General features: G+C 42.8%; 1 long non-coding RNA gene across 1 annotated transcript; it reads right to left on the bottom strand.

Annotated features, from left to right (window-relative positions):
* Positions 1 to 49,146: 49,146 nt before the first annotated feature.
* LOC142767674 (uncharacterized) lies at positions 49,147 to 53,516 on the bottom strand. The gene is made up of 2 exons (XR_012885091.1): positions 53,123 to 53,516; positions 49,147 to 49,648 (listed from the first exon to the last, which is right to left on the bottom strand). It is a non-coding gene; the product is annotated as an uncharacterized LOC142767674 (long non-coding RNA).
* Positions 53,517 to 72,089: the final 18,573 nt, after the last annotated feature.

Genomic DNA, 72,089 nt, shown 5'->3' with positions numbered 1-72,089 from the left:
TGAGACGGGCGTGTGCGCCCGTCTCAGAGGTGATAAAGTGTAGAACGCAAAGCGACTGGTCGGTGACACCACTGTGTCGTTCTAGCAAAGCGTTGGAAACACTTCCCTTTCGTGCAAGCCTAACATGGTCAGCGCCACGTGATAAACGCTACGGTCCTTAGAATAACTTGTGTATGCCTTTTCTAGTAAAAGACGCGCAAACAGAATATGTACGTGTTGTTACGGTGCCTCAGATATGCGCGATAATTGCTTTTCAATTGACAATCGCACAAGTATGAACGCTGCATCTTGAGCAACAATTGGGTCTGCTGCGGGTGTGGTCGGCCTTTTGGGATATCCACTGGAGCCGTTTTAAATTCCTAATATCGTTTAGAGAAGACAAACAGACAAATGAACAGACGGACTAAAATTTTTGGGTCAAAGTTCTCCAAGAAAGACTATAGTCCTTAAAATAAAAACTAATAATACTAGCATGCGGTGGCTGATGCACGTAGCATGGAATTTGTTTAATTTCACGCGTTACATTGATCATCCAATGTATGCGAATTCACGTATGTGTAAATAAATTAGTTGATTAATTCACTTTCTGTGTTTTACGCAACTTCGCGGAGGCACGTCAGTCGCCCAATGCTCTCGTTGATTCCGTGGGTAAGTGATCGGAATTTCTTTATGAAGTATGACTCCTGCTGTTCGCGCTCTCGTGTGTTCTGAAAGCCCGATCGTAGGAATATGACACGCTTTCGAAAGAGTGACCAGGAAGGTCGATATGTTTGGAGAGCGGCAAATTGGGGAGGTCCTTCACGTGTGCCCTGTGGTTGTTGAAGCATAAACGAAACGAGGTCTCCGTGTGTTTAATATATTCCTGCTTGCAAACCCCACAGCAAGTTTTGTATACCACATTGACTGTGCCACAGTTAAGGTCGTCTTTTATTTTGTACACAAAGTCTCAACAGAAGGCTTCGGCCGTATCTGTGGTCACCATGTGTGTGCACACCCTGCAGTGAGGTTTCCCGCATGGTCTAAAGCCCTGATAGTGGTTGGATTTGTGTGTTTTCACCCTGGCCAGTAAGTCTCTCAGGTTCTTATTTCTTTGGTAAACGACCTTGGGCGGAGTCTGAAAAACGGCATAGAGGCGGCTGCTCTGTTCAAATATGTTGATGGGGCGGCTTTGTATAGAATTGACCCAAGGGGTGGCGACGGAGTATGTGAGGATTATATTTGCCCCTTACGTTTATCTTTATTTCCGCCTTTTTCTCCCAGTGTTGATTCTCGGTCCAAAGAGCGAGTGCGCTCAATTACATTGTCAATAATTTTTGGGGGGTACTTTTGACCCAAGATGGCTGCTCTCGATTCCTGTGTGTGGGTGTCAAGTTGCGTAATTCTTCTGTATCTGTGGGCTTGAGAGGAAGGAACACCTTTTCAGCGGTGATTGGGCTGGCTGCTGTAGAAATGCAGATACTGTTGGCGATCAGTTGGTTTTTAGACAGGGAAGTAGATAAGGTGGTGCCACTGAGTGATACAGTGACATCCAGGAAGTGAACACTCTTCTTCGAATAGGTGTGCGTCAATGTTTTCGAAGAATGCAGGAGTTGAAATCAGAAATGAACTTGGAAAGAATGTGCTCACCATCAGCCCACACAAAGAATACATTATCGAGAAAGCGTCGGTAGAATATCTGTTCAAATGGGGAATTTTCAAAGAAAGTAATCTCCAAAGACGCCCAGAAAATATTTGCATAATTTGGGGCCAATTTGGTTTCCATGGCATTTTCGTTCAGTTGTAGGTAATGTTGAAATCGAAATTGAAATTGAAATTTTATTCCGCAACAAAGACATGTAACGAGGAGGAAAGGTAATAACTGTGAGGCCAATTAGCCCTGACCCCCAAGTACACAGGTCAGCGCAGAAGATGTGCCGCTAAGGGCAACCAAAATAAAAAGTGTATCGCAATGTGCGTTCAAACAGAAACAATGAAAGGTTACAATACAGGTAAGGTAAGGTGTAGTTACTAGTTACCAGGTAAGCTCACTATATAAACACTAATCGCAGCTGTTTTAGTGATAACATAGATATGCCAATTTTATGTTCCCTAATTAGACAGTTTGGAAGTGTAGGCCGTTAAACCTTCAACGTTACATTTTCCTATTTCGCTCTACATTTTGATATGTACCACACTTCAGGAAGACGTATATTGTAAGCGGGAAAATTTTTCTCTAGCCTAGGTACTCTAGCAATCTTATCATCATTTTTTAATAAACCGAACTTATTTAAACGATTTAGTTTGTAATCATATATTGCTTCAACCTGAATGGTGCAATGTTTTTTGAATAATTCTGCTGTGTGGCAGTGATGTGGTACTTTACAGGCCAGACGCAGAGCTTTCTTTTGCAAAATGGTAAGTTTGCTAACGTTTACTGCTGTCGTTGTGAACCATACAAGAAACATATTTCAATAAAGAAGACAACAACGAGTTAAATATAAGCATGTTTACAGGAACAGGACAGTAGTAGCAATGGTGGAGTATAACACTAATTATCCCTGATAGTTTAGTAATAATTTGGTTCACGGGATCATCCCATGTAAACTTTTGTGAAAGATACACTCCTAATCATTTAAAACTTTTGATGACTTGAATTTCTGCGTTATCTATTGAAATAATCGAAAAGTGAACTTGTGTATTGCGGAGGTGAGATAAATCAGCTTTTTATTTTATTTAGCTTTGAGCAGTTTTCTTGGGCACAAAAACTAATTTTTGACAATGCATTATTCGCTCGATTATTTAGGTTTCTGCTACATCTGCTTGAAAAAAAACTCGTATCGTCAGCATATATATATAATTGGGCTTATTCATTCATACGAACTATCTCAATAACGTAAAGTATAAAGAGAAACGGTCCCAAAATGCTTCCCTGCAGGACGCCTGTTTTAATAGATTTTGTTGCGGAATGATTGCCTTGAATTACGACAAATTGAGTGCAGTGTTGCAAGTATGAAGTGATCAATTTGTGCGCAACGCCTCTTATAACACATTGGTCCAACTTTTGTAGAACTATATGATGAATGACGTCGAAGGCGTTGTAGAAATCAAGAAAAAAATTGAGTACCAAATCTCGGGGCCAAAAGTTTTCTAGAATGCATTTTTGTGCCTATAGTGCGAGCTCAGTATATTTATTTTTCTGGAAACCATACTGTGCTGAAGTAATCAAGTTGAATTTGTCAATAAAAGCGGTCAAACGTTTAAAACTATTTTCTCCAATTCCTTCGAGAACACAGGTAGAATCGATATAGAACGGTGATTTTACATGTCATTTCTGGTACCCTTTTGATAGATAACTGTTACTTTTGCTATTTGCATGTTTCGCGGGAAATGTCCTGTAAACAAACATAAGTTGAAAATGTAGGCAAGACAGGGTGCTAGTATGTCACTATTTTATTTAACAGGTTTCATTTGAATATTGTCCGTGACAGTGGCTTTGCTGTTACTGAGTGTCAAAAATGTCGCTACTTATACACTCTGTGAAATTCGCTCTATAAATATTGTTTGATTGTTTCGATTATTCATACAGTTTAGAGCGGTACTTCTGGTTGTAGTGCCACTAACTCACAAGAATAAGTCGTTAAATGCATCAGCTAATTCAGGTTCTTGAATTTCTGTACCATCTTTTACAGTTTGTGTTAATGCCTCCAGTGTATTACTAAGCATACTATTAAGTGCTTTCCAAACGTTTTCTGTACGCTTTTGCGTTGAGTTAAATATGTTCGAAAAATATAGTTTGTTTTCATCACAAAGGCATACCTCTCTTACAAAAACGTACCTATATTACCACTCTTACGTAACGATAATATTGAGGCTTTAATTGTACTTTCATGATCCTGCTTCGGATCTCAAGGGAGTTCTTTATGGAAACTTTCATGTGCCAGTTGGCGAAGCCCTTCCTTGATGTAGTCAGTCCTGTCGAGTATAAGCCACCGCCCCATCCTTATCAGTTGGTTTGATAATGATGCTGTGGCTATCACTTAAACTGCGCAGAGGTACCCGCTCCTCTAGAGACAGATTGTTGTGAGTGAGTTGGTGCTTTTCATATTCCCTCATTATGGCCTCTTGGATGGCTAAAATGTACATGTGTAGACATTTGTCTCGTTGTTCACTTGGATTCCATGATTTATCTGAAAATTTATTTGTTATGTGCTGCTTCGATCATGAAAGTAATCTTTTAGACGCAAGGTTGGCAAAGTTGTCCAAATCTTGGTAAAGTTTAAACTCTTCAATTGTGCCAGAGGCGGGGCAGAAGGTTAGAGCTTTTGATAGCAGCTTTGTTTGCGCAGCTGTCAAAGATTTATTTATTTATTTATTTATTTATTGAAAACTACCTTACAGGCCTTAGTTGAGGCATTGTGCAAGGGGGGCAGTACAAAAAAGTGGACTTCCGTACTAGTTACAAAACCACGACGTTCTTGAACAGCAGTCATGTAGCAGATCACATAACAAAAAGAGCAGTACAAAACAAAAAAGAAATCAACAACACTAGCAAAGATAAAAGAGATAATACGGAAATATATAAGCGTCACTACGGGGCAATACATTAAGATACTGCAAAAAAAGTTACAACGAAGAGAGCACACTGCGGTTATGTCAAAAACTTTTATACCTCGTTGGCCAGATAATTGGTCTATGCGTCACGAAAAGCATTATATTTTGTCAGACATGTGATGCTATCTGGCAGGGACTTCCAAAATCGGACTGCACGTGGAAGCGCAGAGCAGTTGAATGCACGTGTTGATTCGTGAATCTGGGTATAGCTAAAGTGATTATGAGCCTGTGTGGCGTGAAGTAGAGACTTTTCAAGCATGCTAGTGTTGTTTGAGATGAACGAATGAATTTTGGAAACAGTGTCAGCAAGGCGATGTCACGTCGAGTACCTAATGATTGCAATGAAAGGCCAAGTTTGATTTGTGTGACGCTAGATTGATAGCTGTAATCGGGAGAAATGAGGCGGCTTGCCCTGTTCTGATTTCGTTTTAACATGTCAGTAAGGTATTTTTGGTGAGGGGACCAAATAGGGAAAAGGTAAAGGGGCCCTAAACCACCAACTGGTCGAAATTTAGTTGAGGTGAGGAAGTTGTGCTCGAGTTTACAACGAACACGTAGTCGTGAAAATTTTTCCAAACGGTGCCGTATTAGCGGAGCTACATGCGTTTGATGATCGAAACGCGACGATTGCTTCTTTCCCTCTTTCCTACGCTACCCACTTTCAAAACCGCTTGGCGCCTTCTCGCTAAATCAGCTGAATGTTCCTCCTCATGTCACGTATTCACGTCACCGCAAGCGGCAACACGACCAAGAACAGCAAGGAGTGCGCGCTCAGCTGTTTGCAGAGTGACCGGAAGTCGTCGGTTTTCGTTCGCGCAATCGCAAGCATCCAAAGTGGTGATGTAATTGAGTGTTACTGGCGATGTCACACATGTCAGTAGCGGGAATGGCGGGGACCGGAAAATAGAACCTGAAATGTTTTGGAAAATATTCGAGGGGGTTGAGGGGCCCTTTAACCACAATGGTGATATTGGTGCTATTCTGGGGAGATTGACGAGAAGTTGCCGTTTTATTTATATACGTGGTGGAAGGATAGCTGGAGGGATATATGATTGCCGCCCATGCACCGTCTCGCTTCGATATCTTTTCTTTCTTGCCATTAATTTTGAATCTCTCTTTTTTGTTCGTATTTGGCAAGCTCTTCTGTTTCTAACTGCATCACCCTATTGTAAAAAGAGCGTGATGTCAGTACGTTTTTTGGCACTGGTACACGCTGGAGACGCTGGTATACGCTTGTAATCACTGGCCCTTCGCTGGGCACACTGGGAAAAAGCTGTGTTGCACTGGTAGGGGCGCTGGTTCAACCCCTGTGATGCTAGTGCGCACTTCGAAGCGCTGGAAGCGCTGGAATTTTCACTGGCAAGCGCTGGTGAATACTGGAGCAAGCACTTTTCTATCAGCGCAACTGCAGCGTGCATGTTATTGTAGCGTGTGCCGTGGTTTGTTTCGGTGTCGTTTAATATAAAACGCTTGATTCGACGGCACGGAGAGATGCTACCCTATCAGATACCGAGCATACGTAATTTTTTTTCAACAGATACCGAGCATACGTAAGCGGTCTTACCCAGTACCCGGCCCAGCGAGCATTAAACCTGTCATGCAGCCGCGTTAGTATATATGTTACCAGCGCTTCTTGCTTCGTGTACACACGACTTTAAAGTGTGAGAATAACTGTAAAGTATAGTTTAAACATCCATGAACCTAAATCAACTATTTTGTTTTGTGTCGATGTTCGCACAAGAAGCGCTGACGATCGAACGTCGCGCTTTTAGCTACGCAGGCTGTCACCGAAAGCTGCCGGCCGCACTTAGCCGGTACTTCTCCGACTGATATGTAACAACACGCAATTTTCAGTTGGTAATTTAGTACGCCTTCGTGAACTGACTCCCTGGCATACGTTTTCAGCGGAATACAATGGTATTTCTATGGGTGTTTTATTATTCGTCGGTATTGATATAACTGCATATATCTGTACACTGGCACGCCCGCTGTTTACTGCCAGCGGAGGCCAGAAAAATCGCTGTCGCTCACCATCGCCACTCCGTAAATGCATATCTGGCATAGATTGACCTTCCACTTACTTCAGGTACAGTTTAGGTAACAGTTAGAAATATTGCGAAGCTCAAATGCAGAAACCTCAAGCATCGCAACTCAGCTGCTTCGAAAGGAGCCTTACCCAGTGCCCCGTCCCGGCGAGGCCTATCGTGCCGCCCACGTCGGTGTACCTGCTGCCGGTGCATTTTACATTAAGTAGCACAACTCTAAAGTGTAAGAATGACTGTCAAGTACAGTTGAGACATCCCTGAGCCTAAATCGACCACGTATCCGCGTTTGTGGTGCCCGAAAAAGGAGCGGTGACGATCGATGTGTCGTGCTTTCAGCACCGTAGGCTGTCACCAAAAGCTTCCTTCTGAGCGCAGGAGCCGGTACTTCTCTGACTGGTACGTACGAACACGCGATTTCGAGTCGGCAATTTGGTAAGCGTTAGTTTACTAACATACTGGCATACTTTTTCAGCGGATTGCATTAGTCATTTCTTTGGCTGTTTCTTAGTTGCAGGTATCGATATAAATGCAAATATGTAATCTGGCATGCCAGACGTGTACAGCTACGTCGTCACTTGCGCGAAAGAAAAATACTCAATATTCACTCGTGTGCGTACATATCTACCAAACAAAACATGTAAATCATCTGCACTTGTTTACCAGGAGCAAGTGCTAGAAACGACTATCAAATGAAAAAAAAAGACTATCGGAAGCAACAGCTGACAATCTGTGGCTGCTCCTCCAGTCTATTTGAGATTTTTCAGAGTTAAGACGTAGATGCTTCAAAAAACTTTGCGCTCTTGCTAATATCTGCTCGTCATTCGGTGCCCGGAAGACGTTCGTCACTGTCGAATCAAGACGCAATTGTTATTTGGAAAGGAATATCGTGTCGGTCTTGACTGTGCGACTTGTAAACATGAAGTTGAAAGGCACGTCCTTCGGATAAATCAAAATGAAATCATTGGATTTTCCCGGAAAGAAACAGGTTGTGGAGAGGTTCACTGACTAAAAGCTGTTTATGGACAGCTTGACGAGGCCAATGAACCCTATCCAAGGCAGGTGGGACAATGACAAAGATGTGTGTATCAATAAAGACCATAAGCTACCATAACAATACGAAATACGGTGTAATAAAAACATGTATATACATTCTTACGATACATCCTGATACCAGCATAGCACAGAAGATTACATGGACGCGAGCAAAAAAAAACAAAGAAAGAAAACAAAAGAAAACTCCAGCAACCATAACACCATTGTTGCCAAAAAATAAAAGAATAAAATAAATAAATGATGAAAATATCAGGGAAGATGTATACAAATTTGCTCCTTGTGTATGTGCTGCATCATACAATGTACATCACATGTCAGACAAACAAAATTATACAGACAGACTTATATCATATAACCTATTCGGTACAGCATGGATGCACACACTGAAAGTAAAATGAAATTGTACTATCGTACAGACAGCACATTTTACAACGAGAAAAAGTTAGCCTATATTTGCAAAAAAGGATCGTAGTTCTTTTAATGAGAAACTGTTTACATGACTGTATTTATTGAGAATCATTGGTAAATTGTATTGCAATGTTTGAGATTTGTAATTATTGCGAAACCTGGGAACAAACCAAACAACACTGCTTCTTGTTCCTAACAAAACATTTTTTGCAGTTAGACATGCGGTATTTTTAATGAATTGTTTAAACGAAATGGAGGATAAATAGTCGTTTTACAACCGTATCAGCAGGTTCTGGTGTGGCAAAGTATAAATTTTGTGACATGACAGGCAGTGTAATTAACTGACATAATACAACTGTCTTTTGGTACGGCAATAGGGATGTGAGGCCCGAGACGTAAAATCGGAAAGCAAACCCCTAAACTACCTCGGTGTACCCTTGGATAGCTATCGCGACAACGCGGATTACTGTAAAGGTGAAGCAAAAACCCTCAGGCAAAAAACAAATGCCTGGGGTGGTCGGGATCCGTCTATATTCACACGTGCGACTGTATGCCACATGTTTTGATATAAAAAATCTGGTATGTTATGCAAGTTATCTGTATGTCACGCGTCAATGTACAGAAGCTTCACAAGAGTTTTGCTGTGTTTGTGTGGAAATCGCCGTGGGAACGTACAAGCTGGTCTAATTTATTCCAGTCCGTTAGCAATGGCGGACTCAGTTTATGTCATTTATTTATTAGACAAGTTGTCTCTCGGTTTATTTTCCTTCGCGATCAAAGAAACAAATTTCTGCAAACAGTGATAAAAGTAAGGCTGTCATCACGCATCCCAGATTTTGTTGTGTCTAGAAACAGTGGTAGGTGCCGATATGTGACTGTTTTTTTGAGAGAAGTTATACAGTCTTTTGAGTTTTTGAAAGTGCGTTTTTCGCTGGAATATCTTGCCACCATTAAGCGAAAAAATCTGTACAGGGATCTCCGTGATGTCTTGTTCCCAACTGTACAGATCTATAATCAATGGAGGACCTGGACAGGACGTTTTGAAAAGGGTCAAAAGGATGAAAGTAAAAGCAGGGGCAAAAACTTTCTTTTTCAAATTGCATTTCGCGACTCTCCCCGTAAAGCAGTGGCTAGCGGACAAGAGAATAGATGTACCATGGACAACCAATTGTTTACTTTGTAAAACACCTGAGACAATAGACCATGTGTTTATTCATTGCTGGGACGCTGTCTTTCATTTGGACATCCTTCAAAGAACATTGAAAAAAGATCTCCCCATTACAAGCCATGGCTTTCGTTTTCTCTGTGTGGATGATGACGACGGCATATGATACGACATGGTTATGTTAATTAGCCTTCACAGCATCTGGCAGACCACAATGGCTTACAGACATCTTGACCAGAAAATACGTCCTGTCCGGGAGAACTTCATTGCAAATATGCGGTATATCACTGAGGCGTATAAACAACAAGAAGAACCTCCCAGCTGGCTAACAATGTTAGAGGAACTGTGCAACCTAAAAAAAATTTTAATGTGAGCACTTCGGATCAAATATTGGTCCAAGTGTATTTTATCATTCATGTTTTAGTGTGAACACCTGTAAAGAAAAACAGGTAATAAAGAAAAAAAAACTGGTATGGCATAGTGGGTAGCGTACTCGGTTACAGATCATGAGGTAGCGAGGTCAAATCCTGTCATGCAGTGCTTTATTTTTTTCATTTTAATTTTTTTAGTTTTATTATGAATGCGCGTTATTTTACTTTTATATATATATATATATATATATATATATATTTATTTATTTATTTATTTATTTATTTATTTATTGAGGGAGAATGGGCGCCCTTGTTTTATCCCTTGGAAGCCATTTAGCGCAGAGTACTGGGACGCTACTGCTCCAGCGTCCCAGTACCTGTGCTGGGAGGCGCTGGTACCAGTGCCATACAGGGCCCATAATCAGGCATGGCACTGGACGCTGGTACCCAGTGGCACTGGTTTTCGCAATAGGGCAAACATCACTATTTTAGCCACACCTGTTCTTCCTCTTTAGGTTCCATCCCCCTACGTGTACTGTATTGTATGACCACCTGCGTAAGCCTAATAGATGCATCTTTGAAGACATTGCTCCACTGCTACTGCACTTTTTTGCTGAAGTTATACATTGCCCGCCGGCTTCGGGCGACTCTCCGTCGCTCTCTTCTTCTTCTTGTTCTTCTTCTTGTCTATCGCTTGCCTCGTTAGTCCGTTTGTGTCGGTTTTTTCGCTTTTCCTTTTTCTTTTCGTTTTGGTAGCCTACAATCTGTGAGGGTGGCCCTCTGCTACGAGAATGCGTATCATTGTGCTTGCATCCTCCAAAGAAGGCTGGTCCGCGAGCCGAAGCTGTTAGGAATAAATGAATAAATTATTGTTTTGTTACTATGCTGCACTATTCTGGAAGTATATATATATATATATATATATATATATATATATATATATATATATATATATATATATATATATATATATATATATATATATATATATATATATATATATATATATATATATATGTTTTCAACTGCTTGAAGTGCGTTGCAAATATTCACTCTTCGAGTTCAAGTTGTTTTTATATATAATGCAGTTACACTTGTCAAGGCAACAAATCATTACCACTGTGAACAAAAATCTGGTGAGAAGGTAACGTAATCAAGTTGGAAATTCTGCCAGCACTCGTACAACAACCTGTCATCCCGCTCACATCAAATTAAATTAAATTAGGCGCTCACTCAGGCACTCTACCGCTAATCGAAAACTCTTGTCACGTCGTAATGGCACGTGCTCCGAAAGAGCGAATCCGTTTCGCCTATTGCTGAGAAACCTCCCCAGGTCAATCCGTGAGTAGAACTGTGCACACGCAAAGAGACATGGCAATGACGCGTTTGTGAGGCCGAAATCCACACAAAAGCTGCAATATCATAAGTTTAAAAAAAAAAGTACAGAAATGCGTGCGCCAGTCCGTAATGACGACGACGACGAGATAGAGCTGCTAGACGCCACAGATCAATTCTATATCACTTGCTGCCCATATGGACGAAACTTGACGCGTAGAAATGCTTTGCATGACTTCTGGCATGGTACTAAAAGTTTACCGTCGGGGCTTCGGTCACTGCATTTTCGGCTCTGTATTACACAGTATTGCTCAATGAACACTATGTATAGCTCCAAACACTTGCATGGTGTTCTGTATAGTGTTTGGTAAAAAAAATAAAGCATACCAGAAGAGAGGAAAAACACAACAAAAAGGGAAGTTACGAATAAATAGCTAAAATTTGCGTGAACCTTCTCCTAATATTGGTAGAAGTCAAATTTAAGCTTTCGCACAAATCTCTCGTGTGATAAATGTGCTCTGAATAATTCACAGTTTCGCGTACTCCGAGGAGAGACCATTGTGTGACTGAGTAATGAGAATAGTTTGCGACGCTCTGTGGACATTCGGTCCGTAGCCCGGCTTTTGAAAATAGAGTTGCGTGCTGGAGTTATCATTCCACTAACTGATTTATTTTACAAGATAACGTCAGTGTATGCGGGATTCTTGTTGGAGACCTGTCTGCGACAATTCGAGAGACAGCATAATTGCTCGACGCTTTCTTTAGGAAACCATCATGTTTTTATTCTGTCCTCTTACTAACGAACCTGACATGGGCGGTGAGAGGTATGCATGGCTTCTGCACGAGCGAGAGCAGAGAGAAATAGGTCGGCTTGATCAGGATAACAAGCTTCGCGTGTCGGTGGGGTCTAGGCGTAAGTAATCGAATATAATCGCCTTTTATTTTTTATTTATTTATTCACTTATTTTTGTTCTACAAACACGAAGTTTCTTTGTGTTCTTCCTTCTTCATCTTCGTTAATTTTTTAAAGCAACATGATCCATCGAATCGAGGGAAGCACTGCACTTTGTTTTAGGTAACAAAAAGCACATCGTGATAATATGGAGTAACGATTAAATAGGGTAAGAAAACATGGACAACAAGAGAACTTCGATGGGCGTAGACTCGTGAATGCGTTTTATCGAGAAGAAAACTCATATATACAGAACACAAACCGCAAATATATCTACATGCATGCGAGAAACCTCCTTTCGTTACCATGCAAGGGTGTTTCACTGACTCAAACGTCTTTGTCTTTTCCTCGTGACGGAGAAGGCGTGGTATGCTCACGCCAATTGGCCCTGACACAGCCAAAACTTTTTGGTGCCGCCAGCAAATGCTGCCGCGGTTCACCATAGGCAGCCAACGGGTATGCGCTGCAGTGAGGAGGCAGATTATATCCTTGTCCATTGTTTATCGCAAGCTGGTGTTTTTTCTGTCTTTGATTTATTCAGTGGTCCATTTGGCCGATATTTCAAATTTCCTCCACGTCAGAGGTATTTCGTATATAGTTCCCCTGTCGATCACTGCACGAAGCGATCGGCATGGTTCTTAGTGCAATTTTGCACGCTCCTACAAGTCGCAGAAGGAAGTTGCAGTTTGTGTAGTATAGTAAAGGTTTTCTGCCTAATAGCAGCCACTCACGAGTCTGAGGCCACCCCGGTTCTTTTTTATATGTGTGTTCATTTATTTATCTATTTTTTCACAGCACCTGGTGCAACGATTTACGACAGACTCACCCAGCAACATGCGTTACTCATGGCCTCATCAACTTAAAAGGTCCTTTTAGTTATGTGGCTATAAACTTTGGCATGGTTATAACGAATCTCAGCCATTAGTGACTTCAAAACTATTGAATTATAACTGCTTGAATGCGCAAACCAAAAGTTAGTTAACGCACGGAAAGTAATAGAGTAGAGAATAAAATAAGAGCACAACAAAAAAACATGAAACCGGTGGCTGAGCTAAATTTTGACGAAGATATCTTTTTCTGTAACAAGGCGTGCACAGCGCGGTATTCGTTCATAATACCCACCATAAAAGTTTCGTCCAGGAACCCTCACGCCAAACATTTAGAGGAATGTAACATTTCGATTTAGCTACGGTCTTCTCCGTTTTGTTTGTATACCTTGGCCTGTAATTTACTTTTCCTTTTTCTTGTATTATTACTTGCTGTATATTATTTGTTCATTTTATTGTATTTCCTTTTTACCCTCTCATTGCTGACGTAGGGTGGACGGTGCTTAGTCAAGCGGCAATAACTGCAGTTTTTTTGCCGTCTCTCCAATTTTCGCAACTGTATCTGTTTTGGTGAAAATAAAATAAATAAAATACAAGTATAAAAAATAGGATAAAATTACGCTTCTCTAACATGGTCCTGTGCTGCGTTCTTTCTCACTGTTGCGGTGTGTGATAAGTTGTTGTGTTTAGGTTTAATATTATTATAAAAATATTAATGAAAGTGAACGCCGCATTGACAGCAAAGTTCAAATAGGATGTACATGTTCAGTAACAGCTTCTTTGTGCTGCTCGATGCCTGCAATGGCTGTGTGGGCATTTTCGTCTTAAACCTTAATAGTCGCAAAGAAGGCAAGGTGAGGAAATCTTTTCGGTATCGGCCATCCCGTATCAAGGTTGGGCGCGGACACACAATGGATACTCTCTATTTTAGGGCATGCCTTTTCTGCCCCGTTTGTCCCCATGAAAACGGAAGTGGGAAGCAATCGTCAGAGAATAGCCCTGTCACACCGTCCTCGTGGTGCCTCAACCACCAAAAAGTGGCGTCTATCACCGGTGCTCTCAAGGATCACGAACTGCGCATATGTGGCGCTACTTGTTGCTAGCCGAACATCACGGGTGAGAGTAAAATCGGACCCTCACTGAGCTTGCTGCAGAAACGGATAAAGTGGATTAGTTTATTTTCATACGTCACTCGTAGCAACATTTCAAATTCTAGCATCACTCTAATCAGCTCTTAATGCCGAAAATATCTCTTCTGTCAATCAAAGGATATACGTGTGTGCTGTCCGGACCAACGTTGATGAAATCATCCGCTTCTGTACGTATATGTCTCTGTGCCTCGCCAAGCACTGCTATTTTCGGGAGTATTTGGTTTTGAACAGAAGGCAGAACAAGATGAGATGCTAAGATTGGACTCAGTCTAGGCAAATGGGTGATTTAGGGCCGGGAGTCGGGTTGGGGTTGTCCCAGCCATACTGCCCACAGCTGTCTGCAGCCATGTTTTGTTCCGCCTCTTATCTATTTTGACCACTCGGAAAATTTATAATGGTTGGGTTTAGTGTGGCGTGCTCGGTGATCAACAGTTATGGATGAGTGCGGTTCGGAAGTCTGCCAAGAGAGCGAAGGCGTTATAGGTGGCTTTATTTTTTTTCTTCGTAAAACTGGCTGGCGTTGTTATCACCAGCCAATGCCCATTGCTGCTGCCAAATCGTGCGTAAGAATGGCTGTTATGTGTATTATACAAGCGGGTGTAACAGATATAGGCGTCGTGATCGTGTTTCACCTCGAATATCCTTCACGTTAGGGCAGCTGTCATTCTCCCCGTGTCTATGACGACTATGCTTGTTAATGGCAAGCAGTTAATTTTCCATTGTCTCCATGTGCACACAATATTATTCGCGCAGAACTTTATATTCTCCGAGGATTTAAAAGTGCGCAACAATATTGTACCGATAATTGTTTTTAACTGTATTCGTTAGTACGAGCTATTCTGAGTCCGCATATTGTTGTTGGACGGAATGTATACAGTTGCTGTAAAGCGCAGGGAGAGCTACCATGCCGCCATTTGGACCACTTACTGTCAACAAATGACGTGAGCCAGTTCGCAAAACACGCATATCTCACGCAAGAAAAAAAAGGTAACTCAGTCATTCACACAGTTGACGAGCGGGTGGGACGAAAAAAATTCGACTGGAAAGCGTCTCTCGTAGGAGCCAGGCGACGCGTGGTCGTATGGTTTTAAGTTGATTGTTTGGCATTCACGTGTGCCCTTGGAAAATGCCGCAAGCACATGGAAGTAAAGTTTCGACCGCTCCACCGCATAGATGGATGGTTGCCGTATGCATTCACCCTTTGGTGATAATATGGCCTTCTTAGCGCGTGGACGAGCTCGCCGCCTACTGAACGTCATTACCGAACGTTCTTGGATTGACGGCGCACCTCGCTGTCGTATGCACGCATTGTCAGTGGACAGGGCCTGACAACGTTCTCACCGCGTTAGCGTGGCTTCTACGAAGCGACGTTTAGCGCGAAAGCCGATGGAGCTCATGCCTAGGATTTGATACTGGCTGACGACAGGTCTGATAATCGGTTTAATGGGTGAGAGAGTGGGACGACACGTGTTGAGCAGACAATTTCTCCCCTCGCGTGTTGCATTTTGTGAAGCGCTTCTTACCAATGCTGCGTCTGTTACGAAAGTATTTCTGCAATTAGTTGTGGTGATGCGAGCCCCCACGCTTGAGTGGCTTGTGTTAAGACCCTTTGACTTTGTTTGACCAGAGTGTAGAAAAGGGTGTTTGGATGTTAAAGGGGAGCGAAGGTTCAGGTTTGGACCCGAGCAGACGCATGATCACTGTGTATAAATTTGGTTGTGCCTATGTGCATATTGTTTTTTTCTAAGCTTTAAGGCATCACTTCATTTCTGCAATTGTTTATTCCTATATATATATATATATATATATATATATATATATATATATATATATAGTAATATTTTTGTTACATTTGTTGTATCACTTTTTGTAATCTTGCTAATTTGTTCATGGGAATATTTTTTCTCGACGCTTGCCTATATTTTTTATTGTATTGTACCCCACCTGCCTGGTCTTCAGTGACAGCAGTATTTTCTAAATAAGTGAAATGATTAAAGCATCTCTTGACCACACAACGGTTTTTCATCGTACAACCATCTATGTCAATCAGCCCAGGGGCCAAAACTACTTCCGTGTCCATACGGCATTCTCAAAGGGCACACGCGAGTGCCAAACAATAAACGTGAAACCAGACGACCGTACCTCACCTCGCTCTTGCGAGACACGCTTTACTCTAGGCTCATCCCGTTTGTCCCAACCGCTGGTCCAACATATGAAGGACCAGGCCGATCACCTTGCTTTCCTTGCGTAGGACATCTGCATTCCCCTTCGCGGAACCGACCGGCGTCGTTCGTTGGCAGTAAGGGGTCACAATGGTGGCACGGGAACTCCCTTTGCGCTTTGCAGCACCAGTGTACGCTAGGCCCCATAAAAATGCGCTGACTCTGCATAACTCATACCAACTGCTTTTCTCCGAAGTTCAACACTTTTGTGAAAGCATTGGCCCCTTCGACCAAACAGGCCCTGGAAAGCAAGTGCGCAGTGGGGCGAAAGTTCCACGGATAATGTATTATTCGCCAAAAGCGTAGCCTAGACTTTTTCTTCTAATAAATATGCCATAATGTTCTTCATGCGGATTTTACAAGAATTCTTCTAGAAGTGTCAATTGGTTTTAAAAACAGTGCAGTTTCACAAATACTTATGTTCTCCATGTGACAACGACGCTTGCAATTATGTCCTCTGGCACGAATAAGAACTTCAAGTACGGGCATTGAGCACGCAAAGTATATTCTCAATTTTCCGCGAAACTGCTAGAAAAGTTTTTGAAACACGTATGCAGATAGATAGTCATTTGACGCATCTGCAAAAACTTCCTGAATTTGATCCTTGCATTCATGAGAACGCTTTTCATGTCATACGATAAATTTATTTTGTAGTCGAACTAAAGGGTAACAAGGGAATGGTCCAAAAAACTCAAAACCATTGTAGGGGAGCCACGACGCCCCTACGAGCCTCTTAGAAAATGCCTCCCGAACAATGTAGGAAGGCAGAACTTTCGTTGAGGTCCACTATCTGATAAATACGACACAAATGAGATATTTATTAAGTAGTCTGATTACAATAAAAATATGTTCGATTTTTTCATATTGGATAATTTTAATAAATGTTATTTACAACTTTTAAGAAGCAGTCAGTTTTCAGTCACACTGAAGATTCGTGAGCAATGGTTTTCAAACTTAGCCAGACTAACAGGTAGTAAGAGCAAAAACGACAGTAAGTGCCACCTCGAATCACACCACCTGTCCACGTCGTGTGGCACGCTGAAAATGCCCGAAGGGCGCAATCGAACCAGCCAGTGGCAACACGGTCCCCTCCCCGGAAAGGCATCAAACATTTTGTGCTGTGGTTCGAAGAGTGCCCAGCGATGCAGCAGTGTCCGATTTCACTTCGTCGAAGAGAATTAGGGGACGTAGATAGGGACGCCGGTCACGCAACTTATGGCGCGGAAGTTTGGGAGGGTGCCTGTTGGAACGTAGCCTACAAAGCAATTCAACGACATCTGTCCGTACGTAGTATCCGCACCACCGAACTGAATAATAAATTTGTAAGGGGGTTTATTAGCGACGAGATGCAGGAGGCATTGCCGCGACGGCCGCATAAGTCAGTGGCGCGGCAACAGGCGTTGGTTGAGAGGCAGGCGTAGGTAATGGCAACGCCTCGGAGACCTGCTCCTGAATAGCCTGTCTTATTGTCGGCGTTAGGCGGTTCGTTGGTGCTTCGGTGGTCAGCAGATACGAGAGACATGAAAGTTGTCGTGCGACCTCTTCGCGTACATATTCTTTTATCTGCTCCAGCAGGGAGCTGTCACCACCGACGGCCAGGGCAGCGAGAGAGTCGTCTGCAGTCGTCGACCTCCGAACTGCTGCACGTTGTTTCCGAATCTCTTCCAAGCTCTGGCACAAGGTCACAAGTTCGGATACGGTACTTGGGCTCTTTGCCAGCAACATTTGATAGGCATCATCGTCTATGCCTTTCAAGATATGCCTGATCTTGTCATGTTCGGTCATCTCAGGGTTGAAGCGCCGGCATAAATCGATTACATCTTCAATATAGCTTGTGAAGTTTTCACCCTGCCTTTGTGCACGTCCGCGTAGGCGCTGCTCAGCACGCAGCTTGCGCACTGCGGGGCGATCGAACACAGCTGCGAGGGTGGTCTTGAAACCGGCCCAAGTGATAAATTCAGTGCGGTGGTTTGTGAACCACAGGCTAGCGACGTCTTTGAGATAAAATGGGACATACTCTAATTTCGAGGGGTCGTCCCACTTGTTGGCGGCGCTCACCTTCTCAAACAGCTGCAACCAGTCCTCCACATCTTGGTCCTCGGTGCCACTGAAGAAGGGCGGATCTCGTTGGCGCAGGGTGGTAGGCACGATGACCAGTTGAGATTGGGCCGTGCTTTGCTGGGTGGTGCCTTGCTCGGTCGTCTGATCAGGCATTGCTGATGTAGTGGGCAGCTTCCGGCTTCGAAGTTCCAGGTTTGCGTACCCAGCACACTTCCACCACTTTGTAAGGGGGTTTATTAGCGACGCCAGGTAATAGGCAGACAGCCGGTACAGAAACAAATGCTCGGGCAGTCCAGTGTCTACAGCTCGTGCTCGCGCTTCGCACTCAGCAATGGTCCCACTATCATTGCCTTGTGAATTCCCCACTACAATTTTTAATGGTCACGCTTTGATTACCCACGCAACGCCGTGACGCAGCTCCTAGAAGCCGCTCCACCCAACTCCCTTAGCGCCCTCTGCAGGACAAGTTACGATGCATTGGGGCGTGTGATGAATGGCTATTCGCCGGCTTTTTGTTCTTTGAATACACAATGTAGACGCAACGAATTTCAATAAATATATAAATTTATATATTCTGTGGGTACGAGATGATTTTCCGAGAGTTTCTAGTAATTTTGTTTTCGTTTTTTTGTAGAAAAAAGTTTGCGTATTTACGCATTTCAGTCATTTCACAGTTTCCATAACAAAACTCGCCATTTACCTTTTTTTTTCATGAGTAGTCCATTTGCTCTGGAGTGCTTAAAAAAACGTCTGAGCAAGAAATTTAGCGCCCTTAAACAGCGTCGTGCACAGTTATTCTATAGAAATACGCGTTTTCCTTGGTGATTTTTCCGTGAATAATTGAAATCATGAAATGTTTTCAGTGAATAGACTTTTTATAGCGTTTGGTCATCCTTTTGGCTCTGGAGATATAGTGTTTCGTGTAGATATTCACCAACGGGGCTGAAATCTTTTCGAACATGAGTATGATGTCTCGCCACTTCTTCAAATTCGTACTTAACGAAAACTTACGTATTACTTATACTTTCAGGGTCAATCACATAATTTTTCTTACCATCTGCTGAAATCTCGAAAATAGTGACATCGCGTGTTTCGCTTCTTGTTGCAATAACCTCGCATGTAAGTTATGAAAAGCTGGGAAGTTTGAAAGTTGGAAAAGACTTCCACAGAGTATTAGCTTATTTAGGCGGAGGTGTTTTGTGCCAAAAATGCGCCAACTAGTAAGAGAAACACTTAGGGGTGAGTGTTTTGGTCTCCTGATCTCCTTTTCCGAAACGTGAGCTTGGATGTTCTAAGTTCTACACGTTATTGTATAGCATACGATGAACTAATCCTCCTTAGTTTTTCCTGAGAAAGAGCGCTACTCGTTTATAAATTTAATTAGAATCTAGTGCATTATAATAACTCTACAGTCGCTTTCAGTCAGTCCCAAGATTATCCAAATATAAAGAATAAAACCAGTCGTTTGCAGTAGAAAATATGACTTATTTTACTAAAAAAATATGTCCAACATTGTTGTTGTTGAAGCACATGGCTGTTATGACTAGATATGCATCGCGCTTGATATATTGTCGCCCAAAACGGTAATGCAGCACTATGAAAAGAAACTGTAAAATCACACTCAGAATCAGGATACCTGTTCGGAATAATTTTAAAACATCTGTCTACGCGTCAAGCTCGTATATGCGCACATTTTTAGTGGAAAAGCTTCTTTCATGCTTTCGAAAAAAATTGTTAACAGGGGTTTCCTGCTCGGATTGACGTTTAGAGGAGCTAACTTTAATTATTCAGGACAAGAACACCCTTCATCTTCTCTTTCCTGCCATCTTTCATTCCTTGACATGCATAATGCCTGAGCATCAATTTCACACACACACAAAACAGGGTGCCGCATATGTCATAGATTAGTTGTGAAAGTTTAGCGTCTGAATGATTTCGCGAAACGTTTTAAAGTTGGTCGGCTATATAAATATGAGCATAGGTAGAAAAAATCTGTTGAGTAAATTCAGACTCACTCATGAAATAAATTTCATGTTTTAGACTCTCACTTGGACTCAGACTCATGAAAATTTTACTCAGCGAGACTAACATGGACTCACACTATCAAAGTTTTCTTCAATCAAACTCAGACTCAAAATCATCGGACTCTATCTCACCCAGACTCACTCAGACTTTTACTCACTGCTCGATCGGAGTCTGAGTGAGTCTGAGTGGACAAGACACATCAGCCCGTTAGCCTGGAATGAGCTTTCTCGGCCAAGCTATCAGTAGTCTTCAACACCAATATTTCACGTATTGGTGCTCATCATGGCACCATTGATATAGCACTTTCGAATACGAGCTACGAATGCTCGCATATCAGCTGAATCATTTTGAAGGGTCATCACATAACATATTTATCAACAACTTCTCTGGAAGACTTCCCTGGAGGTCAGGAGGGGGGCATCAACGCACTCCTTAAGTAATTCGCTTCTCTGATTAATAAACTTTGAAATTGTGTATGAGAGACATTGCTTTGAATTAAGTTGAATAGGCGTCAGCATAAATGTTAATTCTAGGGAAACACGTAGTAATGCTGAAGCTGAAAAAAGAGAACTATAGGTCGACAAAAGAAGGTGGAGCTCACTCAGATTCGCTCAAGAAATGTATCTTGCGCTTAGAACTCAGACTTGCCAAATTTTTTCTGGGTCGAACACATTCGGGCTCACACTCACGTAAGTTCTTTTCATTCGGATTCACTCGAATACCCATGGCTTGATTTGAGTCCTAGTGAATCCGAGTTCGCCGACCTGTGAATTGTGAGTTAATCTAACAGAGATGATAAAAACTTTGCACAGCTTTCATTGAATCGCGCAAGGCTGCACTGCAGCAGACGAGGTGGGAACGTTTGCAGTTTCTTTTGTTAGCCACCTGTGCGAAACTGATGAGCGGTCATTCAGTCCATTCGGGACCATGATGATGATTATTCTCTATCTTGGATCCACACGGCAAACATTGGCCATAACAGAAAAGCTCAGGTGTAAAAGAATACGTTTCAATGTTCTACTACTAATCCTAGTCGCATTGTCGGCATGGCACCTGCAGCACTATTCGAAAAATACTGTTTCGTCAGCTTGTATGATGGTGACTGAATACATCAAGGAGGGTGCATTGTCAGCAGCATACACGGGCAACGACCCGGAAGTTATGAATTATTAATGCGCAAGGTGTTCGCCGGCGTCGGCGCGTCGAACTTTCGCACACAGCCGCCGATTCGACCATCCTCTACAGGACAAACTGCAGACGTCGGCGATGACAACGACGCGAAGACCAAAACATTTTTTATGCGTGTCTTCGATATTATGCTCGAGCAGCCAGTCATACTTTCCTTTCCGCCCATGCTTATGAAAGGCAACGTCGCGATCTATTCTATATGCCCGAAACAGTCAGCGTTGTTTTCGCTAACAGTGGTAAAAATTTATCCCTACTTTTTTTTTCTGAACAGAACAGCCGTGCCCCATACTTTCGTGAAGAAGCTCTGGTTCAAGTACTGCAAAATAAAAGCAAGCTGCTGCAATGTGTATGTTATCCGGGATCTGAAGCTCTTTTGATTTATTTTTTTATTTAGTTCTTTTGTTATGGGGTTTATTTGCAGACTAAAACAAAGAAGGCGTAACAGTAACCAGCGTCCAGCCAAGTGCAGCAAGCATGAGCTCATTCTGATGACGATGCCCCTGAGGCGCAGAGCAATGCAGCTCAGACCACTCTTCTCACTCTTCTTCACTACAATCGCTCTCCGTAGAAGAAGGCGCAATCCTGGCAGATTAGGGAGAAGAACCTTGATAACACAGATGTTTGGGCTAGTTGGTGATTGGGAATCAACATATTTGCACAGCGCAGGGCTACGAGTAGTTACGACGTAACTACAGAAGATGAGACAAGAACAGAAAGAGCGCTCTTTTTCTCCTTATCTCTTCTTCTGTGGTTACGTCGTAACTACACGTAGTCTTGCGCTGTGCAAATATGTTGAAGGGAGAGGGAACAACTAGTTGGTCTTAGAAGGGCTTTACGCGAGAGACGTGGACAATAACATGGCCGCGGTAGCGTAGGTCTGAGGATGGCATGATGGGCTTCCCGATGTAGTTGACGAGTGACATTTTCACTACAACGTGGTATGGTCCGAAGTATTCGGGAACAAGTTTCGCGCTGCGGGCAGGTGCAGTAGCAGGTACCCGAAGCCATACCAATGAACCAGATGAAAAGTTTGGAGTCGAACGGTCCCCAGGTTTAAGGCATTGTTGCTGCCACTGGTGCTCGGTAGAAAAGGAGCGGGCAAGTTGGTGGCATTCTTCAGCATGTCGGGCCGCTTCGGACAGAGTAGTACTTTAGGACTTATCAGGCTTATATGGAAGAGTAGTGTCTACTGTATTGAAATGTTCACGTACATATAGAATAAAGTAGGGCGAAAGCACAGTAGTAGCTTGTACGGCAATATTATACGCGTAGGTGACGAACGGGAGAACGTGGTCCCATTTTGAATGATCAGAGGCGATGTACATCGCCAGCATTTTGCCAAGAGTACGGTTAAAGCGCTCCGTCATGCCATTCGTCTGAGGGTGGCACACTGTACTTGTGCGAAGCACGAGTCGGCATCCGTTGAGTAATGCTTTCAAGGCGTCAGAAAGAAAGGCACGGCCTCTGTCACCTAAGAGCGAACACGATGACGCAGAACGAAACGTCGAAACAGAAACGTTCCAACGTCATGGGCTGTGGCAATTGGCAGCGCGGCTGTTTCGGCATAGCGTGTGACATGGTCTATCGGAACAATAATCCAGCGATTACCAGCTGGAGTGGATGGTAGTGGTCCGTAAATGTCAATGCCAACGCGATCAACAGGTCGACTAGGCAACGAAGAGGTTGTGACGGGTAGGCTTGCCCGAGAGGCAACTTTCTTTGTTGGCACTGAGCACACGAGCGAATGAATTTCCGCACGTAGTTATACATTCCACACCAATAAAATCTGAGTCGAAGCCTAATGTTTGTCTTGAAGAGGCCTGTGTGGGCGCACTGCGGGTCAGTGGGGAAAGCTTCGCACATAACAGCTCGAAGATGGCGGGAAAACCACTTGCCACCGTCGGCAAGGAAGTTGCATCGATAAAAAAGGTCGTTCCTTAGGCAAAAGTTTCTATAGCCACGCTGCGTAGAGCGCGAGACGGCGAAGGAGTGAGAAGATCAGAAAGGATGCTTATGAGGCCACTTATCCAGGGTCCTTTCGTTGTTCCACCGTCATGTTGCACAAGGCAGATACGCAAGTGTAGGCTGGAGGAAAGAGAAGCAAACACCGTCATCTGATATGGGTGAGCGAGAAAGGGCGTCAGCGTCTCCGTGCTTACGACCGGATCTATAAATAACGAGGATGCCGGGCTCCTAAGGTTTGAGCACCAAGCGAGCAAGTCGTCCAGAAGGGTCGTTAAGTGTGGACAGCCAACAAAGGTCATGGTGGTCAATGACGACGTCGAATGCGTGACCATACAGGTTGGGGCGTTATTTTCCAAGGGCGCAAATAATAGCTAAGCACACTTTCTCGGTCATAGAGTAGTTAGCCTCGGTTTTGTCAGAGTGTGCGAGTAGTAGGATCGTTGTGGCGGAGGATGGGTGGTGAAGTTAGCAGGTGGCGTAATTTGATGAACACATTGTCGCAGGCTTTTCACTAGGTAGAAAGGTTCTTGTTGCCGCTAAGGGGGTCCGTAAGGGGCGCACATAGGGAAGCAAAACTTCGAATAAAGCGTCAGCAGTATGACAACAAGCCGACAAAACTACGAAAGTTACTTGAGGTTTTTTGGCTTCAGAAAATTGGTGACTGCTCGAAGCTTGGTGGGGTCGGGAAGTATGCCATCCCACGATACGACGTGGCCAAGATGGGTGGGATGCCGGGCACCAAAACGACACTTCTAGAGGTTGAGTTGAAGGCCGGTGTCAGTGGGGCGTGTGAGGACGTGCTCGAGACAATTTAAAAGGGGTCGAAATCGGCAGAAAAGACAACACGCCATCTAGGTAGCAGAAACATGTGTTCCTCTTGAGGCCTCGTAAAATAGTGTCCATCATTTTCTCAAAAGCAGCTGGAGCATTACAAAGGCGGAAAGGCATAACGGTAAATTCGTATAATACATCAGGTGTGACAAATGCTGTTTTCAGTCCTTCAGATGCTCTCATAGGAACTTACCAGTATAAATAACGTAAATCTTGTGTAGAGTATTCTGGTCCTGCAAACATTCAAGGGCGTCGTCTATTCGTGGTAACGGGTAAACGTCCTTACGGGTGATCTTGTTTATGCGTCGGTAGTCGACACAAAGCCGAATGGAGCTGTCCTTCTTCTTAAGAAGAACGACTGGTGACGCCCATCGGCTGTTAGAAGGCTGTAAAATACCCCGCTGGAGCATGTCAGCTACCTGGTCGTCAATAACACGGCGCTCCGACGCTGAGACTCGTTAGGGGCACTGCTTTAGAGGCGTATGGCTTCCTGTGTCAATCTTTTGAGATATGTTTGATGCGCGACCGAGGCCAGAAGCGTGGCTGTTAAAAGAACCGAGAAACTTTTTTAGCAGGTTGACCAACTGGTTTCGTTCTGAAGAAGATGTTGCGACATCGATGAAGCGGTAAAAAGCGTCAAAGAGTAGCTGGTCAACAACGGGGTCAGAAATGAGTGCGCTGAGGTCCGTGTAAAATAAATTAGACTGAGCGTCAAAAATCTCACGGGTGTCGATCGGATGCACGTGACCGAGACAATCACCATAAAATAAAGGTAAAGGCCCTTCTAGCGTATTGTACACGAGCGTCTTCGACACGCCAGGGTGAAGAGTAAGGAGAGCAACTGGCACTGGAGAACATTTGCGTTGAATAAACAAGGCAGATGGTATAAAGGGATTATGACCATCGATAATAGCGTCACACGACACAGTAACCAGCAGAGACGAGCGCGGCGGTGCAGTCGTGTCGCCAGAAACAGACAGTTTATAATACGGAAGGGAATTCAATAATGTCAACATCAGAAAGTGCAGGCAGCTCAAGTTCCGCGCGACAGCAGTGATTTACGACATTACTATTCGCAAGAAAGTCCCAGCTGAGTACTATGTCATTGGAACACAAGAGCAGCACTAATACTTTGACAATATACAATATCCCTTGGATGACGACTCGTGTTGTACAGGCTGCGAGAGGCGTTACGCTTTGTGCGTTAGCCGTTTTAAGAGAGAGACCGGATAATGGCGTAAAAACTTTGCGGAGATAGCGGCACAGAGGAGCGGAAAGGACGGATAGAGCGGCTCCGGTGTCGACAAGTGTCATGACGACGATACCATCGACAGACACATCATTGACATTATAGGGGCGAGACCTTGTGCATGGCGACGGGGGCGCAGTTCGTGCCTCGGGAACTGCGGCCGTTAGTTTTCCTGCTCAGTGGGTCCGGAATGACGACGCATAGGCGAATGCGAACGTCGACGTGGAGATGAGGAGTGGCGGGTTGGGCCGAGTTGACGATCAGGTGGAAAGGAAGAGGAAAGATGGCTTGAAGGCACAGAAGGAAACTAAGGCTCGAAAGAGGGCATTCGTCGAGTGTTCGGAGCAGCCTGTCGACGACGGCAATAACACGCCTCGTGGCCAACATCACCACAAGCAAAACATATCGAATGGTTGTCGTAGGTCCACCAATGGTCGGAGTAGAAGCCAAGTGGCGGCTGGGTGGCAGAAAAATGCGGCCGAGTAGGTATCAGTATATGCGGCGGTGAATAGGTCGGCGGCAAAAAGTTCAGTGGCGAATACATAGGCGCTAGCTGGAACGCCGGTTGTCGAGGTCGAGCCTCGGCGTACGTCAGAGGTGCGGCTACTGGCGATGGTTCACGGGCGAAAGGAAGAGCTTGTGCGACCTGGTCTTGCATGAAGTCGCGGAGTGTAGACGTCAAACTGCGTGGTTGATTGGGTACATAGGACATCAAAGATGGTTGACGAGCTTCCTCAGCGCGGCTGAACTTATGGATCATTGAGAGAAGAAGGGCATGGTCTTCTCCTAGGCCAAGGGTGGACAGGCTGGAGAAAGAGTCGTCGGGCGCCGATGGACGTCGGGTGGAAAGACAATGCCTGTGCCACTCGTAAAAACACTGGCATAACTCAGTCAGTTCCACGACATTGAGAGTACTCTTAAAAGCAAGATTTGGAAAGCGTCTTTCTCAATGCCCTTCATGATGTGCTTGAGCTTAAGCTCTTTGAACATCGACCCGTTGATTCGCCTGCAAAGGTCCGGAACGTCCTGAATATAGTTTGTAAAATTCTCACCAAGCTGCTGGGACCGAGAATGCAAGCTTTGTTCGGCACGGCATTTGCATAACTCAGGCCGTCCGAAAACTTGTGTAAGGCTCGTTTTGAAGACGGACCACGTAGGGAGTTCAGCTTCGTGGTTTATGAACCACAGCTTTGCCACGTCCCACAGGTATAAGGAGACATAGGCCAAGTTAGTGGCGTCGTCCCATTTGCTGTGAGCGCTCACTGGCTCGCACATAGAAATCCAGTCATCAACGTCATTGTCCTCAGTGCGTGAAAACACAGGGGGATCTCGCATACGCAGAGAAACGGTTGCAGAGGACAGCAGGCGTTGCCGGTGGAGGAGTTGGCGCAGCGCTTGCGTCCGTGGACATATGAACCATAAATTTTGTGATTCCGAAACTCCAGAATAATTGAAAGCCGGACGACTCCCCCGCTTGTTACGGGGATTATTTGCAAAGCAGAATGCAGAAGGAGAAGCAGTCAGCAGCATTCACCAAAGCGTAGCAAGCACGAGCTCATGCTGATGGCGATGCCCCTGATAGGCAGAGCAATGCCGCCGAGACCACTCTTCTTCACTACAATTTATTCATTTATTTATTCATTCATTTTGCATACACGGATATGCAAGGACACAAAGAAGAGATGAATAAAACAAGCTGGCAACTGGCTCCTGCAAGGGCATCACGCCCGCTCACTATTTCGATAGGAGGCAAGACACAGAGGAAAGGATGACAGAAGTAGATAAACATAGGAGGTAAGTGAAGGAAATAACGACGGAAACTTAAAAAAAGCTTGAATAAAGACGAGTATTTTAATAAACAGTCAACTAGAGTACATTCATATGCTTCATGTGAATTTTTCATTGAACTCATCAGCCTAGCTAGTACTAGAAAATAAATTTGAATCACGGGGTCTATTGCAAAAAACTGTATTGGATGCATAGCGTTAGGGGTGAGAAATTTATTACATTTTTCGTCGATTGCCAAGATTTATCATCATGATGGTCAAGACTTGTTTGATGAGAAATTCAAGAGTAGCTACAACTGTTTCGTAATGGCGTCACACGTTTTATTGAGTTGATGAAAACCTCTGCGAAATATAGGAAGCGCTCTGTATATGTCATTGCCCCCTGTATATGTCATATGCCCCCTGTATATGTCATTGTTCTCAAAATGAAAATGAAAGCTTACGATGCTTTATTATGCAATTATGTTCTCACTCAGAATACTCAGTAAAGCAGAAGCGCAATTTTCACTAGAAAAGATGGCTACATCAATTGATATTGAAAAGCTGAGAATAAATGGATAATAATTTGAAAACAATAAGTTTTATACGTATATACAATATTCACTGCAGCCTACACTTGCGGAATAGTTTTGAGCAATTAAAGTCGCGACTTCAAATGAAGTCGGTATATGTAAGCCGCCAATGAAGAAGTGCAGGAAACATACATACGACATCAGATGTGCTACCACTGAGAGTGTAGTTTTTTGCCTTTTGAAAGTAATCTCTTCAACTTTAGGTTTCCAGTCAGCAGGCATAAATTAAGATCTTAATAATGTTCTGCCACAATAAAACTGCCAGCCACCTGGGAAGCTAAACATAAGGAATAATTTATTGAGCTTACCTGATTAGTACTGTCGTTGCAAACAGATCCTAGGTGAATTATCAGGTCACGCATCTTGAATTATGCTGAATTGTTTTACTTAGGGTGAAATTTTCAGCTCAAGGAGCGTTCACGGTTGCCTTTTGTAAGAACCGAAAACTTTAAAATAAATAACTAGTCATAGATAAACGAGTGCGTATTATTTTAAACACTCCACCTTGGTATTTTGAAACGCACACAAACAATCAAACTAGAAAAATTTAAACATAAACACAATAGAGCGATTTCAGGCCATCACTATTGTGGATGCTTCGTCGAGGATGACTTACCCATACGTCCAACCATCGCTACATTCACAGTTTTTTTGTATGAAACCACTTACCCACTCCCGTATTTTTGCACACGACATTGCAACAAAAGTTTGGGACCTTAAATAACACAAACAGCAGAAACATAAGAGAAAGAAACAATTTCAATTGATTGATTGACTGACTGACTGATTTATTTATATGTGGGGTTTAACATCCTAAAACCACCATATGATCAGAGACGCCTTAGTGGAGGGTTTCTGAAATTTCGACTACCTGGGGTTCTTTACCATGCAGCCAAGTCTGTGTACACGGGCCTACAGCGTTTTCGCTTTCATCGCAAATGCAGCCGCCCCAACCGCAATGCGATCCTGTGACCTGCGGGCCAGCAGCCGAGTACCGTAGTCACTAGACCACCACGGCGGTGAAGGACCCAGTTCTAGGAATTGAGTTAAATACACCGTTGACTAATAAAAAGCACCGAATCACGAAAAGTAGCATTCACCTTGGAGCTTCTTTAAAAGCTCTTAGGTGAATGCACATAAGCATGGAATGCACAGCTCCAATGCGCACAAGCATGGAACACTCCTCATTTTGCCTACGAAAAGAAAACGAATAAGTACCAACAAAATATCTCCCAGCTAACAAAAAGAGTCACATGCATTTCCCTCATATTAGGTTTATAGGCGCCTGATTTGACAGATAATCTCATATAGTCCTAATGGAATGGCAAACAGCGAAAAAAATGGCCATAGGCGAAGCCTGTAGGGATGATCTTGTCGGCGCACATAAAGGACTGCCACCAAGTATATACACGCTGTCGTTCTCATCTCTGGAGGCTAAAAAGGGCAGCGATTCCCTGCTTTTCATTGTTGACTCTGAGTGCCTTGCGCTTCAACCATATAATAGGCCTAGAGTGGTGGGGCCCTCACGCCGGGAGGGAGCCCCTGCCACATGGGAGTGCCCTCTGACACTATAGCCCCCCTCCTCTGTTCAGTCACTCACGTACGCACACAGAACCACGTTTGCAGACGATGCTTTTGTTCACCCTCCACCAGAGTCAAGCTGCACACACATAAAAATACATTTTTGGTTGTCGCAGCAAACATCCCGCTGTGAGGGAGGGGCTGTCACTGAAAACACGAGAAACTAAAGGCTAATTGACTTCCGAGTACCGAAGGTCCCATTCTTCGTCTTGACTAGTCAGAGCCTGATGAGCGTTTCTGAATTTTGCTCTTTTCATTGACTGTGCTTGAGTCAGCAAAAGAAAGTGCAATGCACACAAAATTCAATGGCAGTGGTTGAATGTTCCTTTTTACTGCTATTAGTAGGCTCTTTCACCGCAATAATTATTCCTTTCGCTCTTTCATCGCTTTCTTATAGGCCCATATCGAGCTCTTCCGACTTTGACACCAGATATTTCAGAGGAAGTGACGTTATTACACGTTCCCCCAATTAATATACGTTCCCCCGGTTTGATTCTATTTTGTGCTTTTTAATTATAGCACAGTGAGACACTTCAACTCGTGAAATACATGTGCGAGTTCCCACTTTGGAGATGAAAGGAGCGAGTGCTTAGTATTGAAGCATATAAAGGTAAGCGGGGTCATGTATTCTAATATAGCGCAAAACGCCCGGACATAGCATGAAGACGAACATGTCATTTTGAGCTATTTCACAATGTATTACAACTCGCTCAACTCTCTCAAATAAGCTAGATAGACTATTTTTGTGGAACAAGAGCTTACGGCCTTATGGTTAGGAAAGTTAAGTACTGCACCCACAAGTAGACTTTGCTTGCGTTAGGTTAAAATTCAAGACAAAAAAGAGACACTGCATTCTCTAAGGGCACCCATAGATCTATCCATAATTTTTTATGCAATGAGCTTTCACGTCATTTTCTAGAAGCTGTACAACAGTGAACACCACCGCGTAATTTAGCGGACGAGAACTAAACGGACATTTACTTGGGTAGACTATTAGCTATTTGACCTATCGACTTCTTTCTTTTTTATTGCAATTATTATTATTATCATTACTGTTCATTGTTGATTCACGACACGCACACAAAAAAACAAATCGACGCAAAATGACATGAATTGAAAGGCAATTAAGACAGGAACCATGGAATGGAATTTAAAAATAATATCGAATATATGCAACTATGCTGAAGGCTTATTAATATACAGCCAAGGAAAGAATCTGTACACAATGTAAGAGTACGTTTAGACGGTGCAAAGCTCAAATACCAGCAATGGCTGTGGACTTTGAAAATCTTAGGATCAAACAGGTTAAACATGTAGGGACCTTCTGTTCTGTGAATGATGGAGTGTTTGAAAAAGCTGACAGATGCATTGACATCAAAGTATCAATGCCTCAGCTTCAAAACACAACTACGGCGGATGGACAAGCATCGTTCAAAGCCAACGCCTTCTCTATTCTATCAATGCTAGCCAAATGCGCCCGATCGAGGCGTTCACCACCCTCTCCTCTAGCCTATTTCCTGCTCTCACCAATCGCCTAGCTTTTCCGTGTGCTTTGCTGTCATGGGGGAGGGAGCGCCCTCATCCAGTGCCTCACGATGGAAATCATGCGAAATCATTTTCGTTCAGTTGTGCACAGCTCCGGGGGCGCGGCGTCTTGCATTCCTTTTGTTCTCTATGTTGGCGGTCACGCTAGCTCTCTAAAAGATACGATGTTTTGAGATAACGCGTTGCCGGTTGAGGCGCTGTGCGGGTAACCAATGAGGAAGTATGATTGCAACGCTACTGTTATGCGCTGTGTCATGATGCGGGGGTGGCGTTGCTTCGAGCAACAAAAAAGAAGCACAAGGAAACAAATGTTACAGACATTCGATATTGTGATAGGAAACACGTCTATCACACCTCCGGGAGAAAGCGCTCTGAAGCACGTGCAACGCATGCACCAATTCCTAAACGATGGTGTACCGACGGCTCCCGTTCGTAAGCGCGCCTTTGCACTGGCATAGCAATAAATAAAGATGGTGATCTTTTAGCCTTCCAAGCAGAAAGCCCTCTGTGAGCCACAAGTGCATCTAAGAACGCAATATTGCTAGCGACAAAATACAAGCGTCAGAGACCTGATACATATTTTGTTTACCTATGCTCTGTGATTCAAAAGCGTAGCTCTATCGGCTTCACAAAGAACCTGAAAGCGGAACAGAGGCGTGCGGCAGGCGAACAGAAGTTGCGCACAGACGAGAGGGCACCTCTTTTTGATCCCGCCCTTTCTCGTGCCGTGACTTGTAAAGGAACGAGCGCCCTCCTGTGGCACTCCGTCGAATAAACCTGCCGGACCATGGCCAGCCGTGGCCAGACAAGCCAGTCGGTTGACCTCTGGCATTAACCTTTCTCCTTTCTTTTAGCTTACAAGGAGATCTGCGCCATGTTGTGTTCCGCACTCTTTTCAATGTGACTCGCAATTAGTACCGAGCGTTAGTGCTTCTCTACCTGGTTTTTATTACCTGTTCGACGACATTCGCATGTTATAACAAATAATTGTTGGCATTTGCAATGCCAGGCGACTGTGGTGTATTATAGTGACGTCGTGGTGTTTTTGAAGCGTGGTGGCACCGTGGTGTTATGTACAACGTGCTTGAAGGTGGCGGCCGTGGTGCTTCTCGATTTAGTGGCGGAAAGCCGATGATGACGTTGGCGTGAAACGTCACGCATGAAACTATGGCCCACCAATAGGAAGAGGAAGTTTGCGCAAAAGGTTGGGCTGTAGCCAATGCTCGAGAGGGAAGAAGAGGAAGCAGTAGCTGGTGCTGCTCCCGACCGGAAGGTCTTTAAGACAAATCGTCAGGACCAGCGTGTCGAACGAAGAAGCCGGGCTCGTCCTTTCGGACTCTTTCGGAGGGTGGTTTGGCTGAGCTTTAGGTGAATTTGACCTGTTGAAACTAGCTGACGTTGCATATGACTTTTTTAAGCAATCGAATTGGTGCTAATGTCTAATTTGTCTCCTGGCCAAGGGCAGAGCCTTTGGTCAGCCTCCTTACCTAATGATGAATTGCCATTGAAATATTTTTCCGCAGTGGTGTTGGCAGCATCCCTGTTGCGCTGGTGCCCTCAAGTGGTGGATTTATTAGGCCCAACAACCCGAAGACGATCCAGGTGGAGTTGCAGGCCATGACGCCGCACTTTCAGCTGATAAGTGATGTTCGTCAGTTTGGAAGAGGTGGTTTGGTATGCAGATCATCAAATCCTTTGTGCGTTTCTGACATCCTAAAATACAAGACATTTGCTTCGGTCCTGGTGAGTGCATTTATCTCGCCTCATTTAGCGTGCACTAAGGGAATTGTACGAGAAGTTGACTCTAGACTAACGCCCGCTGAGACTCTGAAAAAGCTGTCTGATGCTGGGGTCATAGCTGTGTACCGATGCAACCAATTAGTTAACGGTTAGCAAGTCCCCACTGAGTCGGTTATTGCTACCTTTGCCGGCACTTCCTGTCCATCCAAGTTGAAAATATGGCCGCTCATTTTCGGAGTCGAACGCCTCACTTCTCATTCTCTCCAATGTCAAAACTGTTGGCATTTTGGTCACAGTGCAGGGGGCTGTAAATCAAATTCACGTTGCCGCATCTGTGGCGATACCCATTCATCGAAGGAGTGCGACGTCGAAACTGAAAAGGGCTGCCTCTGTGCAGGAAATCACGCGGCGGATTACCTGAACTGCACCGCAAGGTCTAATTAAACGCAACTTCTAGAAATCATGGACAGACGTCGTTGCTCGCGGCGAGAAGCAATAAAAGTTGTGAAGGATAGGGCCTTTGGATATGCCGGAGTCGCGTCGAGGCACGGACAACTAAGTGAGACGAAGATTCTGAATCTTATTGAGGCTGCAGTAAAAAAGGCGATGTCGAAAGCGCTGGAATACATAGTTACGAGCGTAAGTGAGTGCATCTCTCAAGTGTTTTGCTCACAGATGACACAGCTGGCTTCTGCAGTAGCAGTACCAATAGCCAAGTCGGCACCTTGTGCAGTGAAAGAGATACCGAATTTAGCCCGACAGTGGAAATCGCGAGAGGAAAAAAACCCGATTTTGTCCGTACCTTCTACGTCGACCCACGCGAAGGATCAGAGTGAAATGGACGTATGCCAAGATTTCAGGCGTTAGAAGCGCACTGGATCACCTGTAAAATCTCCTTGCCCAAACACAAAACCTAAAGAGGGCAGTGAAAATGCCAGTGCACTTATTAAGGAGAGTATTCTAGAAGCCGCCGTTGCTAAAGTGTTTCGCTCGTCAACATAGATACCTTGAAAGTAGTACAGTAGAATTGTAGGTCTTTGGTTTCTGCTTCTACTGACATACTTTGCTTAATTAATCAGTTATATCCGGATATAACCTTATTACAAGAAACCTGGCTTAACCCTGTTAAGAATTATCATTTAAACAATTTTAGAGCATTTCGGTTACAACGTCCATCACTAGGAGGTGGTCTAATTATACTAGTCTCGAATACATTTTGCCGCACAGCGAGCATAGCTTTTCAGCTTATGTGCACAGACTGTGAAATTTTGACAATAGACCTCTGTCTGCCAGGGCACAGCCCTTTTTCACTTATAAACGCATATTTTTTAACGGGTTTGCATAATACTCAACAGTTAGATACTGCCTTAGCTAATTGCAAGAATGATTTCTATCTGACTGGTGATTTCAACTCACATCAAGTTTCATGAGGATTTCGAACAGACCCTTCTGGCACTCTTCTGTGGGATTGGATGATTAATAAAAACCTTTCCTGTCTAAATGATAGACAGCCTACATTTATTCGCGGACGGACACGATCGGTATTAGATCTCACGTTTTGCAGCCCAATGTTTCACTAAAGTCTTGGAAAACAATAGATTTCTCTTCAAACAGTGACCATCTTCCTGCATACTTTGAAATCTCTTGTGCTGTGAAATCTATTGAAAGGACAGAGAAAACATTGATCAATTACAAAAAATTTAAAGACTGCTTGCGTTCCGACATTAGGGCAGTGTCCAGTGGTCAAAATGAAGACCTCGGCAGAAATGTCTGTTCTGCTTTAAAAATCTTTAAGAACACTTCAGAATTTGTAATTGCTTCATCGTCATCCAAAAGTTCCCAACCTAGTAGTTGGTGGAATAATGAGCGTACACGAGACTATAGAAGACGAAACGCTGCATAGAAAAGACTTATATGTAATCAGAGTCCAAAAAATTGGATTATCAGTTCATTGCGGCAACGTTTAAACGCACTGTATCGCGATCTAAAGAGCAATATGACCAAGAACATTTCGAGTACCTGTCTAAATCAAATAACAAATGCGCTTTATTCAATTTCTTTCGTGGTAGGAAGAAGACCCCTATACGAGGAAACGTTGACTCAGTAGTTCACACCTCACAGGAACTACAGGAATCATTGAATCAATTGGCTGAACAATTAGAAAACAGGTTCTCAACGCATCTTCCTGATTCGGCTTACACAACAACTATCTATGAAAACACAGAAATATCGACTTCTGATTTAAATCAGGCTATGGAAAGATGGCGAAATGCAGCACCAGGCCCCGATGGAATAACAAATACAATGCTAAAAATACTACACAGGGAATATCCGAATGACCTGTTAGGTCTCGTCAATTATTCCCTCAGAAGAGCATGGATGCCTTCTGAATGGAAGATTGCGAAAATTATACCATTGCTTAAGAAACAGGGGACAGGTTATAATTTAGAAACATACGACCGATAGCCTTAACATTTTATGTAGCAAAACTTATTGAAAGGGTACTTCATGGTCGTATAATTAGGTTTATTAACGAGAAACAACTGTTGAGTTCTTCCCAAATTGGCTTTAGATCTGGATATTCCATATGGAATGCACATGTAGATCTGGAAAGTGATATTCATATTGCCCGTCACAAAAAGCAGTTTGTGGCTTTAGTAACGTTAGACATATGTAAAGCGTACGATAGTGTAGAGTATTCAATCTTGACTAATCAGTTATGGAGTCATGGACTTCCACCTTATCTAGTAGCATGGGTGACGGAATTTTTAAGTAAAAGAGAATTCTATTGTTATCAAGGCGGTTTCTCTTCCTGTAAGCACAAGCAAACCCGAGGTGTACCTCAGGGGTCAGTACTTTCCCCTGTAATATTGAACATATTGCTTAGTACCATCCCAGTTCATCCAGATGTGAAAACCTATCTTTATGCCAATGACATTGCTTTCTTTGCTATGACACATGACTTCCACAGTCTCTACACTATCTTGCAAGCATATCTTAAAGAAGTAGAACATTGGCTGGATGAATTGATGTTGAACCTGAATACCGGTAAATGTGCTATTCTCGTTTTTCCTATGAAAAATCTCGTGCACATATCTGTTATTCACAAGCTTCAAGATATCCCACAAGTATAATCATTGAAATATCTTGGAGTTAAGTATAATGAACATCTAAATTGGCGCCCTCACATTGAATACATCGCGACAAAAGCAGTACGCGCAATGGGCGTATTCGGGAGGTTGAGAAATTGTAGATCAGGTATGAGAAGGAAGGCATTTTTGATTATATATAATATGTATGTCCGACCTGTGTTAGAGTTTGGCTGCGTTCTTCTTTCTGGTGCGCCAGCGTACAAACTTTGGCCGCTCGTTCTATGGGAAAGAGAGGCTTTACGGCTCTGCTTAGGACTTCCAAAGTATACTGCAAGTGCAGTGTTATACCTTTAAGCACGAATACCAACCTTATTATGTCGCTTTAACACTCTGACTGTGCAGACCTTTTTACGACTATATGAAGCACCGTTTAACACTGAGCAAATTATTTTTATTTCCAATCCTGGCCTACCCTTCTCCGTGCATTGGCCCAGATTTCACAAACCACAAATAGTATTTGTTCAATCGTTACTTGAACCTCTAAATGTACAAGTTCGTGATCTGATTCCTTTAACTGAGCAACAAAATTCTCCAGAAATGGTTTACCATGATATCTTCCCAACTCACGGTAAGCTATTACCTACAGGCATTTTAAATGGTTTATTGCAGGACAATTTAAGTACTCTGCCAACGAATGTCATTATAGCAACAGACGCATCTCAATCACATGAAAAATCAGGCGTTGGAATATATTGCCCCGAACTTGATTGGTAATTTTCACTTCGCTTACCGTATTTTCTTCCTGTCTTTCTGACTGAATTCATGGCAATAATGTCAGCTTTGCGAAAAGTAAATAATTCCATTCCAGTCGTAGCAGTCATAACTGATTCATTATCAGTGTGCTCTTCTCTGTCCGCATCTGGTCGCTCACCCATACTGAAACTTTTTAAATCGTTAGTTCCCTGTCATCTCCGATGTATTCATTTATTCTGGACACCATGGCACAAAAGTTTGTTGTCAAATGAAATAACTGATTCTCTTGCGAAGGCATCGCTTTCGACACCAATTATTCCTATTTTCTCTCATACAGTATACATTACGGTGGCGCGATTTCGCACACTTAAAATCAGGCAAAATTTATCAGACACGCCCTGGCCGGCTTCTCCATAGTACAAACACTTGTTATTTCCCTGGCACAGTGAACTGTTTAATTCAAGGATGATGGAAGTTGTCATCACAAAATTTCGTTGCCGCGTTACCTCTCTCAATTTTCGCTTGCATAGATCAGGTATATTGAATTCCCCTATGCGCATTTACTGTAATCAAGAGGAAGCGATCAGTGATTTTTTATTACATTGTCGCCGTTTCGATTTATTCAGGTAAAGCATACTAGCACCACTTCTTCAAAGACTGGGCTTGCAATTATTACAACCTGACCTTCTCTCATTTGGAGCCTCTACACTGGGTTTCAGCCACAGGGATGTTTTATTCGCCGTTCAAGAATACACCACTGCGACTAATGGATTTTATTGCTAAATTGCGGTGTCACTATTTTTCTTTCTTCTTCTGCAAGTTTGATATCGGCATTTCAAATCAAACTTAAGTTACAAAAGTTTTGTAAGAATGACGCAATGCTGAAAGTATAGGGCAAATTCACCTTATAATCGGCCAATCCCTTCTTTTGGGTACGATGCATTTGCACAGGAAAACTACAACAACAACAACAACAAGAGGAAGACCAGTCGGAGGAAGAACGAGATCGAGCTGGCTGGAGTGCAGATCCTGGGTGTCGCGCGACGGCGGTGTTGGGTTCCGGACCCGACCACGTCAGGCAAGGCCAGGACGTTCCAGCTGCCCACGGTGTACTCGGAGGTACGCGGCCTTTCGGAGTTCCAGCCGTGACAGTTCAAGGTCACGTCCCAGGTGTTCGTTCCGGCCGTGACTGTTCAAGGTCACGTCCCAGCTGTCCGGGCTTCGACTCCAATCCCGAACCACCCGTGGAGGGTGGAACATTCCGCGTGGTGATCAGCTCCTCTAAACGAGCCAGCATCAGCAAGCGGCCGCAGTTCTTGCTAAGGCAAGGGCTACCTCGTCTTCCGCCAAGCGTCGCCGTGCTGGTCAGCGTGTGACTCCAGCTGCTGAGACATCGCCAGCGTTCGCCGCCTTAACCCACCAAGCCATTGCCACCATCAACGCCACCGGTGACTGCTGATTTTTACAAACATTATAGCTGAACAACTTACAGGACATGTTTTTATTTGCCAGCTTAGACTCGGTGTCTGTCAATGGCAACTTCATTTCTCTGTTTTTTTTCTCTTAATTATGCTTAATGTTCATACTGTTCTTTTCTTACTTTAAACGGCTTCGTGATTTCTCAGTTCTGAAGCTTTCTCTCCGAGCAAAAATTTATTAAACAGTAAACCTGCATCACAGCGACCTATATATGGAAGCCTGGAAAGAAATATTTTTCATGATTCGAGCTGCTGCGTTAGCCAGTGTGAATCCTGAACAGCAGCATAGCGAGAGCGAAGTCCTTGATTACTATTTCAAGAAAATATTGGCGCAGCTTGCGTTACAATTCGCGCATGACTGAGTAACATTAGAGGTTCTGGCCACATTTCCGCTCCCTTGGAATAACTCGGCAGTGGTAGAGTGCGTGCGAGATAATGATTATGATAATTTTCTCTGAATGAGAAACAGCAAACCTCCAACCATAACATATCTGCTGCCAAATTCTAGATTGCACTTACAGTACGACTCGTTAGTTAATGCGGAGTTCGGTCCAAGTCACCGCGATTGCATTTCGATGGAGGTGAAATCGATAAGGGCGGTATGCTGGGTGAGGCCAGAGCATGTTAAAAACGTCAAAATGATAGAAACTTCCAGAGCATTTCCCGACGACGTCCCTTGCAATCGTATCATGTTTTTAAGACTTTAAAACCCAGACATTTTTTCGTTGTTGCGGGCCTATTTAGTGTGGCTTTGTATCGTCTAAAATGTCAAGATTTGGTAATATACTACAAGAGGCATCATACACTGACATACAATGGATCGCAAATGGACCCCTTTCTGTTTGTGTGTCGCCCTGGCAACCTGAGTGCCTGGCAGGCTACGGGAGTTTATTGATCACTCGCCACCTCGTGCAATCATCATTATTCTTTAGCAATTGAAAATACCCATCTAATAATGATGGTGAAACAGCTATTGTTGCGATGGCAAATCAATAATAACGATGTGGAAGAACGGTTGTTATTTCAGGATCTCTTTGAAAAAACTCCGAGTATATATAGTGGCGTGATGGAGAGTTGTGCCATCCTGGCAGTGAAGTTTTATTGTGAGCCTATGGCACTGCGCATAAATTGAGGAAAAAAAGACTAGAGTATAGAAATATAGCTGTGCTGTATGGCGTGGTGAGCCCAAAATGAACTTCGTAAACACTTACCTTAGTGGTAGTATGGCTGCCCTTTACGGATACATTAATGGGACGCTACCAATCAGAAGTTTTTAGCGGCAGTAATAAAGTACCTTGGGAGCAACTGCACAATTGCGTCAATTCCGGAAGTCGGTTAAGCGTCCAAAGCACGTTTTTATGTCATAGTTAGCGTTACGCTGCCATAAAACGAAAAGCATTTCAACATCTGCTACTATTGCCGTCGTGAACCAAATAAGTGCGCTAAACATTCAATATTTGTGCTAGGATGAAATAAAAAGCGGTTGTCCGCGTCATGGCTTATTTCATTCGGTTGGCTGTTCCTCTAATCTATAAAAACAATCGAAAATGCGGATCACAAAAATACTTTCCAGTGTCACGTGTGTAAACTGATTATATGGTGCGCATTATTGTAGCTTTTGTGTTACCTGCAAGTAATTGGGTTTGTATGGTTGGCTAACTTAAAATATTTGTTTATTTTCTCGTCTATTTCAACTTAGCCGTTATCTACGCCTTTTGTTCAGCCGTTGCAGCAGCGCGTAATACAGAAATATTAATTGGGATCAGTAAATCTTCAACAACATAGGTACAACACAAATACACAAAACTATTTTCGAGATTCTCGTAAAAAGAAATGGAAAAAGTTCATTGATATATCCTACATTTGTTGCCCTTTGCTGCTCAGTTCTTGGTAACGTCAAGTATTTAATGGTGCTTTTTTAGAGTTAGCTCACATAGTATAAATATTTGTGCTTGATAATGCCAGAATCATTGTCCAAGTTCATTCGCAATTATTTTGTTGCCTGTGCTCTCATACGGTGTTGTAATAAATCTTGCATAGGTGCTACTGTTACCTGGTAAACCATGGCGCAGCGTTGTTCGGAATCTCTGGAATTAGTGAGTTACAGTGATTATGATAGCGCATTCACACAGCAACGTGAATTGGTCCTTGATTCAAATAACGTCTGTGCTATAATGTAAAACCATCACGATGTGTTTGAAAGTTACTACAGTGTTTTTAAAAACAAACCTCATTAGAAGAAGACCCGCAGGTTGCGGTTTTGAATCCCGGCTTCGGCAGCTGCATTTCCGATGGAGGCGGAATTGCTGTAGGCCCGTGTGCTCAGATTTGGGTGCACGTTAAAAAACCCCAGGTGGTCGAAATTTCCGGAACCCTCCACTACGGCGTCTCTCGTAATCATATGGTGGTTATGGGACGTAAACCCCACATATCAATCAATCAATCTCATTATAAGACCACAGCTCAATTGAAACTGTGTACTAGTTTTTAATATGTTTGCCATTTAAAATGGTGTTTAAAAGCCTGACCATTTATGGGGGCAACACCACAGCTTAAACAGACAAGATCTAAAAATTTCACATAATGTTTAAAGTTAAAAGGAATTCTCTGACCCAAACTTTCCGTGGCAAAAGCATCACAACGAAATGGGGCAAAGTTTAGTAGAAGTGGACTAATGTTGTAATTATTAATGCTATGAATTCTCTTTCAATGTGGGTGTTGATTGTTATAGTCATATTTGTGGTGTTTTTTGTATATAACTGATTGTTCACGTCGACCCAGACGGAATGAGTATTTTGATATAACGGGAAAAAAGGTAACAACAAAAATATTGTGATAAAAATAAAGACAACAAATATTATTGCTATAGTACTGCTGTTTCGAGGAGACGCTGTCAGTCGCAGGAAGGCAGACGCCAAGTCAATTAATGAAACGATGGTCGTTTTCGGGCATTAGTTATTACGCGGCGCCTACTGGGTTCGAAAAATCGAATAAAGTAAACATAGTACTATTTCGCCATTTTTATGTTATGATTGTTTTCTTTTGTTTGTGCTTCCTTTCAGTAGTGACTTCGGTACCTACTAAAGACTCGCTTTTCGGGGCGATCCACTAACGATGCCTTAGCGCGCAAGCATGCGTGGCGCAGCAGATAGCAAAGTTGTGTTCGGTTGCAGCGTTCTTTCAACAAAACTGCTAAGCACTTCAAAGCAGTATACACAGGAACGCTATATCATAAAGATGTCCGTGGTACATCTGTGCACCCAAACTTCAGTGGTTCGTATGCCGAGAAGAAATGTGTAATAAGCGTAACAAACACTGCTGTTTTAACACATAGAATGATCGTTGAGAACACTTCAGGGAGCAAGCAATAAACATATAACGCACGCACAATCACTAACGAGACTGCTGTTCAGCTGTTACGAAGTGGAAAGAGGGCCGCTTGTGAACGGACACGTGCAACGAAGTGTACAGCGACTTTTCTGAAACCGCCACCTGATGGCTGCTTTATAAAGTGCGCCTCTTCGAGGGGACTACTTCTATACTTTTAAAACCCTGCTCCCAGCCATCTCATTGCTGTCATGGCGGTGCGAGAAACGCCACCTGGTGAATGATGAAGACGTCATGAGGGCCTAATTGAAACGAGAGCGCAAAAACAGGCATGCGTGCGAGTCCAAAAGAAGGGAGGTAAAGCACGAGGGCCTTTCGCGTCAACATCCATCACGCGACCAATGGAGGAACACGAGCACGCCTCCATTGGTCACGTGAAAAAAAAAAAAGATCCCACTATGCGGAGTTCTCACCTGCCTTCAAAGGCCGGATGCTGTTTTGATGTTCGTTTGACCATTTTTTTCTTTGTCAGCTCTGCACCCCGATCTTGACCCGCTAGTTTGTGCAGTCTTTTCACAGAGCAATTAACAATTGGGTGAACAACATTGCACACTACGCGATTTTAAGGAACACTGGCGTCAAATTTTCTCATGGCAAGATTTTTGCGTCAGCAAGTAGCTATAGACCCCGCAGAAGCGATTCGCGACCTTAAAGGAAACTGATGGATGAATAACTATCTTTTTTATTGATTTATATCACTGGTATCTAGCCAGATTCGAAACGCCCAGCGATCCCAGCATTAGCGCTGGATGGATGGATGGATGGATATGACTGTACCATTTAGGTCAGGCGGTGGCTAGCGCCACCAAGCCGTAACACTTAGTGAACCAAAAACTAGATTTTTTTCCTTTAAATAGTGAGGTTCAAAACTCGTACTTTGCAGTGAAGGGCTTAATTTTCACTCGGGCCTTGACTTTATCCACCAATGAGATAACCTTCTTATTGTTAACTCTACCAGCCTAAAGTTACCCCGAGGAGCACCAGCAGCGGCGCTACCTCATGGTCACGTCCAGATCGCGCCACAGCTGACTACTTCTGCGAAGAAAAGAGTGACGTCAAGCTGAGCTGCTGCGCAAACATTTTGTCTGCTTATCGGACACATTCAGTCATGCCTTCTCACTTGCATTGCCGTCGTCACGATACAGTGTGGACTCGGGTCGAATACGATAGTCTGGAGCTTGGAACACCCACGATTCAGGAAGTCGCGAACTATTTTTGCTTGGATCGACCTTTTACAGAACGGCGATTCGAAAATGAACGCCGTTCCAAGTAGCACTGAGGAGGTGCCTGAAGATGCATGCTTCAGCCATGTTCGCTCGTGTGTCTCAGTTAGCTAAATCGGTGTGTTTTGGCGTTCACAGTGTTCAGGTATACGTAGGGGGGTCAATGGATTATCGCTAGAGGGAATGAGCATCAGCGGAGAAATAGAATACATTCCCTGCTTGCCGGGTTCTTCTTTGCGCCGCCAGATGGCCCCACCTATGCAGCCTCGCGTAGTTGCGGCAGCAGTAACGCGGTGTTACGCGGATGCAAAGTCTACGATGAACTAAAATTGAACAATACCTGCGACGATGCTTAATAGCTTACTTGATATCTGAGTATACGCTGTTCCACTTTTGATAGCTTGTGGCCATTCTGGCATGTATACATACGTGATATGAAAAGACACCCTCATTATGCTTTATCCGTGCTTCGAAAGAGACAACTGCAACTCACAACGATTCCCGGATATGCTGACTGACAAGCACGTGTTTATTCATGCACTTTTTTTCACCGTTCTTTTAAGTGTGCTTTTCAACTTGATAATTTCACGAAATCATTCAAAGCGGCGCGAGGAAGATCAGACGCGATCAGTGTGTTTCCAGGCTTCAGCGCCAATGGGAGCCACAATAAGAACACTCGGATCGTACACGTCATTGCTACTAGCGCAACGTCACTGAGGATGGTGTTTGTGAAATGTATCACACCTAACACGCAGCACTAGTGTCGATGTCACAGGGCACTCCAATTTTTATTAAACCCTCGTTTGCTGTTTGCCACCAAAATAAAATGACTTCCACGCGACGGATTTCACTCAAATTTGGCCAAGATGACCTACGCACACCTGGGCTGGCAATCGCAGGAAGGGCACATCTTGATTCTTATATTTGATGTCAGTGCTTCCTTAAGCTAGAAGTTTACAGTGCCACACTAGATCATCGTGTCACAGAGGACAGTTCGTTTAGCAGGCTCTCAGAAAGCTCAGAATTGCGCACATGTTGACACAGGCAAGTCTCCTGAATCCCTTATGCATTCACTGAAGACAGCTTGAATTCGGAAACAGCCTTCTTGTTTTAAGAGCGAAGCTCTTTATCTTGACCATTGATCCATGACGCGTGAACAGAAACTATCATCATCATGAACCATCACGCGCTCTGTTCGCCTTTTTATTCATCGCTGTCCTTGCCTTCTGCTCCGCTCCCTGAGAACGAGCTTCGATTTCGAATAACAGGATTCGAATAACCTGATGGGCGAGGAAAAGAGTATAGACAGATAGAAAGAGGGTAACAGAGGACGTGATAAAGACCCAAATATGGTAACAGAAAAAAAAAACAGGAAACGTTTTGGTGAATAGATATTCAAACATGCGTCCAAATACAAATTATGGGGCCATATCGCCGAGCGGGCACATAGTATATATCTATTTAAACGGCCAGTGGCGTGTCCAGCTTTTCAGCTTACTAGACACTCACCTATTAATTTGTTACTAATGAGTGGTAAACTGAAGGGACCACATGAAGGTGTTTTGCGAATTTAATATTTTACGGTGTATCGGGGCGTGACATCAACAAAAATATCATATATGAAAGGCTACGTAGAACGGTGAAATGGTGACATTTTATTTCTGAAGTTTTCAGAGCATTAGATCCAACATTAGGTGGGCAGTAATTGGTTTCCTAAAACGACGAAGTTAAGAAAGATGGAAGCTTGAACAGTATAGAAAGTGATGCGCTTGCAGCCTTCAGGAAGACGAGCCCAATTATCAAAATAAGGATTTCAAAGACATCCTGTGATTCCTAATTTGGCATCTCAAGAACTGATTTGTACTTTGAGTAAAATAAAGGCTTCACTGGGTCCCTTACACACTCACCTACGATGACTTGAAAGTGAAATACATCTTTTCTTCTTAGTCAACGTATTATTCCGGCCCCTCCCTACACTGAAAACTCCCCGCACCTAACGTGGTTTTACACTACCTCAAAGATTAGAGGCACCTCATGTGGTTTAGCAGTGCCTCCGCGATTGGCCCATCTTTCATCAATCGACGGCGTCAAGCGATGACGTTTGCATGTGACATCGCATTATGTCACGTCACACTGACGTCGTAGCTGCTTCAAGATGAATTAAGATGCTTTGACGGTCCGTAATCTCACGATGGTGCCGATTGTTGGCGTCGTCATGTGATGATGATTATTTGCATCAATCTTGTTGTCGTCCAGGCCTCGTTACGCTGACACCACTTACTCGAGACACTGACCAATTTCTAAATTTCATAAGGCATCTAAGGCTTCGCCTTAGTAAGATAATGTTTGTTATAAAAAGGACATTATTTGAGAGAGTTTTTGTTAATGGTGCTAACAAAAATATATGATTGACTCGTGCAATAAGCACCACCTAAACTTTTATTCGCAAAGATGGGTCGTCTAGATTAAATATTCAACGTTGCGCCGAAAGAACAACCCCACACAGAAACAAATATAGACACCATGGGCACTCACTTAGAGCTGTTTTTTCTTGAGGAAACAAGCTAATATAAACTCACTCTTCGTCGACGCATGCGCAACATGATCAGCCCTTCTCTTACTTAATCACGCTATTGGACACATGCTCTCTAGATAACGTGTTTCTGACTCATACAGGCTTAGTGACGTTTTGATAACCCACCTAATACCCCGTTTCTTTATGTGATATCCCTCCGAAATTTCCCTTGCTAACTTGTTTGTACTTCTTCCTAGAATCCTAATCGGCGTGAAGTCTTGTGTGCATGCACAAGCTGTAACATGAGCGCTCATCAATCAAGACATACACCAAATAGCCCAACAGTGAGTTCTACATTGGTTTTCTGAGTACGCGTAATACTATATGCCTAAAACATAGTGATATTTGTTCTAGTAAAAAGGAGAATAGTTAAATCCGGTTGCACCTTCACTCGGATCTCAAATTCTGTAAAGTGGCTTCAAAGCACCACTACAGCTTCTTGAGGTGGTCACATTGAATGTTGTCTTGACTCAATGGCTAGGGCCAGACATTTTTTAGGCAACATACAGAAATTCTTAATGTCAACACAATGTAGAGTGGTCTTAGAGTGTTCTCTATGAGAGCGTTTGAATGGTACAGAAAATTTTAATTCTTGCGAGAGTAGTGCGATGGCAAAAGAAGCCGCACATGCTACGCTATGAACGTCAACGTGGATTATTCTTTACTTTCTGAAACAGCCTCGCAAGAGGAAAGAAATATTTGTGAATGGACCTCGCGGTTCTGTTAGACATAAGTCAAATAGCATAGCTATAAACTTTTCCGTAACATTTTCTCCTCCGCACTGTACCCTTGCACTCAAGGGGAGTCGTTGGGCCGCTGCCTACGCGGCCTACACTGCGTGCCGGCCCCTTCAATGTACTACGCACGAGCATTACATAAAGAGGACGCGATGCTCCCCGGCACTTTTCACGCCCTTTCAGGTGCATCCACCCGACAGCGTGCACCCCTCTGCGTTCATGCTCTATTGCTTACACTTCTGGTGGCGTCCCCTCCACACCGCCGACATCTCTCCTGTTTAAATTAAACGGCGTTAGGTTTGGGGAGTGGTGCTTAGAAGAGATGCGAGTCGGGCTGCGTCGGGGCAGAAAGAAAATGGCGCAGTGGACAGAACGTGGGGGCGGGGGATATACGTGACACGTCGATAAAAGAGCAACTGGTAGGGTCAGGACAAAAAGAAAAGTAGAAAAAGAAAGCAAACTTGAATTTGAAGGGTGATATCGCGTATGTTACGAATAGAGTGAGCTGCGAAAAGGGGAAAGAACTGGATGGAAGAGGAAAGGCCTGCAAGAAAAAATGCGGTGCACCCAGCGAGTGCAGCAAACACCACGTCATATGAGTCAGTGTGCTTGCTCTTTTGGTTGTAGTTGCGGGGAGAAGTGCAAGGGGAGTGCGACGAAATTAGTGCAGTGAAGAAGGGATCATTGAAAAAAAAAAAGCTTGAAGAGCAGGAGCGCTGTGCTGGAGAAGAGACAGAAAGTGTAAGCTTTGATTCCAAAATTACGTGTAGTGATTTGAATTTGTGCCTGTTTTAGGTTGTAGGGGCTGGGGGAAATAAAAACTAGTTTCATCTGCAAACGCAGTGCCTCATCTAGCGGGCTTAGGCGTGAGGGGATGTATGTGAGCAGACGGCAGCATTAGAGCCGGTATTAGGGGAATCTTGCCGGTCGACTCTGAAGTATACGCAACAATAGTTTTGCGAAGCGTTTCAATATTTGTGAGCAAAACTCGTATATTAGAAGCATTCATAATTGACATAAAGCTGGATTGACGGCGTGAAGTGACAAAGCCAAGTTAGAAGTGAATGCTAGAACGAGGGATAGGATCCGATTGGTTTTTGATGGTTGGGTGAACTCACGAAGACAGGGGAGGACGTCGAGGTGGGCTGTAATGTAAACCACACTGGTGTTAGATTTGTGAGGTGTGTCAGGGGCGGTATATGATTCATAATAATAGATCTAATCGGTTTTGCTTGGCGAATATGTGATCCTGATTAGTAGTGGTGTAGTTATAAGCACCATCTTAATACCAGAGTTGAAGCTCGGTGGGTGGCCTTGGCCTAGATATTGGTATATAATACTCTGTGACGCCTTAGATGCATCAGAATATATAAATAATAAATAAAAATAGTAGGCTTTGAAGATTTATTCTTGTTGAACTGGCTTCGGAAGGTTTGTAGAGGGTTCTTGATATTCGTGTTTTGATTAGCATGAAACATTAATAACCTTTAATGAGATTTATGCCAAAATCGGCATGGAGTGACAGGACTTTATACCAATATTTGGGGTCATACGTCCCAAAACCCCGATATGATCATGACAGACGCTGTAGTGGAGGGCTCCGGAAATTTCGATCTGCTGGTGTTGTTTAGCATGCACCTGACATCACACAATACACGGGCACCTTCCTTTCACCTCCATCAAAACGCGAGCGCCACGGCCGCTATCGCAATAGAGACGTTCAGGGCAGCAGCCGACACTTTAGCCATTGATCCACTATTGCAGACATGATATAACAGGATTGTTATGCCATGAATGACATGTGATATCAGAAAAATCACGAATAACTTGTCATGAAAAGTATGGTCTAGTCGCGGAGGTTGTGGTGCTTCTGTGGCCGTTTCCTTAACATAGTATATCCAAAAGTAGTATGATGAGGTATTTCTGTAGGACCAACATAACTGACAAATGTAATATAGAGCCAAGATATGCATGCATATACAACGTGGTTTACATACCACGCTCACGGTGCGCAGAAAGCCGTTTCGCCTGCTTGATATACACAAAATTTACTGTTGCTTCACGTCATGGTATGACCAACGCAAATGACATGTAGCAAAATATGAAAATCATGACAGGTAATCTGCAACATGACTTTATTGTGTCTCCCATACCCGCACCTCTTTGTGACGGACACCACCGACGTGGACGAACAAGCTTAGGTCGTGAGGTGCTTTACCCCTGAAAGTTTCAATCGCCTCCTAGGTCAATTTCTCCCGATGGCCAAACAAACAAATTATTGCCTCGACCACCACCTCGCAGCTCCTCCCCTTCAATGAGCTGGCAAATGCGAACTACCAGAAGCCACTATTGAAAATAGGTGTTCCTTCAGTCAAATAGTGACGCACTTCTCTATCATTCTAAACATTTTTACACCCATAAGGGTGTAGTTTTTGGTCCCATGGGCAACACTCTTTTAGTGTGTCTAGGAACACCCTAAACAATAAGGTGTTTAGAAACACCCTGAAACCGTAGGGTGTAAAGAAACGTTACATTCTACTTTAATAGGTGCTTATGAACACCCCTAAACTATGGCTGTTGGATGAAGCTACACCCATGCGAGTGGGGTGTACACTGAAAACCCCCTTGAAACGATGGCAGTTATATGGATGAGCATACTTGACCAAATGAAGCGCAATTAACGGGCAACAAAAGCAGAGACACAGGAGGTGACGCTTAGACTTGTGTGTTGAGGAGAGCCATTCACAGCACTTCATTCCACCAAATATGCATCACCAACTGGCCCAAGACTCAATTGTTCTCAGGGAGAAGCATATATGAACCTTTTCTGCGGCTGTCAGGGAAGAATATACTTTTACAGCGCTGGTGTGTGTCGTCGCTTTCTTTGTGGATCGTTTTATGTTTGCGCTGTAAAAGTATATTCTATGGCTATGAACCAACTAGGCCCAAAAGAAGTTTTACTTATGTCAGGGAAGAAGGAAGATACTGGTGTCACCCACTGCACTTATACCTGCATGCATGCAACTGATTAAATAAGGTGTCATGGTCTTGAATGAGCTGCATGAGACCAGTGTATACATGTGTACGTAGACTGGGCCGAAAACGACAAAGTAAGACGCGCAAGGCACTTACACACACACACGCACGCACACACACGCACCACAGCTGTGCAAGCAGTAACCTGTAGCGTAAGGTTCAACCAAACATAACACCGAAGCAAAAAACAATTAAGCCCATATGTCAACATCTGCCTTTATTATAGGAAAACTGCAAGTCTGACAAACAGGACTTTGATGGCATTTTGCAACACTTTGAAATATCTCACGTGACCAAGTTTTTTTCTCTCTGTACTAGAAATTCATTCTTTTCAATACAATAAATTTCCACATCTTTCAAAAACATTTGCGCTAGTCGGGCAAACGGCTGAGAGGTGTGGCGTTGATTTACACCTATACAATAGAAAAAAAACACGTAGAAAGAGTAAGCGAGTTTCTGGAGTCACATTTACAACCTATTACATCTCGCAGTATAAATTTCGACATTAAAAAAGAGAACAATCGACAAGGTAGTTTAATTGGGGTTGTATTAATGTAATGTAAGTGTTGGTATACTTCTGTCTGCAAAACCAGAGCTCGTCACTGCTGCTTGCACAATCATCTTCAGCTGCTGAGATGACTCGTGCCTTCGACAGAAGTGGGGCCAAGCAGTTCTTTCTGTACAGAAAATTCAATCCCGGAAACCTAAAAAAAACACAGGGAACAATGACCAAGATTTCACAAAGAGTGCAACATACAGTATGCACTCTGCATAACTAACTGCTTTCTTACGTGTAAGTATAAATTGAAAGCATAGCAAGCATATTCAGTGGCGTCGCGCTTCACTGCAGTGAGAAATGCTAGAAAAGGTATGCTGAGCAATAAACGCCATAAAAAGCGCGCTATGGCAGAATCATTATACCTTTCGTGCCGTAGATATGAACCTTACTTTACCCGTTCAGCTTGCTGGTGCAGGCAAATAAAAAAGGTGCTGCTCAAAGCTGATAATGTTCCATTAGCTGCATGCATCGACCAATCTAAGTGATTGTCAAGATCTATGCTTAAGTATGCATCAACACAGCTGCATGTGTATTTCTGCAGATCTACCATGGTACTCATTCGATTAGTTTATTATAAGGAATACAGTACGACGCACAACAATATATACATATTTTATCTTTATTGCACAACAGCACAATTCCACTGAGCATACATGACGGTATGTGCATTGACAAGGTATTCAGTGCAGGTAACTTGTCAAATTTGCTACAGTACAGTTACGTATTAAAATGCAAATGATACTAGTGTTCTTGAACTGGCCTCACATTTACACGATTATGTAATGGAAGAATTGGCTACTGGGTCATTCCACGTCAGACGCCCCAGCCAATTTGGCGACCATCTCAAATGTATTCGAAAAAATTCGCGCTGATTTTACTGCTATAACAAAGGTAACTGCTAAAATATTTCACAGACAAATAATTTTTTGGTCACGTGGCTGCCTCCTGAACTTCCCGGAATCTCGTCTGGATGTTTGTGAAAAAAATTATTTCATAAGTATCTCTCATCCGTGCCAAATTCGGTCTACAAGTTAAGTGAAGGGCTTGCGTGAAGTGTTTGAAGCTCAGTAATATTATTACCAATTTTCGACCACATACGCCTCAAATAATTTAGCCGAAATGTGTTATATCTGCAATATTCTATATCAATACTGCACTTTGAATGAATATCTGAGGAGTTAATACTTAATCCGCATAAGGTATATTTGGAGGAAAAAAATTTAGACCTCTCAAGCTGTCAAACTTTACGAGAAAAAATCGCAAATTTCACAAATTATTCTATAATAAGACGCAACTTGCACCATATGGTGGTTGAATTAAAGTGGGATGTGTACCTAAATCGAAAGCAAATATACAGTTCTTTTCGTGTGCCAATATTTGTCATAGAAATTTGTTTTGAGAAAAAGATCACAGCATACCCACCGAGTGGATGATGATGAGTGGGGCGTAGCGTTCGTCCGTCTGGATGCACAAACGGATGGACAGACAGTCTGACGCCAGTATGGACGGACAGAAAGACGGGCGGACTCACGGACAGACCGACACACGAAAGCCCGGACAGATGGATGCACAGACGAACGGACGAAAGTACAAATGTACGGACGAACCTTTCGTCCCACGCATCATCATTTTGTCCGTGTATATGCTGTGAAAACCACTAACGCTATCTATTGTGCAACTCATGAAGTGGCTACATAATACTAGTACGACTACAGTGAAGGGAACGACCTACGGCCTCAAGAGCTTTGCCCCTAAATTACTTTTGAAGTTGGAAGTTCCCCGTTTGCCATTTGGTCATACGGCAGCCGACGCCTCGACGTTCTTCATTGCCGCTGAAGGGAAAATTCAAAAATTATTTTATTCCTTAAATTAGAAATTGTAACGATGAAACTTGTCACATACAAAGAACTGTTTATTTGCTTTCAATTTAGGTAAAAGGTGTTTTTTAATTGAACCACCACATGGTGCAAATTGCGTCTCAATACGGACAAAATTAACAATTCTGTGAAATGAGTGATCTTTTCTCGTAGAGGTCAACAGCTTAAGATGTCTAAAAATAATTTTTCATGAAGATATCTTTTCTGTGAAGTAAGTAGTCACAGCTCAGATATTCATACAAAGTGCAGTATCGCAAAGAGCAAATTCAAACATAACACACCTCGGCTAAATTCTTGCAGACGTATGTGGCCGAAATTTTGTATTAATATTGCCGAGTTTCAAACACCTTACATAAGCCCCGTTACTTACCATGTACCAAAATTGGTGTAAAGAAAAGGTGGTGTACTTGTAAATTTTTTTTCACAAACAACGCTCAAACAACAGTCTGGAAAGTTTGAAAGGCAACCACGTGTCCAAAAAACTTTTTTTTCTCCGAAATAGTCAAGCAGTTCACTGTTTTCAGTGCATTAAATCAGCACGATTTTTTTTTCAAACACATTTGCCATAGCCACAAAACTGGCTTGGAAATGTCGAATAAAGTAACCCTGTTACCTTCACGCAATGACCATTGCATACTGCTATATTAGGGCCATTTGTTTCAATCATGCTGGCAGGCTGAGAAAGCATAACTCCTTCCCGATGCAGCGTAGGCTGTTCAGTGGCTGTGCGTGTTGTGTTCCCATATAGATATGCTGCCCAGTCTTACATTTTGGCTGCAACACATACTTAGATACCGTTCTGTATGTATAACATTAAAGTGTTTTTGTGCAACAAAAAAAACTAATAATACTCTTCACGCAGCGAAAACACCTTTAACATCTGAAGTACTTAGCGAAGTTAAACGCCAAAGCGAGCCGATGGCAATAAAACTCTGAATAAGAAGAATATTTTGAAAGTTACACATGATGAAAACAATCTGAATAAAATGTGAACGAAAGGTCTGTTCAAACAAAAGTTCAGCTTCAGTGCTCAATCCGCTACACAGGCACGGCTGTCGGCAGTGTCACGCTACGTGGCGGGTGTACGAAAATACCGGTGAAAACATATTTAAGGAAATTGAATGTATTAGCAAGTAGGAAAACTTCGCGAGGCGCACCGAACGCGAAGCAATGTGTTGTCACCCGATGCCTCAACCCGAGTTATCACAGTAGTGTTACCGCACAAAACGAAAAAGAACCGAAAAGAACGACATGGACACCACGCCCTTGTTTTCCGTTCACGGTATTTTTGTGCAATAAAAAAAAAGAGAGTAAATGAACTACCAACATGCCCAAGCATATGCGCCTTAGATACGGTTGATGCTTAGAGCTAACAGGCGCCGTCCCCACACATGTATTAAGTAGTAAACTAAAATTGATGTGCATAACGAGCGGGCTCAGTTAAAAACGACTGCCAACAAAGGACACAGCAAAAATCTGTTCAATTTCTTCGCTGAACCTCAGCAGCGCACGCTCACTCTGCTTTGTACTCCAGACAATATAAACAAACAAACAAACAAAAACTTGCCCACGTTCACACTTCACCATCATCCCCGTGAAACAGTTCGGACAAATATTCTCGCTAAGTAAACAATTGCTGATGTGTCATCAACTAGTTGAAAACAAAATTGTATGAAGGCGTTATTCTCGTGCTCACGCAGTTAACAAAGCGCTGAACGGAACAACGTGAGAGCGGTACTCACTATTTCACTCACACAATATGAATCCACAAGTCCAGTCTTCAGGATGGTGCACCTTTGCAATAATCAGCACTGACAGAACACACAGGTCGAGCACAGAGCGCTGGCACATTTCAAACTAAACACCGACTAATAAACTCTACCAATCGAGAAGCCACGCGCACCACACACACGCACACAGGGGAGGGTTTTTCGCCAGCGCACGCAGTGACATGTTAGACGGTGTCTGTCCTTTTCCCGGGCTGTGCGCCCGGCGCGCAGCAATACCGGGCGGCCAAGGTTGTCTAGGCGACGAGACTTGAGGGCGCCTTGTGGCGCTCTCAGTCCGGCTAGATGTGGTTTAACGCTAGCTCCGGCCCTTTGCTGATATCGCGGGCGCTGCTTTTTTTTTTTTGCGGCAGTGATTTGTTGCGTTATGCTCGTTCTTCAACAGTGCATCTGAATCGTAGTGTACATTGTGACGGTGCAGTGCTTTCAGCACGAGCTACTTGTCAGAACGCGCATTTGTAATATTCAGCAGCAATATTTAACGCACCTTAACCGACCTAATGTAGTGAACTTTGGTAAAAAAACTCCCAAGCATTTCCCCGAGGGTGAACATGGTTAAGTGCGAATACACGGGGTGATACTATGAGGGGTATGTATTAATTCGCACTATTATATTTATTAATCACACTATGGTCTCTTTATGGTGTAATGGTTCCTGGGAATCGCAATTTGATCACACGGGGGAGTTTACGTTAACTTACTGGCGAATGCCAACGGATTTTAACTTCACTCCCCCTCACGACCCGCTCTCGACGAGAATCTGAGAGAGAAGGCGGGCGCGCGAGAGAGAGGGGCGCGCGCGCAGCTGCAGCGAGCGAGGAGAGCGGAGGAGCGAGCGAAGGGGGAGGGGGTATAAGGCGCGTTACTGACACCGATATCAGCGTCGCGTCCGTGGCTTATTCGGTAGAGCGTCGCGCTGCGGCCCGCCAAGTCCTCTTTCTTTTAAAGATAGAGAGAAGACTGCGGACGCCGCCGACGGTGGTGGATGGTTTGGGGTCGCTTTTCAAATGTATTCACACTTAAAAAGCTAAGCTGATGCTTTTTGCTTAGCTCTAGGGGTCTTTAGGGACGGCGCAGGTCACGCAGGCGATATATTATCAGCACTTTCATTTCGGTAAAGAAATTGCAACACTGCATGCATCGGCCGTCACACTATTCGATAAAAACATATTGCCACGTGCGTACTGCTAGGAAGACGAAGACGACAGCGCATACGCGCATCTGCACGCTTTTATGCAGCAAGCTATAAGAAGAAAGAAGAGGAACGCTCTGGCGCGCAGTAAATAAAAATACTGACCTGCTGCTACTTTCTGAACCTGTTAAATACTACTTCTGTCTTCACGTTGCGACAATACATTTGTATTTAGCTTGCAGTCCTTGGAAGAAGACCGCGGCTTAAAATGATTTCATCAATGTTGTTTTCTCACTACCTACAAAGGCAAGGCTTTGAACGAAGCATGTCTGCTGGTAAAGTTACATAAATAAAAGAAGGGGATCCAAAAAAAACGGAGATAGAGAACTAGAGAATGCGTGTCAGCTCCCCTGAGGAGAGCTTTGTTCGCAATTTAGGCAACAAGGCTCCCGTCATTGTGAGCAAGGCTGCGTCAAGGTCACCGAGATAAACATGCCAGTAAAAATGGTAACAAAACAATGTTCAGTAATTGTGCATAACTATGAAAACAACGAAACATACAATAAAAATGGCAGTAGAATCGGGAACGAAATGACGTTAAATAATGATATACAGCTATCAAAAGAACTCTGATGTGCATGGGTAATAAATGTGAAAATAACGCACACAGTAATACCTGTAAATGTAAGAGAACGCCGATATAAAAATGAAGATGAGTTATGATTGCGAGATGAGATGTTTAAGTTCTTTTTTAAAAGCAGCTAATGACAATTGTTTAGTGCTTAGTGGTACTGAATTCCAAAATTGGATAGCTGCAAATATGGTAGTATGCTTGCCGTAGTTAGTGCGTGCATGTGGTAGTAAAAAGTTGTTGTTTGAAGCAAACCTAGTAGGATTAGAGTTTAACAATTGAAATTTCTATAAAACGTTGACTGTTATGGTACCGTTAAGACACTTAAATACAAGAATCCCCAATTTATATTTGAATAAATTACACAATGTTAGTACATTATGTTGCTGAAAAAGTGGGGATGCGCAGGAGATCGGTGAACTGAATGTTAGGATGCGAATGGCTTGGTTTTGGAGACGTTGGAGTGGAAGGATATTAGATGAATAGGTATTCGCCCATGACGTGATACAGTACGTGATATGACTGTGGATGAAGGCGTAGTACAGTTTAAGCAAAGTCTGCAAATTGAAGAATGGTCGTGTTTTAATTAGTGTTCTGATACCATGAGCAATCCTTTGTCTTATAAGTGAAATGTGATGATGGTACTTGAGATCAGCATCTAGAACTACTCCCAAGAATGTGCACTTAGTAGTACTAAGATGTCTGTGGCCGTTGATAGTAATAGCGGGTGTGGGTGAAAGAGGGTTATGACTAGAATGGAAGACAATGAACTGTGTTTTATTGGTAATAATAGTTAAACCATTAGCTGTGCACCAGTTCTGAATGTTATAGAAGTCAGAGGACAATTTATTAGTTAGCGCATCGATGGACTTGTCTTTAGTAACTATAGTTGTATCATCTGCGTACAAGAAAGGTTGACTGTGTGTTAAAACCGAGGTTAGATCATTAATATAGAATAAGAATAAAAGCGGGCCCAGTATGGATCCTTGCGGGACACCTTTGTCAATAGATTTAAAAGTGGAGAGGATGTTAGAGACACCTTGCTGTCTATTAGATAAGTGGCTATTAATCAGCTCTTGCGCATTACCGACGAAACCTATTGGGTTGAGTTTACCTAATAGTATGTTATGAACTATGGAGTCAAATGCCTTAGAGAGGTCAATCAACAGTGCTCCTGCAAAACATCCAGAGTCAAGCGCGTGTTTAATATAATCGGTAAAGGAGAGTAGTGCGAAATCTGTTGAATAGCCTGCACGAAAACCAGATTGTTGAGTGGATAAAATACGAAACTTATTTAGATATTTAGATAATCGTTTTTCAATACACTTCTCTATGATTTTACTGTATGATGAAAGGATGGCAATAGGTCGGTAGTTACTAATAAAAGTTCTATCACCTTTTTTAACCTTATTGTTATTCCTTATTCTGCATTTTTCTTTCTGGTCGGTGTCTTCTTCCCAATTTCCATGACGCACTTTTAAGGACACATGAAGAGGTAAATTCGCTACAGCAATTAACTAAAACGTGCCTGCTGAAAATACATGACGTCAATGTTCGTTTTTAAGGGACCTGATGGCCTGCTAACGTGGTGGTTATGGCTAAACAACCGTGCTGTTGTTGTTGTTTGTGTTTGTTTTTTTCAGGTGGCGGACGTTTTAGCTCCTGCTTTAAAAGCTTTGATCTTATGGGGGACGAGGGGAAAGGGGGAGTGTTCTATGCTTGGCTACACCAATATGCGCAACATTACCTTGTCCAGGCAAACCAGTGCACTTTGTGAGTGTTGACTTATCACGCAAATGACACAGATGAAAGAAAGAGGTACAGGAGAATTGGCCCTTACTCTATTGAACAAGTGGCGTTCCTATTGTACCTTCCATCTTATAGTAGTTTGCGTGCTTTATCGATGAACACTGCGTTTCGGTCACATTACATCCCGATTCGATTCATTACTAGACTCCCAAGCAGCTAGTAGTAAGAGCCTTGCTGGTATCAAGATGGTTAATGTATACTAACAGTATAAGCAAAACGACCCGAAAATGTCATGCATTTTATACCCTTTTATAGGCAAGTGTGCTCAGATTCGGGTGCGCGTTAAAGAACCCAAAGTGGTCGAAATTGTCGGCGCCCTCCTCTACAGCGTCTCTCATAATCGTATGGTGGTTTTGGGACGTTAAACAACACATATCAATCTATGATTTGTAGCCTTGTTCATAACACCCCAAATATAAGGGTGTAAATGGGGTGTTTTGAGGCTGTTCTATTCACGAACACCTAAAATTTTAAAAATAGACTGTAAAAATGGTGTTCATATGGGTGCTTTGATGCCTACACCCGTTTACAACTTTTAGGGTGTGAATTTTTTAGAGTGTTTAATTCACGTGAGTCATGTTGACCTCTTAATGCCGCAAAACATCAACAAGAAAGGCTTTAAAAATTTTTTACTTCGATTACAAAATTTCTGTGAGTCATCCATGACTTCTTAACAGTGAGGCTATTGAACTGTGGTATTCTGAATTCTTTCTGCTTGCCTCACTGCTGTCCTTGTTTTCATCCCGATCACAGATGATGGCCTTGTCAGGAAACATTTACAAATGTTTTCTTTTCCCTCATCCTAGTTGCATCTAACTTTTTTCTTATGTGCACATGCCAGAATAAAGACTATTGAAATAAGTGCCCGGTGAAGCATAGAGGAAAGCTATCACTACTGTAACTTATAATCAGTCAAAGCATCCGACGCATTGTCACGAGATTGTAGATCCAATCCCTTCCTTCAGGAAGCTGATTTTACATGCGAAGCATTAATAGTCGATTTCAATCCAGGGTGCGGCGTGACTACACCTACTGCGCACGCGAGTCCCGTCTTGCTCTCTCTCCTACTTTATGCTCTCCCTCTCTCGTCTCGCAATGGTGTCGCAGACAGTGTCTGCTAGTCTACACCACGGCGTTTATACAACCATTGCGCATGCGTGTCACTTCTGCTCTCCTATACTTTCCTTCTTTTGTTTGACAACGCGGACGCAGGCAGCGTCTGATAGTGAGTTTCTTGTTGAAAAAATCTAATGGTAGCGGTGCAGCAGTTTACTGGCCACCCCCTTGTATGTATGTATGTATGTATGTATGTATGTATGTATGTATGTATGTATGTATGTATGTATGTATGTATGTATGTATGTATGTATGTATGTATGTATGTATGTATGTATGTATGTATGTATGTATGTATGTATGTGTGTGTATGTATGTATGTATGTATGTATGTATGTATGTATGTATGTATGTACGCATGTATGTATATATGTATGCATGTATCTGTGCACTGGATCTCGGCCTACAAGGTAGAGCTGGTGAGAGATATCGCTTGTGCGTTGTTCAGCGATAAAAATTCTCAGTGTCCGCGTTAACTAAAGGTAGACTTCGGGCCACTGTGTCATATGAGAGTATTATATCTCTCATTGCCATTAGCAGTGATTCGCATGCTCTAGTAGGAAACAGCGTTAGCGCCCACTGCTTTGCATATACACGTGGTTACCCTCAACAGGAGATGGTGTGATGTTTTTCGTTTGCTTTGATTCCTTTCATTTTATGTCAAAATCACTATATCTCAGGTTGTGTCTAACAAGAGAAATTCGTATAATCTGTAAACACACGTATCAAAGGGATCTACCTCAAATGGCTCCTGTGGCGGTCTTTTCTCGCAGCATGCACCATCTTCCAGCCTTTGCGCTTGTGTATGTATTCCTGTGTGTGAGGCTGTGCGCAAATCAAAAAGAATAAATGAAGACAAATGAAGTTAGCCTAATGTGGAGGCGATCATTTCTTCATACGAAAGCAAGTGGGTGCCTTACAACCGAGTAGACACGGTAAGCTACACCACTTCGGGACAGAACGCGTGTCGGCTGCCAATTAGGGATGCGCCCAGTGGAGCTTGAACCGGACACTGGGCGTCTCGGGAATTGTCGTCGCTATCCGAGTAGAAAGCCACGGCAGCCTCAGCAATGGTGGCAGTCCCGAGAGGCGTCACATTCATCTCAGTTGCTGTGGCAGCCCCCTTTATAGCATTTACCCCGGCCTAGCATGGCTGTTTCGGAACTGTGCTTAGGTACCAGTCGAGCGATTTAGCTGACGGAGAGAAGTAATATTGCCTGCACATAATTTTCATTACTTTATGATTTTTTTCACCTGATTTCTGCAACCTATTATTTTTATTATTATTCTGTGTCCTGAGTTTATGCGAGAATTAGGTTAAGGATATAATTTTTGTAGTGACAGGACATAACCTATGTTGACACTGAGGGTTGCTCTTACTTGAAGTTTCAAAAGGCAAAACCAAGACATACTATAAAGGACAACTCCGGAATGTTTATATTCGTGAACGTTGAAAACAACTATGACCACCGAAGCCTAACAAAACGTGCAGTTATTTACATTCACTTTTTCTGTATTATTCTCTCTAGTCGCCCCTTTTTAACAGACCAATTTCCTTCTATGATAACACCAATGAAGGTTGCGCAATCACTTGCTTTCCTCGATATGTAGAATGCCTCAGCCACTGCTCTTGTGTAATGTAATTTTGTTGTGGCTTGTCTCGTGACATGTCATTCATGTTTATCAATTAGCATGTACGGTCATCTTCACACAACCAAAAGCACTTGTCGCGGTCCTTTTCATTAAACCAGTTGCAAGTTCAACACCAAATGTCTCATTTTTTCTTTGTCTTATGTGTAAAAAAGCGCAATAAAAATTGCCATAGAACCTGTCAAACTCGCGAATTTCCTTGTCTTCAGCAACGCAAAAGCTGCACACACAACGCCGCACGCACTGCCGTTACCAAACCAGCCACAAGTTTAACGATGTAAGGCCCCGCAATGGTGGTGTAGTGGCTAAAGTACTCGGCTGCTGACCCCCAGGTCATGGGATCAAATCCTGGCTCTGACAGCTGCATTTCCGATGTAGGCGGAAATGTTGCAGGCCCGTGTACCCAGATTCGGGCGCACTTTAAAAACCTCATGTGGTCGAAATTTCCGGAGCCCTCCACTACGGCGTCTCTTATAATCATATGATCGTTTTTGGACGTTAAGCCCCAAATATCAATCAATCATCAATCATCATCGTATCCAGGTGGTTAGAAGTAATCCATAATTCTCCACTCGAGTGCGTGGAGTGCAACTCGGCTCTGACCAAGTCATGCTCTTTTCATGTCAACTTCAGCTTCAAGCACCAGTTTTGTGCCTTCGAACTTCAAATTTTTCTTTCCACATTGCTCGTTGCCATAGCATCCTCCCATCTGAAGCAGATTGCGGCTTCACCCAGCATGCCTACACGGCAGAGGTCCAACGAGTTGAACAAGTTTGTTGTAATTCCCTAAATTACACGATTTCACGCAACCTTAAGAGGGTAGCTTCAAAGCAGGGCATAGACGTCGTCTTCACGGCACCCTGAAAGCTTTTTCCTTTGTGCACTTCTTGCAGGTGAAAGAAGAGAGGAAGAAGTATGTCAAAAAAAGCATAAGATGCCATTTGTCCGTTGTGCTACGAAAGTCGCAAATAAGATACCATACAGCTGTTCCAAAGCGTACATCGCTCGAACAGGCCAATTCCCTAACAATAGACTCGGAGATCACGTAACTACAATGCATGCTCGAAACAATGGTGCACACCGTCCTGCGCATTGTAGTACATTTGTCTGCAATGCACTTTTTGAGGAGGCGAATGTCAAGGGTAGAGGTGAGGGCAGGTGTGAGCGCAAAATATTACAGGCAAGAAAGATTGAAATTGCTGCAGATGCACGAATTAGTGCATCATCGGTGAATCTGACAATGAAAGCAATAAACTTTCTTGGATGCAGTTCAATAAAAAAAACTGATTAAGCATGCCCCTTTCATGGTATTGTACATTGTTAACACATTTTTTCGCCCAGACATTTGTTGTTGGCTCAGTGAAAATCAGGTGTGACTGCGCCTGCGCATTTGTTTTTGCGCTGAGATAATTTTTAAATAAACTCGGTTGCAAGTTGAGCGTCTTCCAAGTAGTCTTCCTTTGATTCCAAGCTTTCGCTCCTCTAGACTGAATGTAAACTAACTAGCCCAACAATTCACTATTTTGAAGCACGCTTCCACATGTAATGGCTGCTGTGGCCACATGTTGACCTTAATTCAAGAATCGCGCCACTTCTCAGTAAGAGTCAACCCATAATTTTTTTTGGCCGATGTGACTGCACAGTTGTTTGAAGTGTATTCATTTTTCTCTGGTGGTTTTATTAAAATTACTGCATGTATTTAGCCTCCATTTATCCTTGTTTGTCGCATGTTTTGTTGTTGAGCATAGCTAGCATGAGTACCTTTTGTCACAGCGATTTTCTGGTACTTGGGCGTTGCGACAGCTTTACCAGTTCCGTTTTTTGGCCTTATTCACTTTGAACCTCTTGCTTCAGTGCCTTTGGGGGGGGGGGGGGGGGCACAACACCTCCAGCAATGTTTCTTTTCATATTCAGTGCATTTAAGTGCTTCTCCAGGTTTCCGACTTTCGTTTCAGCAGTTTGTAATGTCCATCTTTTGTCAAAAGCAGACGACTTTAAACGTGAGTTGAATTCAAGCTACCTTTCTGCCGTGCAGAACAACAACCCGAACAGTTACATTTTTGGGCTGGGTTCTTCAAATCTACAAACCTTCATCACTTGCATTTTGAAGCTGAAATTTACGTCTGAATTTACACCTTTCCACAATCACAGACCTCTTCGAGCAGCAGTGAATTTGAACTAGTTATCTTACTTCCACAAGGAGCTTTTCTCCTGGCGATTGCAGAACTAAATTCTCATGAATTTTTTATGCTTCGATGCCAATTATTGGTAAAAATAGGCACGACTTCTTCTATTCAGTTTCCCTGAAGCTCCTAACGCTCAATGTAGGATTGAAAGCTCTCAACTTCAGAGTACAATTTATCTGATCTGCTGGCAGGAGCATAATTTCGCTGGAGAAACAAAAACGCTACTTGCCGAACTTTTAGATTCCTTGTGGTTATGACACATGCGGTGTCCGTACGAAGCCACCACGTCCTTGTGAGTATTCTCCCACTTTGACACAGGTCCCACTTTCATTGTCAAAATAATTGTTGCACACTAGCAGCAATGGCTCTGCAGTGAAAAGGCAAATTATTTATTGAGCAGAAATGTTTCCTCATTTATGGGCAAAATTGCGACTCACATAGGACCATGAGCAGCTATCAACATTCCTATATTGCTTGGCACTAAAACATCGTATAAAAGCTTGCACCACGACACTAACATCCCTTTCACATTGCTTATAATTATTTGCTATTTCTTGTTTGTTTACTCATGCTAAATTTGATTCAGTTCTGCTTTATTAGGCAAATAGGTTAGCGCATCCAGTGGATTTTCATTAGGTTTATTTCATACACACTGTGACAAAAATGTATATGAGAATTGGGTACAGAAAATCTGATTCATAAATGTAAGGCTGCGTGAAGTCTTCATTGGCCTTTGGGAAGCGGACGTACTGTATCCAAACAGCAGGCCCATTAGATGTCGACAACTATTTTTACATCCACTGTTAGCAAAACTTGGTTCGAATATTTTGTTAATCGCACAGATATTCGGTAGGAATTTTATTCAAGCCATGTATTACGGGGGCAGACAATTTCGTAACGCTATTGAAAAAAATGTGAGAATTTAAGTTTTTCAAAATATCAAATAGTTTCACTACATTGTTTGCTTAGTGGCAAAAAACCTACACTTCATACACAAAATAAGTGCAAAAGATTAATATACCAATGCTTTTTTGCATTTAAGTTTTTTATGTCCTAATGCTATTGAGCCCTATTCAAAATGGGCCCAAACTACCTCTACCGCTCAGCTGAACATTTGTTGCTAAGTGCCGAAGTCTTTGAAAGAAGAATGTCCAATTCCAGATGAGACAATAAACTGAATACCATGAAGGTTCACAGGTGTTTAAACAACACAGAAAAGATATGTAATAATACCATAATCGAAGTGCAACAAAGTTCAGAACGTCAAGCCAGAGGTAGCAGCACAGCGGTCACTACTGCAGAAAAAAAATTACCAACTCTCCTGCTACTTCCCCAACTGGTACAGTGAATTCAAATTGCCTGTAAACTCTATACTGTGCCTACAATACTTATTTGAAAAGGAAGAGCCACGAGAAAGTAAATCAAATTCCTTGCAATGTTCACTTCGCAGCTGAATGCCTTTTATTTTTGCAATACTATCTTGATCCACAAGATAGTATTGCACATCGACAATAATAGCACATTCACAATAATACAGTGACGGAGGAAAAATTGTGCTGTATAGCTTGGAAAAATTTTCACCAAGTTTTCTAATGCTAGTGCCCACCCCTATATGCATGAGCTGTGCTCAGAATTTCTTTGCTTATTTTATCATTACACACTATTATGCGCTAACTTATACACAAATCCTGCTGAGTTGTCACAGTTTCCTTAAACCTGCTGCACGCATGAAAAAGCAGTCACAATGACACATGATGTCCACAGCTTGATGGAAATGAAAAGAAACATCAGTAGGCACATGACAAATAATGCATACGTTACCACAAAAGAGAACAGCCATAGGTCAAGTGATATTTGGCCGAGTCTGCGACTTCTTGCTGAAAGATGCCAGAGTTCAGCGTCATTTATATTTTGTTGTAGCAATTAGGTTGCATGCCAGCTAGTAATAAATGAATGTGACTTTGAAAAACACAATAAACTATATAAATCATGACTCTAACAAACACAGAACATGCAGTTTTCAGCTGCAAGTGCTTAGGCTGCTATGATGAGCTCAAACAATTATGAAAACATTATTGAATGCAGCACCAGCCTAAGACAACTTGCGACGTGCCAAACGTACAGGCGTACGCAAAAGCGTGCAGACCACGGGGTTGCATGGCAGGACGGATCAACGTGCCATATATGCACACTGCCTGCTGTAGAGTGCATGCCTGTCCAGTCGTAATCAGGTGGCCTTGCACAGCACTTTGTTTGACGGAGTTACGTCACTCATACCCGAAACGACAACCGAGTGTTGCTTTCCTTTGCTCCATCAAATCTATGCCGCTCTTTCATGCAGCAGCTTAGGAAGCGCCTATTGAAGTGCTTGGCGCGTAGCTTTTTTTCACTAGTTAGCCTAACTAAGCGTAGCTAGCACCATATAACCGAATGAAGCCAGGTATAAAAAATTAATTTCTTCAGCCCAGCTTGCCCTTGTCACATTACCCCAAGTTAAACTTGCCTCATTGTGCCAAACTGTAGAAAAAACTACTCAAGAATACCGTAGCATAATATAACATGTAAAGGCCAAGTATAAGCAGATTAAACTAAGCTAATTTTAATTAGGCAATGTCGTTTGCTGTCTTCATGTTAATCCATGTAATGCTTATATGAGACGAGGTGAGTCAAATTAAGTATATTCAAATATAATTAGGCGTAATTGATAATGGTATCACTTCATTTAACCGAACATATTTAGCCCTGATAAGGCAAACCCACTCGTGGTCAAATAATCGAAGTCAAGTTCCTTATGAGCCAGAGAAGAAAAGCCCAGGCAGAGGTTGACTACTCTTTACTGACTGGATGCTAAATAAGCTTATTTAGGCCTCACATGTGTTGAATTTGACACAAATGGTTCACACGTGTTGAGGAAAAACAGATGAAGCGACGTCTCAACCTTTCGGCCGCTATGCTCCTACAACGCATGTTTCAAATCGTAGATATGAATCAGCTTCTCTTACTATATCCTTTTTAGAAAAAAACAACAAAAACAAAACTAAACTTGAACTGGCGAAAAACATACTGCTCACGGTTCATTTCAATCAGATGAATAGTAATAGATGCACTCATTATGAGTGATCGCGCGCTGCAGCAACTCAAGTAAGTTTGCTCTGCATGGAAGAACTTTCTGGCCGAATGCTACAAGTCGCGGCTCGAAACACCGAGCGTTAACAGCACCAAATAAAAGCACACCGAAGCAATGCGAGGTTTTTGATGATCTCAAGTGGCGTTACGACTACCACACGGTCGCCTTGGCAACAGAACTGCAGATTTGCGTCACAAACTCTTTGCATGTATGGCCATTCCTAATTTTCTTTCCCTCGATTGACGCTATTAAGAGTACGGGCTTGCAACACACATGCCACATTCACACATGAGAAATAGGTGCCTAGCCAGAACTTTTTCTCGCGGCAGAAGGGGGGTGGACACCGCTTTTAAAATGGCTATTTTCTGCTCTATAAGCCAACGAACAAAAATTTTAGAGGGGGGGCACGGGCACGGTGTGTGCCACCTCTTGGCTACGCCCCTGTTGAGAAGTTAAACGAAAACCATCATTATCACATCATTATCGCCATGATTAACACACGCAGTGCTCGGACGTTGGCTAATACATATATATATACGCGTTATTTGAAGGTAGTAGGTTCGATTCCTGTTCACGGCTGGTTATTTTTTCACGAACTTTTCTGTTCTTTTTATTTACATTCCATTGGTTCCAATAACTTCCCCTGTACATTCCTTGGCATTACTACCTAATAGATCTCATTAATATTGTGTCAAAACACGGAAAAACGAGCCCTCAGGTATACACATCTTTCCCATATATATATATATATATATATATATATATATATATATATATATATATATATATATATATATATATACATATATATAAATTCTCCACAGATTCCCGAGGACACGATGCACTTACAAACCACATCGCTCGAAGTAGTACCTTGAATGCAGAATGACCAAAACATGGCAGTTAGAAAATAACGAATATACAGTACAGTAGCTATAGATTGGTGACAGGGGGAATTGCGTGGCATAGTTCACACTGAATAAATGATACCGTTTTGATATTCACAGCACCGTGCAGGAATAGTAGAGCAATTCTAGAATTGCTCTACTAGTTCTGCCGTCTGGAATTAGTGTGCGTTAGTGTTCGCTTACACAACAAAGACACTCTCGTTTGTGCGTGCTATCGGCCTTCTAATATACCTGCTCGTTTTTCTTGAGATTTGTACGATGCCCTTAACATGCTTCATGTTCAGTTTCCCGCCTCGCGTATTATTCTTTTAGGCGATTTTAATTTCCCCGACATCCATTGGAACATGCCTTGTACCTTAACTGGGTCCAGTAATTCCGAATCCACATCTTTTATTAATACATGCTTAGAGTTTAACCTCAGCCAGTTTGTTAACTCCCCAACCCGTATCACGTCCACCAGTTCTACCATATTAGACTTGGTGTTCCCAAATAACCCTGATCTCATCCAGTTTCTGTCAGTCGTGCCAGGTCTCAGTGATCACTCTGCCATTCACTTTCTCGTACCGAACACGCCGTCAAAAATTAGTAAAACTACAAAAAATATTCAGCGATTAGGGAGAGTTGACTACACGTAAATAATGTTGAACTGGAGACATTTTCACACGAATTTTATTTTTGCTTTTCTGAACACTCGGTAAACAAAAACTGACTACGTTTTAGTGCTAAAATCGAAAAACTTACCGACCACTTCATACCGCGCCGTAATATAACCGATAACAATCGGTCTGCCTGGTTCACGCCAACTTTAAGGCGGCTACTTTACCTTCTTTACGTTACCTTTGTTACGTTACCTTCTTTGTTAGTAGCTAATCCTCGTAGATTTTGACAGGTAATCGGAGGAAATAACAAAAAAAAACAAATCGACCTAGTTTCAGGGAGCGAATCATTCATTCCAAGAGAAAATTGTTGCCTAGTTCTTAACAGTGTATTCGCATCATCCTTTGTAAACATGGCGCCTACCACTGTTTCTAACTTGTCTACTCACAACTACGATCTAATGGAGCCAGTAAACATTGATTGGGAAAGCATAGGAAAATTTATTGAAAATCTCAAGCCTTCTTCTTTTCCCGGAGATGACGGAATTAACGCCAAGTTTCTTAAAAACTCCGCATTGTTTTTGTCCTTAATACTGTCCAGAATTTTTTCACAGTCTTTGGAATTGAGTACCATGCCAAACCACTGCAAAGTGGGGAAGATGGTTCCTCTTCACAAATTCGGCAACACCAACGATCTCCACAATTACAGACCCTTCTCACCAACTAGTGTGCCATGTAAGCTATTAGAACATGTCATTTACTGCAACTTAGTCAACTTTCTTGAGAATAATTCTTTTTTTACTAACTTTCAACATGGTTTTAGAAAAAGTTACTCGTGTAAAACTCAGCTCTTACGTTTTACTAATGATTTGTTCTCTGCTATTGATAGTCGTACTTTTATTGATTGTGTATTTATCGACTTTTCTAAAGCAATTGACATAGTTTTTCACAAATTACTTTTAAAGTTAAGTAAATTAAATCTTGACCCACACATTTTAAAATGAATTGAGTGCTTCTTACATAACCGCGAGCAATTTGTGAGTGCTAATGAATATAACTCTCCTCCTACTGCCGTAACCTCAGGTGTGCCTCAAGGCTCTGTTGTGGGTTCCTTACTTTCTTAATATATATTAAATTTGCCTCATAACATTTCCTCTTCCATTAGGTTATTTCTTGACGATTGTGTTATTTACCGTGACATTTTGACCTCTAACGACACTGACACCCTGCAATCTGACCTTGATAATATTTCTTCGTGGTGTAATAAATGGCGAATAAAACTTAACACAAATAAATGCAAATCAATCATGATAGATCGTAACCCTTCAAAAGTTGCGTCCTCCTCGTACCTACTTAATAGCACTCCCCTAAGCAACGTTTCTTCTTACAAGTACCTCGGTGTTAACATTTCTAACAACCTGTCATGGCAGGCTCACGTTGACTACATAACATGCAACGCTAATCGAACTCTTGGCTATTTACGCCAAAAATTTTCTCGTGCTCCAATTAACCTAAAGCTGTCGCTATAATTTTAGAGGAGTACGCCTAACTATTTTACTGAAGTTGTCTGCCACTGAACGTCCACGCATAATTTTGTGTCAGCTTCCAATCTCCTTCTTCGAAACCAAGACATTTCCTCCAATTCACGGCGATTCCAGTATTTAGGCAAGCCTCAGGGGAATCTGTCGTCATCGTCATCCACAGCCTCAAGCAAATGTACACACCCGCTGGTCGCAGGATAAATCCTCGCTCTAGCGGCTGCATTTTCGATGGAGGCAGAAATGCTGTAGTCCCACCTGCTCAGATTCGGGTGCACGGGTGTTCAGATTTGGGTCAAAATTTCCGGAGCCTTTCACTACGGCGTCTATCATAACCCTATGGTGGTTTTCGAACGTTAAACCCCACATATTAATCATCAAGAAAGTTCACATAATACCTTACAAGTGTATAGCGGGTACCAAGTTTTTCCGAAGAATGATTATTAAGTGCATAACGAACGCTTCCACAATACCCAAAATTACGTTGATTTGTGATGTAGTATGCGCCCTGAAATTGTACCTGTAAGAATTGTCCCAGGTGGTTAAAAAAAAACGTTCTAAAAAGCTGCTCTTCTAGCATTCGCTGTGACTGTGTTGCGCCTGCCTCGCAGGCCTAGCGGTTTTTAAACGTGAAGCATTTCTTAGCGAACTCGGCGACTTTGATCGTATCTATCTATCTATCTATCTATCTATCTATCTATCTATCTATCTATCTATCTATCTATCTATCTATCTATCTATCTATCTATCTATCTATCTATCTATCTATCTATCTATCTATCTATCTATCTATCTATCTATCTATCTATCTATCTATCTATCTATCTATCTATTTATCTATCTATCTATCTATCTATCTATCTATCTATCTATCTATCTATCTATCTATCTATCTATCTATCTATCAAGCCGCCTAGGACGTTTAGCTCTCCAGGCCGTTTCGATAATGGTATCGATACCAAACTTGGTATGGCATAACATGACTATACGACGAGCATACGTTGCTAGTATTAACATGAAAATCGTATGTGTGTCATAATGTAATGCTTAGATTTCATGGTCTCGCTGCTGGTTTCCTTCACATGATATATTGCAAAACTGGTATGGTACGACATGATAGCATGGTAAACGTAGGTGGCAGACCCTAACGTGGAAATCATGACATGCGTGGCATGTAAGAATATGCCAACATACTACGCTCCTTATGTAATAACGGCCGTTTCGCTGCTTCAAATATAATAAATTTGGTATCTCGTGACGCGAATAGATGACGAGGGTAAATGAGACGTCCAAACATGATAATCAGGGCGCGCATGTCATGTAAAACATGACTGCATGCTACGCTCATAGCGCCCTCGAAGCTGTTTAGTCAGCTCCACATATACCAAATTTGGTATCACGTGATGTGAATAGACGACGAAGGTAAACAACACGTCCAAACATGATAGTTATGACATGGAAGTCTTTTAGGGCATAACTTAAGTATGCCTCGTAACGTTGTGCAGAATTTAAGGTGATATATCAATCATCCTCATTCGTGCTTCGGATTTCATCAATTCCCATAAAACGTTGGATGTGCCACTTTTTTTATTATTCATGGCGACACCCACTCGAGAAGATGAATCAGTATTGACTAGCTTATATCTCTGTTCTTCTGTTTATTTATTCAGCTCCTATGTAAAAGCACGTAATCTCTTACTGTCCCCACAGTATGGTCCTGCCTGGCTAACCTCCCTGGAGCTGCATTTATCCGACAAGAAGTGCATAGAGAGGGACGCTGTATAGGCATAGCTCGTTCAACCTGGAAGTGATTCTCTCTCGGACACAGCCTTGTGTATGCGTCTGACGGGGAACAAGTTTTAGCTTAAGCACGCAATGTTCGCTAACCAAGCACTGCACTTTGATGACATTGTTTAAGGCAACCAGTCACGCCAGTGGCTGCTGTTTTCTCGTGACCCATCTGGGGCACACTGCATACTATCAGTTGAACAGATATTTCAAGCCAGACATTTACCTTTCAGTATATTTGCGGGAAACATGCGAGCAGTCTGTAGGGTGCGATCGTAAAATTATTCTATAGGGGAGACGCGCTCAAGTTTGCCCACCGACGCCAGCGCTTGCCACTCCCCTGCCAGAAAAAGCGCACACTATTACTGTGCAACGACGCTTCCGCTCTCTTTGGCTCCCACGCATTTGCGAAGCGCGCGCTGCACGTGAAACACCCCTCGTTCCGCGATGTGACTCCAACAAAAAGGGGGGAGCTATTGTGCGTCCTACACTGTCACAATAGCAATGAAAACACGAAGGGGTCAACTCCACCAGTGAAATTCTACAAATTCCCAAACCGATGGTATGAAAAAAGCTGACGACTGGAATGGATTAAAGTTGTGCGCCGAAAAATGTTACAGTTAATAAATAAAAATTAGCACGCGCACAATGCATTCAAGGTAACGAGGGTTAATTCCTGCGTCACCGTTCCTTTTATTTATCGAGTTACTGGGAGTTGCACGTCCCCATATTAAAAGAATAAATTGCCATAATACTTTCAACTTTCATCTTTAGAGCAATGTTAAAAAATTGCGAAGAAATGTGTTTATGCTGCTACTATTTTTCGATAATGTTAGGGACGTAGTAGTTGAAGCTGTGTACACATGTGGCATTGGTGATGTGTTTATATATTTTTTATATCTACGCGGCGCTGATGGAAGTATGTGGTTGCCAAAAGCTTGGACATTGATTTGTAGCAGACATTTTGTGGGAAGCTGCAAAAATGACTCAAGTCTGCACCCGTCGTATGTGCTGACAGTGTTCCCAGTGGCTTACAATAAACGGGCACCTCACGCAGAAACGACGCAGAGGTATGATAGGCACTGAAGCGCATAACTATCTATGCAGTTTAAAGCATTTTCTGAGGACTCTTGATTCCTGATTTCAAGCTCAGTGAGAATTCGTTCCGCGTATGCGCAATTATCAAGTAAAGCTAAAATTGAAGGGTTTTGATCAAACATCACACTTTCACACCGCCACACTTTAAGGGTAAGATTGGAACGCGGTTTGTAACAAGCACTTTGCTTTTTTGATAGTTTTCATACAAAGTAAAAATGATTCAAGTAACAGACAATGCAAAATATTTAATCAATAGGTTTTCATACGCAGCTATGTCTGTGAAGTTCTCGTATGAAATGTTTCTGTGCTCACAGATGGACACAAGTACTAGTTTTTTTAATGGGGCATTTCGCCATCGTACATGTTTTATATAAAGTTTGATTTCGTATACAGTACTTGTTTCATTCTGTAAATGTAAGGCGTTACTAACAAGATCACGGAAAGCCCTTAAACGTATACTCATTTTCAGACTTCTTGTACATTTTATACTTGAAGAAGACAAAAAAATTATTATTTTCTGGTGCACTACAGATATGCTCATTGTTGATCACCGTACAATATCTGAATAAAAAAAAAAACTCCAACGTATGATCGTTGTGGTGAACGGCACGATCTAATGTCTGCCACAACCTTATTTTCCTTAGGTGGAAGCGTCATTCTGTGAGAGCAGCCAGATCAGCACAAAATTCTGTGGAGCAGGCTGTGCCGCAAGGTATTGCTCAAGGCGACCCAGCAATGCAAGATGAAGAAAACTTTGGTTTCCTCGATGTCTATCACACGCTTTCAAGTGATTTAGAATCACTAGAGACGCCAGCGATGCAATTACATTTGCCGCTGGAGATGCGATGCTCCCGCTTGAGTGGACACGACCACGGCAACTATGAAAAAAAAAATGTATTAGCCATTGTTGCACGTCTATTGGCAAATACAGTCAACTAGTTGTTACTGAGGGTACAGGGGCAGCCTGAACAACACGGTGCATTTTCGATAGATACCAATATAAATAGCCTTTATAGCACTGTGCTCTTTTCCTGCCAATTAGACACACACAAAAAAGTTTCTCTCAAAGCTTGGTGCTCATCACGATGGTACGCAGGCTGTTCGTGAACTCGAAGTACCCGCGATGAAAGCGCTGATAATGCAAGGATTCACACGCGAGATAGATGCCAACTTTCGTTGTGGGTCAGAAAGAAGCTCCAAGTAAACCATTTATTTTTGAAGTGCTGTGTATATACCTGACGAAAACATGGATGGGTGCTAGTAAATTAAGGTATCTTGACTAATAGCAGTCACAGCGCAAGAACCGCTTAACCTAAAGCACGAGAGCGGCCTTACGCATGCAT

Source organism: Rhipicephalus microplus, chromosome 7 (assembly GCF_043290135.1).
Source record: "Rhipicephalus microplus isolate Deutch F79 chromosome 7, USDA_Rmic, whole genome shotgun sequence".
NCBI classification, from domain to species: domain Eukaryota; kingdom Metazoa; phylum Arthropoda; class Arachnida; order Ixodida; family Ixodidae; genus Rhipicephalus; species Rhipicephalus microplus.
The sequence above is the reverse complement of the archived record's forward strand: the minus strand, read 5'-3'. Positions and strand labels throughout refer to the sequence as shown.